The sequence below is a fragment of the Schistocerca nitens genome, chromosome 2 (assembly GCF_023898315.1).
Source record: "Schistocerca nitens isolate TAMUIC-IGC-003100 chromosome 2, iqSchNite1.1, whole genome shotgun sequence".
NCBI lineage: Eukaryota > Metazoa > Arthropoda > Insecta > Orthoptera > Acrididae > Schistocerca > Schistocerca nitens.
The window spans coordinates 190,087,211-190,159,299 of NC_064615.1; the positions used below are offsets into that span (position 1 = coordinate 190,087,211).

At 43.0% G+C, this 72,089-nt stretch overlaps 1 non-coding gene across 1 annotated transcript; it reads right to left on the bottom strand.

Moving 5' to 3' along the window:
• Window positions 1-25,123: 25,123 nt before the first annotated feature.
• On the bottom strand, window positions 25,124-25,196 carry Trnat-ugu (transfer RNA threonine (anticodon UGU)). Its single transcript has one exon. It is a non-coding gene; the product is annotated as a tRNA-Thr (tRNA).
• Window positions 25,197-72,089: the final 46,893 nt, after the last annotated feature.

Consider the following 72,089-nt stretch of genomic DNA (forward strand, 5'->3'; position numbering starts at 1 on the left):
AAAAAGGCGTACGACTCTATCGACCGGAAAACTCTCTTCAAAATTCTAGCAGAATACAAAGTAGACAACAAAACACGGGCTATCATAGAGCAAACTTTAACCAACACGACCTCCAAAGTAAAGTTCTGTGGGGAACTATCAGAGCCCTTTGAAATTCGCACAGGTGTCCGACAAGGCGATGGCCTCTCACCTCTCCTTTTCAATCTGGTGTTAGATAAGGTCATAAAAGAATGGGAAACATCACAACAGGGGATAACCTTAGGAAACCTACAGATTAAATGCCTGGCTTTTGCAGACGATTTGGCGATTGTCACGAAAGGTATAAAGGAAACAAAAGACGCTATTGAAAAACTGCACGAAATCGCTGCCAAAACTGGACTACAGATCTCTTACGAAAAGACACAGTTTATGAGCACAAAGAAACTCTCATCTCTGAACACAAAGTATGGCACGATTTACAAAACGGCAAACTTCAAATACCTCGGTGAAACACTACAAATGAGTGGACATAACAGAGACTCAAACGAAGAAAGAAAGACTAAACTGGACAAGGCATACAAAGTAGTGTGGAATCATTACAACAAGAAGTCTATCTCACAAAAAGCCAAATTACGCCATTACGACACGGTGGTGCTCCCCGAGGCACTATATGCAGCAGAGACCACACTAATCCTAGGGCATACACGTATCAGACAATTAGAAAAAGTAGAACGGAAAATACTTAGGAAAATATTTGGCGCAACTAACAACAATGGAACATGGATCAAGAAACCTACAAAGGAACTGTACAAACATACGGAAACAATCACAGAAAAGATTAGAAAACGCAGACTACAATTCTATGGACACCTATACAGAATGCCATCACACAGGCTGACCAAACAGATCTTTGACTGGGTAACCACTAGAAACAACAAATGGGTGGCAGAGGTAGAAAACGACCTGAACCAGCTCAACATAACAGCAGACACAATAAACGACAGAATAAAGTTCAGAAACATCATTAAGAAAAGTAAACTACATGAGATACAATGCGACAAACGAACAGGCATAAAATGGACCGAAGAACGCAAGCAAGATCACAGCCAGAAGATGAAAGAAATATGGGCAACCAAAAAGGCAATCAAGATGAAGCCGAAGACACAAAGCCGACAAGAAGCATGGACAGAGGACCGGAAACAGAAACACAGCGAGCGAATGAGGGAAGTTTGGGCAGCAAGGAAGGCAGCAAAAGGAACTGGCCATGTAGTTTAGTCCAAATGCGCTCTTTAAGGGCAAAACACCAATAATATATATATATATATATATATATATATATATATATATATATATATATATATATATATATAATCACCGGTTGTCGTATGACTATTAAAAGATTATAATTAATGTTAGTCTGGTTGGGAATTCGGTAAGCTAGACTGGATGCCTGGTGAAACAGTTGCTCAGTAATGCAAGGTTAACTTCCCCAGACAGCTCACAGCTTTTAACCCGCTTTTATTGTCTATCAGCACCGATTTCATAGCAAATTAAAGTAACAACTTTACAACCTGTGCCCTTTTCCAATCCTTTGGAACGCTACGCTCTTCTAGAGACCTACGGTACACCGCTGCAAGAAGGAGGGGGCAAGTTCCTTCGTGTACTCTGTGTAAAATCGAACTGGTATCCCATCAGGTCCAGCGGCCTTTCCTCTTTTGAGCGATTTTAATTGTTTCTGTATCCCTCTGTAATCTATTTCGATATCTACCATTTTGTCATCTGTACGACAATCTAGAAAAGGAACTACAGTGCAGTCTTCCTCTGTGAAACAGCTTTGGAAAAAGACATTTAGTATTTCGACCTTTAGTCTGTCTTCCTCTGTTTCAGTACTATTTTGGTCACAGAGTGTCTGGACATTTTGTTTTGATCCACCTACCGCTTTGACATAAGACCAAAATTTCTTAGGATTTTCTGCCAAGTCAGCAGTACATAGACATTACTTTCGAATTCATTGAACACCTCTCGCATAGCCCTCCTCACACTACATTTCGCTTCGCGAAATGTTTGTTTGTCTGCAAGGCTTTGGCTATGTTTATGTTTGCTGTGAAGTTCCCTTTGCTTCCGCAGCAGTTTTCTAAATGGTTCAAATGGCTCTGAGCACCATGGGACTTAACTTCTCAGGTCATCAGTCCGCTAGAACTTTGAAATAATTAAACCTAACTAACCTAAGGACATCACACACATCCATGCCCGAGGCAGGATTCGAACCTGCGACCGTAGCGGTCGCGCGGTTCCAGACTGTAGCGCCTAGAACCGCTCGGCCACTCCGGCCGGCAGCAGTTTTCTAACTCGGTTGTTGTACCACGGTGGCTCTTTTCCATCTCTTACGATCTTGCTTGGCACATACTCATCTAACGCATGTTGTACGATGGTTCTGAACTTTGTCCACTGATCCTCAACACTATCTGTACTTGAGACAAAACTTTTGTGTTGAGCCGTCAGGTACTCTGAAATCTGCTTTTTGTCACTTTTGCTAAACAGAAATATCTTCCTAGCTTTTTTAATATTTCTATTTACGGCTGAAATCATCGATGCAGTAACCGCTTTATGATCGCTGATTCCCTGTTCTGCGTTAACTGTTTCAAATAGTTCGGGTCTGTTTGTCACCAGAAGGTCTAATATGTTATCGCCACGAGTCGGTTCTCTGTTTAACTGCTCAAGGTAGTTTTCAGATAAAGAACTTTAAAAAATTTCACTGGATTCTTTGTCCCTGCCACCCGTTATGAACGTTTGAGTCTCCCAGTCTATATCTGGCAAATTAAAATCTCCTCGCAGAACTATAACATGGTGGGGAAATCTACTCGAAATATTTTCCAAATTATCCTTCAGGGACTCAGCTACAACAGTTGCTGAGCCAGGGGGCCTATAGAGACATCCAATTACCATGTCTGAGCCTGCTTTAACCGCGATCTTCTCCCAAATTATTTCACATTTCGGATCTCATTACTTTGTTCACACACCTCGTAGACCCCTAGGCTAGTCGACGATATACAGCAGACATAGTCACAAGAAATCGGAAGACAGTGGAGGAGACATTCGTCGCCTTTGAACAGGCCAGCATGAACACGGATCTGAATATTGACCAACAGAATCACATTGAAATATTGTGGGGAAGGCTAACCAAATACTGAGTTTTATTGTCAGAACACTTAAAACATGCGACAGAAAGATACTGTCTGCACTACGCTTGTCCGTTCTCAGCTACTGTATTGCTGTGCTGTATGGGATCCTTACCAGATAGGATTGACGGACGACGTCGAAAAAATCCAAAAAGGGCAGCTCGTTTTGTATTATCGCGAAACAGGTTATCATTCAAATGAGCAAAAAATTGGCAAAGTTTAGAGGTTTTTTTTTCAATGAAAAGACATACAAAGGTTCAGTTTGGGGATTATGACTGATCATACTTTGGTCTTTATTTTAGATTTACAGTACAAAAAGGCTTGATCAAGGGCCTGGGAGTTTGAAGTACGCACAGTGCGTGCAGTGTAGCTTCTCAGGAGTTACCTGAAATCAAAAATGGATAACGTCAATCGATACTACATTAAATTTATAGGAGCTTATACCTAACCACAATGAAATAATCTTAAATTTAACGATATGGTGGTAACTCCACCTTCAATGTTTGGGGATTTTTTTCTCTCTTTGTGGCTTTACAAAAAAGAGTTAATATTAACAAATTTCATGTATTATATGTACAATATGTAATTTCAGGTATTATATGTAAATCTAATATAATTGCCCAAAAATGCAATAAAAATCGAATTTTCGACCATTTTGAATGAGAACCTGGCGCCGCGATCTTTCACGAAATTTCAATCTCCACCTAACTCCTCTGAATGCGAATATACTCTGTTGACTCTAATTTACGTAGGGAGAAACTCCAGTGGAAGACTCTGCAGGAGAGACGCTCAGTAGCTCGGTACGGGCTTTTGTTAAAGTTTCGAGAACATACCTTCACCGAAGAGTCAAGCAGTATATTGCTCCCTCCTACGTATATCTCGCGAAGAGACCAGGAGGATAAAATCAGAGAGATTAGAGCCCACACAGAAGCATACCGACAATCCTTCTTTTCACGAACAATACGAGACTGGAATAGAAGGGAGAACCGATAAAGGTACTCAAGGTACCCTCCGCCACACAGTGTCAGGTGGCTTGCGGAGTATGGATGTAGATGTAAATGTAGATGAGAAACGATCATCCTAATAAAATAAGAACAATCAGAGCTCGTAAGGGAAAGATTTAAGTGTTTATTTTTCGCATGTGCTGTTAGAGAGTGGAACGGCAGAGAATAATCTGAAGATGGTGCGATAAACCTCTGATAGGCACTTAAGTGTGAACTGTACAGTAGTCATGCAGATATAATGTACTCGTACTAGTAGACGTACAAAACAAAATGTATGGCTGATGGGAAGGTTCGCAACGAGAACATGCACGGTTATAGTTTTGAGAGAATTAATCTGTTTAAATACCTCGGATCAACAGACACCCAATCAAATGACATCCCTCGTGTAATTAAACACGTGTTAGCAGCAGTCAACAGAGCCTATTTTACATACAAAAAACGATTTTCCTTAAGCGTATTAACTCTTTCGCCACTTTAACTATTTATAAAATATTTGTAATGTAAGCTCCCCACTATGTGTTTCTGAATGAAACTTAGTCCAAAATTACCTCCCACTCTACAAAAGGGGACGTATTTTGAAAACTACGTACTCAAAAAAATGGCTCTGAGCGCTATGGGACTCAACTTCTGAGGTCATTAGTCCCCTAGAACTTAGAACTAGTTAAACCTAACTAACCTAAGGACATCACACACATCCATGCCCGAGGCAGGATTGGAACCTGCGACCGTAGCGGTCTCGCGGTTCTAGACTGCAGCGCCTAGAACCGCACGGCCACTTCGGCCGGCTACGTACTCACAAACTGTTATCCAACTTAGACTCGTATGCTAACCTTTGACTAAACAGAACCTAATTTGAATTGAGCAGTAACTCGACTGAATATAACTTTTTATAAAATGCACTTTAACCATCAGCTGTTTTTGCCCCATTGGTATCTACTGGTTTCGACTATTAATCGTCAGGCAGGATGCAGGTTACAACAGATTAGTTAAAAGCATCCCATATTCCTTTGAAGCTGAACAAATCGAAATTATCCAGTAAAACTGAACACACATCTGACATAATTTGTCTTTGCAGAACTTCATTAATATCCGAAACCGGTAGACGACCAATGGGACAAATAAGCAGCTGATAGTTGAAATGCATTTTAAAAAATGCTTTACGGCTGTTCAACCTCAACTGAAGTAAAGCAATTATTTGGCACTAATCAAAATTTCCACTTACCTCGCATCTTGATAACATTGTTGCAGATTTCTCGAAAACAAAATCGCAAACAGCAAGCAGGCAACGGCTACGCTAGATTTCTGTTTTTTTAATAAAATTTCCAAACAATATTCAAACAGTTGCAAACCTTACGGTGCAATTTGGTAATGCGTAATGATAAAGCTTCTTGAAGTAGTGGGATGAGGAGTTTAACTAATCCTGAGTAATTGTATTCCAAGACAACAATTTTAGAATGAAGTATGTATTCAAAAAGACTGAGTAGAATAGCACTTGATGTGACACATAACATTGGTCTGAACAATACTATGCTTAAAACAATGAACAACGATTTGAAAAGGGTAGAATTTTATCAGAGAATTCTTATACAAACCAAACAGCTTAATCAGTTGATATGTTAATGCATGACTCAGGGAAACGAGGCCGTCTATCTCTCAGCTCTGAGCAAGTAAACAAAATTAATTAGCTGACAATAATCGTTCCGACAAGTTAGTTGCGCAGTGCTGAAGTTTTACCTCAAACTTCCTCTCTTCAAAAAAAAATTATTCAAAATTTATATTCTTTTCGCCTTTCAATGTATACATCATATTCGTCCTCGCTGTCCTTTAGAATAAATCTTTCTTCATCTAACAGATACAATCACAAGTTAACACAATACGTCCATCAACTGCCACACTTAAACTAAGAATGCGCAGACGCAATGACAATGCCACAAGACCAAAGATTGCTTAACCTTAATATAACTTACTCTCTCTCTCTCTCTCTCTCTCTCTCTCTCTCTCTCTCTCTCCCTGACGTGCACATCGATAACTTGCCAAAATCAAATGACATACCCACCTTGCAGCTTGACCAGTGCTTACATGTACTTCAGAAACTTTGTCATTAACACAAAGGAGCCTTTGGGAGGTAGGTACTTCAAAGTATCGTTAGCCCAACCACTGAAAGCAGTAGGTATAATCATGGGTTGTATACTACGTATACAATGAGGTGACGTAAGTCATGGGATGCCTCCTAATATCGTGTCCGATCTCCTTTTGCACAACGTACTGCAGCCAACTCGACATGGCATGCACCCAACAAGTCGTTTAGAAGCCCCCTGACGAAATATAGCGCCGTAATGCCTCTATAGCCGTTCGTAATTGCGAAAGTCTTGCAGGTACACCATTTTGTATACTGGCTTACTCGATTATGACCCATAAATGTTCGATGGGATTCATGTCGGGCGATCTGGGTTGTCAGATCATTCGCTCGAGCTTTCGAGAACGTTAATCACACCAATCGCAAACAACTGTGGCCCAGTGACACGTCACGTTATATTGTCATCCATAAAAATTCCTTCGTTGTTTGGGAACATGAAGTCCATGAATGGCTGCAAATGGTCTCCATGCAGCCGGACACAATCATTTCCAGTTGTAAGCTTTCACTGGATAATTTTTTTTACAAGAGGAAACTAAATATATTGATTTTCAAATACCTTCTCCTCATGTAAAGCGTATATTAGGTATAGTATTGAATTGCTAACCCACCAGGTTAACTGAGAGCGCTAATGCGCTGCTTCCTGGACCCGGGTAGGCGTGCCGGTCCCAGATCGAATCCGCCCGAGGATTAACGACGAGGGCCGGTGTGCCGGCCAGCCTGGATGTGGTTTTTAAGTGGTTCTCCACATCCCACTAGGTGGATACCGGGCTGGTCCCCACGTCCCGCCTCAGCTACACGACTCGCAGACATCTGAAAACGTTCGCATTATTTCATGGCATCCACTAGACGCAGACAGCAAGGGTACACTCATTCTGTCCCGGTGTGTACGGGGTGGCGACAGGAAGACCTTCCGGCCACCCTCTGACACTAATAGCGCCAGATCCATAGTAACTAGGCCAACCCCGTGTTGAAGTGGGACAAACGCCCAAAGGAAATAATGATGATGATGAGTATTCAATTGCTAAGCAAAACTGACTGTTCGTTGGCCCAGTGTGAAAAGTGTCGCAAATTAAAACTTTAAATTAAATGCAAAATCTGAAATAAAGAAAATGAATCTAATTAAATGCCAAAGGAAATTGTGTGCTCAATGAAAGCTATATAAGCAAAACTCAGTACCGAAGCACATTATGAGCGTTGCGTGATACGAAGTGCCATGTTTGACTTGGAATATCCACAAAAGTAAATTACTGCTCTAATTGTAAGAAAATAACTCTTTGAAATTACAAACACTGCTCAATGAAAATTAATGCTCTAGATGTCAAGACACCTGACGATCCTGACTACACACTATTTGCTCAAGAAATCTGCGCTGAAATAAAAGTGACTTTCCTCTTGTTAAGCATGCTGTTTTGTGCGTGATGTACTGACGTCCTCGAAAGCAAATAGAAATCATCAAACGCAGCAGCTAAAGCTAAATAGTCTACTCAATTTTTTTTCCTTGCCAGAAACAATCTGTTGTTGCGTGTGACGAAAGGTGCAATGCACAAACGACAGAATCTTCCCAACTTTACTATGAATGACGGCGATGTGTTTTACTCTAAAGAAAATCGTTCTTGAAAAATCTAACTCTGATTACTGACAAATAACTGCATTGCATAAGAAGTCTCTAATAATTACAAGATTTTCTCATTACAAAGAAACTACAAACATACCTTTAAAATCCATCACAATCTTCTCCATCAGTATAAAGAACAAGAAAGTATTAACAATGAGTTTTCATCTCCGTAATAATGTATTCCAGATAGTTTCTCCCAGATTCACAAATAATCTCTTTCTCTGGAAAAGCCGGCCGCGGTGGTCTCGCGGTTCTAGGCGTGCAGTCCGGAACCGTGCGACTGCTACGGTCGCAGGTTCGAATCCTGCCTCGGGCATGGATGTGTGTGATGTCCTTAGGTTAGTTAGGTTTAAGTAGTTCTAAGTTCTAGGGGACTGATGACCACAGCTCTTAAGTCCCATAGTGCTCAGAGCCATTTGAACCATTTTTTTTTTCTCTGGAAAAAAAAACAAATAACAAAACCTCAGCCGGCCGCAGTGGACGAGCGGTTCTAGGCGCCTCGGGCATGGATGTGTGTGATGTCCTTAGGTTAGTTAGGTTTAAGTAGTTCTAAGTTCTAGGGGACTGATGACCTCAGCTGTTAAGTCCCATACGGCTCAGGGCCATTTGAACCATCTTTGAGCCACTTGAAAAAACTCAACTGCTCACTACTGCTACAACAATGCCCCAGCGCCGCACAAGTGACTGACTAGCAAATTAGCCACTCGTAAAACTAAATACAGAGTCAAGGATCTTATTCACTACTCACGTAGTGGGCTCATTCATCTTTCTCCCAGCACAGAAAAGGTGAAATATTTACGACAGCAGAAAACATAAGAGAACCTTACACAGTCACTGCTCGGTTCGGCTGGACCAGAGGATAGTCCACACCATTGTAGAGTCACTAGCTTGCACAGTGCCTTGTTGACCCACAACTGTCTGCGCCTCACTCGAACCTTACATCAACTCTTACCAACTGAAAGTGGGACTCATCTGACCAGGACACGGTTTCCCAGTCGTCTAGGGTCCAACCGATGTGGTAACGAGCACAGGAGAGGGACTGCAGGCGATGTAGTATCATTAGCAAAGGCATCGTCTGCTGTCATAGTCCATTAACTAAAAATTTCACGGCCCTGTCCTAACGGATACGTTCGTTGTACGCTTCACATTTATTTCTGTGGCTATTTCACACAGCTTTGCTTGTCTATTAGCACTGACAAATGTACGCAAACGCCGCTGCTCTCGGTCGTTAAGTGAAAGCCGTCGGCCACAGCGCTGTCCGTGGTGACACGTAATGCCTGAAATTCGGTATTCACGGTACACTCATGACTCTGAGGATCTCGAAATATTGAATTCCCTACCGTTTTCCGAAAAGGAAAGTCCCATGCCTTAAGTTCCAACTACCATTCCGTTTTCCAGAAATGGAATGTCTCATGCGTTTAGCTCCAACTACCATTCCGTGTTCAAAATCTGTTAATTCCCATCATGCGGCAATAATCACTGCTGAGACCTTTTCACATGAATCATCTGAGTACATATGACAGCTCCGCCAATGCACCGATCCACACGATACTGCCGTCGCCTGTGTATGTGCATATCGATAGCCCATATTTGTCACCTCAGTGTAAAGATCCATCAATTAGAAGAATAGTGGAATCAGCCAGATTGAGGTGAGCGGGACACGTAGCACAGACGAGCGATACGGAAGCAACGATATTGGATGGAAATCCGAGGTATCAAAGAAGGTGGGGTCGACGGACAACCAGGTGGGTAGATGGAGTCATGGAGGACCTGCAGAGAATGGGCTGTAGGCGATGGAATGCTCGAGCACTGTATAATGAAAAATGGCCTAGAACCGGTGAACAGGCCAAGGTTTACAAAGAATTGTACAGCCATCGAATAAGAAGATCAAATTGTTCAAATAGCTCTGAGCACTATGGGACTTAACATCTATGGTCATCAGTCCCCTAGTACTTAGAACTACTTAAACCTGACTAACCTAAGGACAGCACACAACACCCAGTCATCACGAGGCAGAGAAGAATTAGAAAAGGAAGACCCTGGGCTGTACCTGTGGTGCCAGATTTAACAAGGATAAATTTAGTGATAACTAGCATAAATAGCGTTTAGAACAATTTTAGAACTAAAAGTCTGTAGTGCATATTAACTGTATAAAATTTTATTGTGTGAATTAAGATTTAATCAACTGATGAGATTAAAAACGAAAATTTTCGTTTGGCTTATTAGCTTTTAAACTTCCCTTGCTTATTCTGACGATTACTTTGACTTTATGGCGGTCCGTCTTATAAATTATATAGAGGAATACAAAAATGTCTCATTGCAGTGGTATCTCCATTTTTCTGTTACATAGATCTCATTCGCCTACAACGGTGGGAAGCGTTCCCAAGGCAGTTCTGTGTCATCTACATCTACATCTGCGTGATTACTCTGCTATTCACAATAAAGTGCCTGGCAGAGGGTTCAGTGAACCACCTTCAAGCTGTCTCTCTACCGTTCCACTCTCGAACGGCACGCGGGAAAAACGAGCACTTAAATTTTTCTGTGCGAGCCCTGATTTCACTTAGTTTATCATGATGATCATTTCTCCCTATGTAGGTTGGTGCCAACAGAATGGTTTCGCAATCGGAGGAGAAAACTGGTGACTGAGATTTTACGAGAAGATCCCGTCGCAGCGAGAAACGCCTTTGTTCTAATGATTGCCACTCCAATTCACGTATCATGTCCGTGACACTATCTCCCCTATTTCGCGATAATACAAAACGAGCTGCTCTTCTTTGTACTTTCTTGACATCATCCGTCAGTGCCACCTGATGCGGATCCCACACCGCACAGCAATACTCCAGAATAGGGCGGACAAGCGTGGTATAATCAGTCTCTTTAGTAGACCTGTTGCACCTTCTAAGTGTTCTGCCAATGAACCGCAGTCTTTCGTTTGCTCTACCCACAATATTATCTATATGATCGTTACAATTTAGTTTATTTGTAATTGTAATCCCTAAATATTTAGCTGAATTTACAGTCTTCAGATTTGTGTGACTTATCACGTAATCGAAATTTAGCTGATTTCTTTTAGTACTCATGCGAATAACTTCACACTTTTCTTTATTCAGGGTCAATTGCCACTTTTCACACCATACAGATATCTTATCTAAATCATTTTGCAAATCGTTTTGATCGTCTGATGACTTTACAAGATGGTAAACGACAGCAACAATCAAAGATGGCTACTCAGATCGTCTCCTATGTCGTTAATACAGATCAGGAACAGTAGAGGGCCTATAACACTTCCTTGGGGAACGCCGGATATTACTTCTGTTTTACTCGATGACTTTCCGTCTATTACTACGAACTTTGACCTTTCTGACAGGAAATCACGAATGCAGTCACACAACTGAGGCGATATTCCACAGGCACGAAGTTTGAAGACGCTTATGAGGAACGGTGTTGATAGCCTTCTGGAAATCTAGAAATGTTGTTGTGGTCTTCAGTCCTGAGACTGGTTTGATGCAGCTCTCCGTCCTACTCTATCCTGTGCAAGCTTCTTCATCTCCCAGTACCTACTGCAACCTGCATCCTTCTGAATCTGCTTGGTGTATTCATCTCTTGGTCTCCCTCTACGATTTTTACCCTCCACGCTGCCCTCCAATACTAAATTGGTGATCACTTGATGCCTCAGAACATGTCCTACCAACCAATCCCTTCTTCTAGTCAAGTTGTGCCACAAACTCCTCTTTTCCCCAATTGTATTCAATACCTCCTCATTAGTTATGTGATCTACCCATCTAATCTTCAGCATTCTTCTGTAGCACCACATTTCCAAAGCTTCTATTCTCTTCTTCTCCGAACTATTTATCGTCCATGTTTCACTTCCATACATGGCTTTACTCCATACAAATACTTTCAGAAACGACTTCCTGACACTTAAATCTATACTCGATGTTAACAAATTTCTCTTCTTCAGAAACGCTTTCCTTGCCATTGCCAGTCTACATTTTATATCCTCTCTACTTCGACCATCATCAGTTATTTTGCTCCCCAAATAGCAAAACTCCTTTACTACTTTAAGTGTCTCATTTCCTAATCTAATTCCCTCAGCATCACCCGACTTAATTCGGCTACATTCTATTATCCTCGTTTTGCTTTTGTTGATGTTCATCTTACATCCTCCTTTCAAGACACAATCTAGAAATATGGAATAAATTTGACATCCCTTGTCGATAGCACTTATTACAAAGAGCTAGTTGTGTTTCACAAGAACGACATTTTCTGAATCCGTGCTATGTGTCAATAAATCGTTTTCTTCGAGGTACTTCATAATGTTCTAATGCAGTATATGTTCCAAAACCCTACTGCAAAACGACGTTAGTGATATAGGCCTGCAATTCAGCGGATTACTCCTACTTTGCTGCATTGACATGTAAAGCCGTCGTAATGCCCTAGTAGCCATGTTGGCCAATTTTTAGAATTGTTTCCAATGGGTATTGTGTAACTATTAGGACAAAACTATTTCCGTTAAAATACATTTGCATTTTAAACGCATTTCTTTTTCTGGCTTGAGTTTCTTGCTACACGCTCACGGTGACCGCGTGACCCTGCTATTTGTCAATGTCGATCTATCTTGAGACTTCTTTTACGTTTCCCGCATAATCTATGTAGCAAACAAAGTTAACTGAAAATGGTTTTCCCCAGCTTCAAGTGCTCAAGAATCCGTGTGCGGTGACAGGAACTAAAACATTTTATATGTCCTGGTTTGCATGAAATGAGATGCAAAAAAGATCGCCTTTCCAAGACATCGAATCCACTTCAAAATGCCGAAAATTTCGTGAATCGTTCTTTTAACAGTTGTGGGGTTTTGTCAGCAGGAGCTCCACGCGTATGACCGAGCTGCATCGTGAATTTGACGTCTGCAGCGTGGCGTTTAATATGTAAAAGTGTGTCCAAAAGTCAATAATTTTTTTAGAAAATCGCGAATGCTGACTTAATTATGTCAACTGTCTACTGAAACAGCTGAAAAAGTCCATTCACTGTGAAAGGGTCCTGTAGCCACCTTTCATTGCCAACTCTCGTAGTGGTCAAGTCGGCAAAGAGGTTTCCGCTACCTGTAAGAAATCCACCTGCGTTAGGTTGGTGGCGGAAATGGCATCCTGGGGTTTTCCGGTCCACGCGGAGCGTGGAAGAGGCTGGAGAAGCTGGAGGCAGTCTGCCGCCGGTACGGGAAGCGTACACAGCTGTGCTCCAGTAGAAGAAGGGTGAGTTGGACTGACCGCGTGGCGCGTTGTCACATAGAGAGGGGAGCTTTTAGCTTTTGGTCTCGAATTTCGTCTTATAAAGATTTACTTGCTGGGTTGCAGCAGGGAATGCAAGGCTTTTGTAGAATTTCAGTTTGATTCCCAATGCAGTCTTGACTTTGATCCGTGAGAGGAACGCAGCACAAAGGAGTTGCATATGTTGAAGTGCCCTCGGTTCAGTGTGAATGTTTATGTGCCTACAATTGTGTGTGTATGCTTCTAATCTTTTCCGGATCTTGGTAATTTTTGTGTATTTGTGAATTTTCTTTGTCTCATGTGATTAAAATTTGGCCACGGTCCATAGAAATTGTCTCCGCGGACCGAGTGGACACGCGAGTCTGTTATGAAACGTGTCGTATTTCACAAGCAATTGTATATAGTTAGCATGCAACAGCAGGCTATAGATGCACTACATCAATGTTTTAAGGAATAAATAATTTTGCCTTCAACCTTATCTTGTGTACCGATGTTACGTCGCCGTTACCTTCGCCATTTACCTTGTAGTTTTCCTTGTTGGCCCACCTATAGCGTTTCCATGTGCACAGGTGTAGTGATTAGTGTCATTTTTTTTATCTGAAAGAAGTGCTCTGGAATAGATCGTGTTTTCACGAATCTTGCTGCCGGCTGCACTTACGCATGGTGTTCACGACCTATTTACTTTACTCAATATTTGATTCACGGGAAGAATGCCTGGATCATATTAATAACTACATCCCATTCTTTATCAATGACGTTACAATGAATGTTCTTTTGTGAGTTTCTCTTATTAATAAATTAAGTTATTTTCCGACTCAGTGCTACTTCTTCTTTGTCGTGTGGCTAGAGTTGGTGGCGACCCTATCTTTTATATTGATTTCAGTGTCAAGTAGCATTTTCTCATTCAAAGTGCGCGTGGCTCTTTTAGCTATCAGGATACATTCAAAGGGCGCTTCATGCTTCTTGCACATAGCGTCCTTTTATTCACGCTACTTACACATGGCTTACCCTGCTCACGGATTTCGGTAAACCAGAGATCTTCTGATGCGCAGTGAGGATTAGTTATTTTCGGTTGGATGTGCTAATTGGTATATTGTCTTTCTGTGATACTGAATTTACGTGAATTTATGATAGAGGTGTGCATTTTCTTACATTTTTTATCTTGTATATGTATTACTGTATAAATATTGTGATTTAGTATTCAATTGTGTTACAAGTTTGGGTTGATTCTTGTCCTGTGGCGTGTACCAGTGTCATATAGTAAATCTTGGGTGTTTTTTGGGGACTGTGAGTCCATTAGGAGACTTTGGCATTATTCTTGTTGTATTTTGGAGCACGGAGTAACTATCCTTATGATGGAGACGCGTAGCTGTTCAGGGAGCTGCGATCGGAAAAACCTGCCAGAAAATAACCCTGAACAAGGACGAGGTCAAAACGTCGAGTCCGACCAGGAACGAAACGCGGAAAACGCAAGTACAAGTGTTGTCCATCCTGATCCCGCTGTAGTGATTTCGAATCATTCGATAGATGCAAATTCATTACAGGCTATGCTACGACAATTACTAGACAGTAATAGGAGACATATCGAGGAAGTGAATAAAATACAAGCAGAAGAAAATAGGAGACATATCGAGGAAGTGAATAAAAAACAAGCAGAAGAAAATAGGAGACATAGCGAGGAAGTGAATAAAAAACAAGCAGAAGAAAATAGGAGGCATATCGAGGAAGCAAATAAAAGATTGACTAGTGAAATAGTACAGGGTGTTGGGGAGAAACTGGCGATCATTGACCAACGCATCTCCGCCTTAGAAGAGGGGCAGCAAGTCATTAGCAAGCAGGTGATGGAGCAAGAAGAAAGGTTCGCTGGGAATATACGTATACTAGCAGAACAATGCCAGAGTGAACGAGCGGCTCTTGAGTCCCGAGTAGGACAAAATTCCGCCAGGGATCTCCGCGCGTTAGCAGAACAATGCCAGAGTGACCACGCGGCTCTTGTGTCCCGAATAGAGGACACTGCGGCTAAGTGCCCGGTCCACCTTAGTGCGCAGGTAGAAACCCTCAGCCAGGCGATAATAGCTCTCGAGCGAGAGCAAGGGCTTACGCAAACAAAACAAGACACGGCCCACCGAGGGATGCGAGAAGAAATAGCCAGGATCTCAGACGCAGTGGCGCGTAAGTCTGACAATAATAGGGAAACGATTACCTCATCATCAGCGGATGCCGACGAAATACGGTCGATAACGAAATTTCCGCGTGGACAGTGTGAAATAAAAATACAACAAAGAGGGGTTACCGAGGGAATATGTGAGCGCATGGCCCGTTTAGAACTTCATCTAAAAGGGTTAAAGGCCCATGAAGTTGAAAGAAATGAACGAAAGGGCCATTATTCCGACGATGATTCCGGGAACGATGGCGAATTTGATCATCGTTATGATCGCGGATCTCGTGCCAGGTGGGAACGGCGCGGATCCCCTCAGGAACGTTCGCCAAGGGAAACTCACGAATTTGACTTTAAACATTTTCTGTCCGTGAGGAAGTTTGAAGTCTTCTGTAACTCGGCTACGGGGATTCACCCGCGGGCCTGGTTACAGCAGTTCGAGTTCTCCCTCCCTCCTACGTGGCCCAGTGCGCACAAAATAGAGTATATGTGCGGCTACCTCGAAGGTGAGCCAGCGGCGCGGATGAGGTCAATTGCACGCAATTGCTACACTGTTGGGGAGTTTCGTCAACACTTCCTGTCGATATATTGGTCAGTGGCAGCGCAAAGTCGTGTAAAACACGGACTCATTATGCTATCAGAGTTAAACAGGTCAAAGTTCTCCAGCCCTGTGCAGATGTTCGAGCACATGCTGCAGGCGAATGAACATCTTGACGATCCTTATGGACCTGCAGAAATTATTCGTATTTGCCTGGGAAAGTTTCCAATGGAGTTGCGGCACGTTATCCTTGCAGGACGATGTAAGGATGACGTAGAGGGGTTTCGCAATTTCCTTTTAGAGCTTGAGTGCGATGCGAATGGCACCACGCAGAATTACGGTCAGAGCGCCTACGAGCAGCGGCCGCGCGAGCGAAGCCGCAGCCGTAGAGACAGATGGCACTCCAGACGTAACGGGTCGCTTCAGAGTTACAGGGCGCGCGAGCGTTGGCAGCGTCGCGATTCCTCACGGAACGCGGGCAGAACGAACGATGCCAATCGTCATCATTCGCCGAGAGTAAATCAAAGACACCCCCGGGAGTTTAGAAGATATGGTAATGAGCAGAGATACTGGAGTAATTATAGCGGAACTAGGAACGGTAGTCGTGACCGACCACAGAATAATTATCGAACAAGCAACAACAGGGGTGCTGTAAACAGTACGGGTGGTCCGCCATTGGGTGTTGAAATTCGTCCCGCAAACCCGCGTCACAATCCGCCACATGACCCTAATCAAAGGGATCAATGACTAGCGGCTGACTCGGTTGGCGACAACTTAATGAGGACCAGTGATATTGATGTGCATTTGATAGAGGAAGACGATATTAGGGAAGATTTGTTGAGGGAGGACCACAGTATTGGTGTGCCCGCGGTAAACCCAGTCGTGTCTGTTTACATTCGGGGGGTCAGTCTTAGATGTGTACTCGACACAGGCAGCCCCTTTTCGCTGATTAGTGAGGCGGCGTTTCGGAAGTCTGAGGAAACGGGGAGTTGGCCAACTTTCCAGGTGAGAGGAACTACAGTCAGGGGCGCGATATATGGAAAAAGTGTTAAAATTAAAGTTCAGACTCGAGTAAACTTCGTCTGTCAAGGACATGAGTTTGAATTCAATTTTTTTGTGATGCCGCTGATGAGCGTGGCGATGATATTGGGGACTGACTTCATGAATGCCCACCGCGCCGTAATCGACGTGGCTGGCGGTGTTATGACTATCGTTGCCGGGAGCAACCCTGTCAGTCTAATTTTCGAGGAATGTGTTTTGCGCAAGGAGTCTGAGGTGAGCTGTCTGAAATTTCACGTTAGGACTGAGTCGCGACCTGGGCAGGAGGTTTTGGTCAATCTGATTAGTGACGTAGATTCACAACCTAATGAGTATGGTAGGAACGATGTTTTCACGAGCGCAGTGAAAAGGTGTATTGCTGGTGCGGGAGCCTCGGAAGCGAATCGTATGGAACTGTGTCGCGTTCTGAGAAGCCATTCCCGAGTATTTTCGGATTCACCGGGGGCAATTGATGGATTTCTGTACCGCTTTACGGTGCGCGAGCATCTTCCTTTCTTTGTTAAGCCCTACCCCATCCCACTGGTGCACAAGAGCAGTGTGGAAGCCGAAATAAGTAGGATGCTGGAGCAGGGTATAATAGAGCGAGCTAGGAGTTCATACAACTCGCCATTACTCGTTGTGCCAAAGCGGGACAAGTCCGTGCGTTTGGTGTTGGACTCGCGGCAAATAAATACGGTAATCATGTCTGAGACAGATAGGCCAGAAGGATTGGAGGAACTGCTGCAAAGGTTTCATGGCGTGAAAGTTTTGTCATCCGTTGACCTCCGAAACAGCTATTGGCAAATTATGCTCGATTCGTCTTGCAGGCAATACACTGCCTTCCTCTGCTATGGGAGCTGCTACCAGTTTAAACGTCTCCCTTTCGGGTTGAATGTTTCTTCAGCCGCCTTCATAAGAGGCCTGAATAGCATACTACCTGACGACCTAAGAGCGCGCGTAACTGTGTATGTGGACGACATTCTAATTGCAGAGAAGTCATGGGAGGAACACAACCGGGTTCTAAATCGATTGCTCGAAGTATTCGAGAAAGCGGGGGTGACCGTGAATCTGGACAAATCCCAGTTCGGGCGTGAAAGCATAAAGTTTCTGGGTCATATTGTGTCGGCGGATGGAATTCATCCGGATCCCGAAAAAATTTCAGCAATTGCGGAGTGCGCAACGCCCACGTCAAAGCGTCAGCTCAGGGGTTATTTGGGGCTTTGCAATTTCTACAAGAGATTTATAAATCTCAATGTTTTGTCCACCCCTCGTTTATGTGCACTGACGGGTAAGAACACCGTTTGGATGTGGGACGAACAAGCACAGAGCGAATTTGACGAATTAAAGAATGCACTCGTTAACGCTCCATTGCTCGCCCATCCGGATTTGAATCAGGAGTTTTGCCTGATGACAGATAGTTCACTGACGGGGCTGGGAGCGGTGTTGTTCCAGACGGATGGTGGAAAGGACCCGTCCACCTGGAAAACTATCTCGTTCGCCAGCCGTGTGCTCTCGCGGAGTGAACGGAACTACTCTGTCACGGAGCTTGAAGCCCTGGCGATTGTCTGGGCATTCAAGAAATTCCGTTACTATTTGTTCGGGCGCACGACCAGGGTGTACAGTGACCACCGAGCACTACAATTCCTAATGAGCGCCAAAATCAATCACGGTAGACTCGGACGGTGGACGGTGTTCCTCCAGGAATACCACTTCACGATAGAGTACATTCCGGGGCACAAGAACATCATTGCTGATGCTCTATCTCGGATGCCTATCGGGCTCACCCATGCTGAGGATAACGCTATTGATGAAAACAATTTCAGTGTGTTATACCTTCAAAATGTGGCATTCGAGAATTATGTCACTACGTCACTAGGCAATATCGGGGCGGAACAAGACAAGGACGAAGTCTTGCGTGACATCAAAGAGAAATGGCATGATAAATCCCACGCGGCCATCAGGCAGTATTATATTATCCGGAATGGCATCCTATTTAAGAGGCGAGCGCTGGATGACTCCAGGTGGCTGTTAGCGATTCCGGAGGAACTGGTGAACAAGCTCGTGTGGTACGTGCATTTGAGCTACGGTCACTTTGGTGCGAGGAAATGCTTGGAGAAGCTGCGGGAAACCTGTTACTTTAATAATATGCTTCGGCGTATACGTAAAGTAATTAGGGTATGCAAGCCCTGTCAGCAAGCCAAGCCGCCCACTGTGTCGTTTGCCGCACCAATACACCCGATCGTTCCCAATAAACTCAGGGATCTCGCAGCAGTAGATCTATTCGGTCCGCTAGTGCGTTCTAGGAACGGATTTGCGTACATTTTTGTGGCAGTAGAGCTGACGTCAAAATTCGTCTGCCTCACCCCGCTGCGTAGGGCCACCGGGAAGGCAGTAGCTGCCGCGTTCGCAAATCACTTCTTACGGGAGGTTGGCACTGTGAAGCGTGTGATTTCGGACAACGGGCCACAATTCAGGTCACGTCACTGGGAGCATATGCTTCGGAGAAAGCGAGTGAAACCGATCTTTATCTCCCTTTTCTGCCCTTCAGCAAATCCTTGTGAAAGGTGGATGAAGGAGATTGGAAAATTGTGTAGGTTATACTGCCACCGTGACCACCGGACGTGGGACACGAAACTAGCCGGTTTCCAGAACATACTAAATGAGTTGCCAAATTCCTCGACGACGTTGCCACCGATTCTGGTCCTGAAAAACAAGGAGCCTCCGAGTAAAATAAAAGAGGTGGTTCCCTGGCCAGTAGAACCCAGGTTACGAAGATCTGCAATTGTGGAGCTTGCCCTGAAAAATATAAAGAGTGCCGCCGAGGCTCGGATAAGAACCTACAAAAAGAAGGTGCGGAATATAACTTTTCACGTGGGCCAGAAAGTACTTGTACGCTCGCACAAGCTCTCTAATAAACGGGCTGGGTTGTCAAAGAAGTTCTTCTTCTTATTCAACGGGCCGTACAGAATCAAGCAGATTCCACATCCGAATGCGCTTGAAGTAGAAACACTCCGCTCTCGAAAGTCGAAGGGCCTGCACCACATCTCCAACGTAAAACCTTACATTGAATAAGAAGCAGAAGATCTTGCCCCTCGGAGGTCGGAATGACGTATTGCCCATATGCTTTTTCGCACTCATTCTTTTGTGAGTAAAATTACAGTGCATATTTTCCAATGTTTTGATTCACACTGGTGTGATTAAAATTAAAGTGTATATTTTCTATGAATTGTAAAGGGTCCCCCAATATATGTGTAGTTATTTCTTCTTCTGAGCAGAAAAGAGTAGTGTTGTGCAGTTTCAAAACATCTGAATGTGAATGATTATGAGGCTCATATGAAGCGTTTCCTATTACAGTAAGATGGCTTTCGTTCTTTGATGACTAAAAAGGTATCGGGTGTGTTGGCGTGGCGAGTCAATGGTCGTAAGGTAATTCTTGATGATAAATTACAGTTTTAGTGTTCTTATTCCCCTTAGGTGAGCATGATTCAGTGAGATTTTTCAAATGTACTGCGATGTTAATGAAGCAACTTGGTGACTTGTAGGTGAAGGACTTGTGTATGAAGGGAGATTAATAGTGTTTGATTTTCAGAGTTGCCATCTTATAAGATATTTGGAAAGTGTAACTTGCCGTCACATACTACTAGGTACGGTTGAGGACACCAGAATGTGAAACCCCAGAAGATGTATATGGAAACAGCTTATAAACTCAAGCAGCTTGATATTTAATAGAGAATCAATGCGACTACCTCCAAGCTAAAATAACATGACGGTAGGTGAGGACCCCTGGGGACATGTGGTGAGTAAGTGTGTAATCATTATGAGTATCTTATGATAGCAGTAAGTTGGGTACTCATGGCCCTGGACAATGGATTTCTTTTGACAGTATTTTTTATGTACTTATAGGACGAAGTGTTTATGTGTTTGCTAATAGGATAGGATGATTTTTATTTCCATTTTTATGCCCACTGACCTTTTGCATTAGTCTGATGAATAGATGTTGAAACATTTACCATTCCAGATGTGACTTGAATGAACCTTCTGTGTCTCATTAATCATGTGTCTCATGTCCATAGAAAAGTCTCGGAAATTTTTCACAGATCAGCAAACATGTTCTGCAAACCTTGTAGGAGCAGTCAATGAACAACGATATGGGTATTGGTGTTGAAAGGAATATTTTGTTTATATGAGGGAATTGTAGTCGGGCTATATGGTGATGGTGACTAGTACGAGCTGTGTAGATTGTGCGTGAGAGCGTAGTTAGGAGTAGGTAGAGTTTTGTGTCTGTAGCTAGCAGCGGCGCCAAATCCTATCCAAATCCTGACCAAACCTTGTACAAGATCTACCCTGAATGATTGACAGCAGATGTAATGCTGGAACTATATTTTATAAAAAGGATTTTTTGTTTGTTTGAATATTGGTTATTTAATTTTCTTCGTTGTTCTTCTTATTAGTAATGTTAAGAAGGCCCTTTTTGTCAAGTTAATTTTGGGCACTATTCCATGTATTGATCAGGAGTGATAAACTCCGAAGATTTTGTGGTAATCTGTACACATGATATTTTGTAACGATCCCCGTGAGCGCAGTTCTTAAGTGGGTGCAAGGCCGCCTAGGGAGCCTCCGCCTCAGAAAGCACAGGGCTTGGTCCACCGGCAGGCGTTGCCGAACCCTGGTATCAACGGCGAAGCAGTGATGCGGCGAGCGGTCACAGCTGTTTCCCCGTCAGAGGGGAGGGGATGCTGGTCTTCCCCCAGGCGCAGGCTCACACCGGAGCCCGCAGGCGTGTCACCACGGCAGCGCCAGCTGATGGCCGGCGTTCCACCCCATGCGCTAGTCATCTGACAAGCGAAAGGGAAAGTATGACGCACACCAGGCGAGGCCGCCGATCCCTGAGCGCCGCTAATCCAGACGGCTGCTGCGGTGAGGTAACGCCCACTGCCCGGAGGGACACGGGTCCCACCACTGACGCATCAGCTGAGACGGTGCAAAGAGGTGATAAGCGGGTCTCAAGCCCGACACCCGCACGAGTTTACGTCGACCTCGATGCGACGCAGAAGAGCGCGTGTCTCCCCATTGACACGACAGGAGACGGGGGCGTGTGTCGGTAAAACACATTCCTCCACAACACACGGACGACAACCGCCAAGCCGCCTTCTCGATGATGAGGCAGGGCCCACAAGTGGCGATGTCCTGCAAATCTGCAACGCCGAACCATCCCACAGTATGGACGCAGAGGGTGGAAACGGGCACGAGGCAACGTCGCGGGGTGCTGTCTAGGATGATCAACCTGGGTTACAACGGATGTTACAATCAACGCCGCTGCGAACTCCCCAGTTCAGTGTTGTGGTCCCCTAGTAGCTTATCCTCCAAGTCGCCTTTAGAAGAGACGCCCACCCCAGCACCTAAAGAGAATACCCAGTGAAACAACCATGTGACGAAAATGAAAAATGACAGCGTGTCAACGAGTTGATTTCTGGATGTGTTTTTGTACTCATGTCTTATTTTCCATAGGTGATTATTTACCAGCTGTCATACCATTGGGTTCATTAATGATTTTGTATCACTGTATTTGTTGTGAATATTGTATTTTGCACTTTCACTTGCATGTTTTTATATATGTCAGCACCAGATGATACTGCTTTGGTTCGTGATAATGATTTTGCATCATTGTATTTGTTTATATATTTATATATATTATGTACCTGTTCACCTATGTCTCTATGTTAACTTTTGATAGTTGGTTAAGGCAATTTTAAAATAATATCTCATGGTTGTGGTCGTAGTAGGTCAGATGACATGATGTTAGCGTAGGATATCACGCTTAATTTAATTTGTTCTGTTTGCTTTGCGGACCGCATGAGGTCACAATTATTGACTAAGGTCAGATAAAGCTCACTTGGATATAAGAGATTAATCAACTCTTTTGTGCTGCTGTTTACTGTTGCAATGGTTACTCGTTAGGGTATGTTTGTTTCGAAGACTGTTGGCGAATCTCCTAGCATGGCGAGAAAATTCGCGGCACAGTCTTCTCCGGGACGTTTGGGGTGATGAAAGGGTCCTGTAGCCACCTTTCATTGCCAACTCTCGTAGTGGTCAAGTCGGCAAAGAGGTTTCCGCTACCTGTAAGAAATCCACCTGCGTTAGGTTGGTGGCGGAAATGGCATCCTGGGGTTTTCCGGTCCACGCGGAGCGTGGAAGAGGCTGGAGAAGCGGGAGGCAGTCTGCCGCCGGTACGGGAAGCGTACACAGCTGTGCTCCAGTAGAAGAAGGGTGAGTTGGACTGACCGCGTGGCGCGTTGTCACATAGAGAGGGGAGCTTGTAGCTTTTGGTCTCGAATTTCGTCTTATAAAGATTTACTTGCTGGGTTGCAGCAGGGAATGCAAGGCTTTTGTAGAATTTCAGTTTGATTCCCAATGCAGTCTTGACTTTGATCCGTGAGAGGAACGCAGCACAAAGGAGTTGCATATGTTGAAGTGCCCTCGGTTCAGTGTGAATGTTTATGTGCCTACAATTGTGTGTGTATGCTTCTAATCTTTTCCGGATCTTGGTAATTTTTGTGTATTTGTGAATTTTCTTTGTCTCATGTGATTAAAATTTGGCCACGGTCCATAGAAATTGTCTCCGCGGACCGAGTGGACACGCGAGTCTGTTATGAAACGTGTCGTATTTCACAAGCAATTGTATATAGTTAGCATGCAACAGCAGGCTATAGATGCACTACATCAATGTTTTAAGGAATAAATAATTTTGCCTTCAATCTTATCTTGTGTACCGATGTTACGTCGCCGTTACCTTCGCCATTTACCTTGTAGTTTTCCTTGTTGGCCCACCTATAGCGTTTCCATGTGCACAGGTGTAGTGATTAGTGTCATTTTTTTTATCTGAAAGAAGTGCTCTGGAATAGATCGTGTTTTCACGAATCTTGCTGCCGGCTGCACTTACGCATGGTGTTCACGACCTATTTACTTTACTCAATATTTGATTCACGGGAAGAATGCCTGGATCATATTAATAACTACATCCCATTCTTTATCAATGACGTTACAATGAATGTTCTTTTGTGAGTTTCTCTTATTAATAAATTAAGTTATTTTCCGACTCAGTGCTACTTCTTCTTTGTCGTGTGGCTAGAGTTGGTGGCGACCCTATCTTTTATATTGATTTCAGTGTCAAGTAGCATTTTCTCATTCAAAGTGCGCGTGGCTCTTTTAGCTATCAGGATACATTCAAAGGGCGCTTCATGCTTCTTGCACATAGCGTCCTTTTATTCACGCTACTTACAACTGTAATTAGCCTTTCGTCATTTACGATCATGATAGGGGCCACATCGCAACACTGAAACACAGACTATTTTAAAACTCGAAGTTTTTGTGGTGTAGTTTCGATAGCACGCGCCAAAGTTTCGCCCTTGTTTTATGCGTTTCTGCTTAGGTCATTCTGAATGGGTAGCACCCAGCTCGAATGCGTCCTATAATTATTGTTCCGTGGAATAACCATTTAGTTACGAGCATTGTCCAGATTCGGCGACGTATTAAACAGAGTACACAAAACACAAAGTTTACTGCTCATTGAAACTACATCGTTTGACACTGCGCAGTAAGTGTAACTTTTTCCTTTATTTTCTCAAATTTCATACTTCTATCAGTTTCTTTTTTCTTTTTTTCCCGATAGAGAGTGATGTCTGTGGTAGTGCACAAAGTGGACAGATATCTGAAATCTTGGAAAATCACCGACAAATGTGTACAGACTGTGTCGTAGAGGCGAGTGAAGTACTGACAGTGGACACTAAACTGTGGTTTATGTAATTTGAAGTCACCGTAACTAAATGGTTACTCCAGGGAAAAATTATAGGATGTACAGTTGGTATGTACTAGTTAAGATGACTGTTGGCTACTGGATGTTGTCCATTCACAATGAGAGATACTGATGGATGGCGTTTCGCCTCCAGATGCATGGTTGGAGAACAAATAAAAAGCGATCGAGACCGAAAATTAAATTAACTAGTAATAATGATTGCTGACATATACAATAATGCGATTGCATTTACCATATCTTCATCGACCATTACTAAGTTCCGAGCACACGTTGCTTCCGTCTCATCACACACAGTCCATTCTTAAGTGAGTGCACAAACAAATTTTTGCACGGAATCTTTGTTCACATGCAGCGCACCAGCTGTGCGAATTCCATGTCCTCATTCCAATTAAAATGTTTGCCCCCTGTGAGAATCGAACTCACGACCGCTGGTTTACAAGACCAGTGCTCTAGCCCCTGAGCTAAGGAGGCAGACGTTACATCTTACCGCGCCAAAATGTCTAAGCTTCGACCGCTAGTGGGATGACTCAACACATTGCCTGGTCTGTTCTTATCTTGTTAGTATCCGGCGCGACCGACTTCCCTGACAACGGTACATATTCCTTCGCTTAACACACATCATCGAAAAAATGTTCAAATGTGTGTGAAGTCTTATGGGACTTAACCGCTAAGGTCATCAGTCCCTAAGCTTACACATTACTTAACCTAAATTATCCTAAGGACAAACACATACACCCATGCCCGAGGGAGGACTCGAACCTCCGCCGGGACCAGCCGCACACGTCATCGTCTCATCGGCATAACAACGGTGGAACTAGTCTCCCGTACACAGTGCCCAAATGTTTACGTACAGGGTGATTCACAATTCATGTTACACACTTCTAGATGTTGTAAGGGGACTTAGCAGGTCAAGTTTTACAGAGGAACCCATGTTACACGCTTCTAGATATTGTAAGGGGACTTAGTAGCTCAAGTTTTACGTAGGAACCGATGTTCGGAAACGTCATCCGACGACGCTTCAGAGCGATATAGGCGCCTGTAAATGTAATTCCGTGAAGATTCATAGAGAAGGATAAATGTATCAGTCTGGGCTAAGATTCCTGCACGTATACGAACAAGTCGATTGTTATAAGAGGAAACCGTTCTAATACCTCTGACGGTGGAATACATGTACCGGTACTGTTGTTGGTAAAATTGTGGGGTATGCACTTTCGCAGGTAGTAGTATGGATTGTTCAGAAGAGGAGATGTATTTCACAGTAGCGAAGATGGACAAGTGCTCATAGCTGTTATGGTATGCATTTTAGAGCTCATGTTTACTGGACATTTTTTCTTGTTTTCGTGCTTACTACCACCTGTGAAAAATTGCCTACAGTACAATCTTAGCAACAACAATACTAGGACATTTATTCCACTGTCAGAAGTATCAGAGCGGTTTCCTCTTATAACTTTCGATTCGTTCTTTTCCGGTACAGGAATCCTTACCTGAAATTGGTACATTTATCCTTCATCATCCAAGAACGTTTGTAACATCATCACGGAACAATGCTGTATGCATAAGTAAATACGTTTAGAGGCGTCGGCACTTACAACTTTGACGCGTCGTTGGATGACGTTCCCGTACATGGGGTCCTATGTAAAACTTGATCTTTTAAGTCCCCTCTGCTACCCCCAGAAGTGTGTAACATGAATTGTGAAATACCCTGTATATTCTCCGCAAACCCACTCCTCAGGAAACTGGGGTAAATTGCTGTCTGTCTAGACGTTCTACACTACTGGCCATTAAAATTGCTACACCACGAAGATTTGCTACACACGCGAAATTTAACCGACAGGAAGAACATGCTGTGATATGCAAATGATTAGCTTTCCAGAGCATTCACACAAAGTTGGCGCCGGTGGCGACACCTACAACGTGCTGACATGAGGAAAGTTTCAAACCGATTTATCATACACAAACAGCAGTTGACCGGCGTTGCCTGGTGACACGTTGTTGTGATGCCTCGTGTAAGGAGGAGAAATGCGTTAACATCACGTTTCCGCCTTTGATAAAGGTCGGACTCTAGCCTATCGCGATTGCGGTTTATCGTATCGCGACACTGCTGCTCGCGTTGGTCGAGATCCAAGGACTGTTAACAGAATATGGAATCGGTGGGTTCAGGAGGGTAATACGGAACGCCGTGCTAGATCCCAACGGCCTCGTATCACAAGCAGTCGAGATGACAGGCATCTTATCCGCATGGCTGTAACGGATCGTGCAGCCACGTCTCGATCCCTGAGTCAACAGATGGGGACGTTTGCAAGACAACAACCATATGCACGAACAGTTGGACGACGTTTGCAGCAGCATGGACTATCAGCTCGGAGACCATGGCTGCGGTTACCCTTGACGCTGCATCACAGACAGGAGTGCCTGCGATGGTGTACTCAGCGAAGAACCTGGGTTCATGAATGACAAAATGTTATTTTTTCGGATGAATCCAGGTTCTGTTTACATGATGGTCGCATCCGTGTTTGGCGACATCGCGGTGAACGCACATTGGAAGCATGTATTCCTCATCGCCAGGCGTGATAGTATGGGGTACCTTTTGTGCTGAGCCCAACCAATCAACATGACCTTTCTTCTGAAGCTTCTCATTTTACTCCACAGAGCTTTTAAAGCGGGGGTGCTCACCCCTTCGAGCTTGATTGACCGGTCGATCGCCATGGCTTTATGAGTCGGTCTTTCAAAAAACCTTTGCCCAAAATTCGTTTAAATGGGCTGTTTCTGTAAAATACCAGATTGTTGATAATAAGTGTTTCGCACGGTATTTGTAGGCAGTAAGTCTCACAACACTGTCTCCGCCTCTTTTGTCTGCATCTGCTTTTCACCCTCTTTAACAATCGCTGCAACAAGTCTTTCCTCATGCAAGGTGGAGTTACTGCCTGCGAACTGCATCCTGGCACATTGTTAACGGGGGTTGCGGTGTGCCGACAGTGTGTTCGCGGTTTGCTGCGGAACTTGACCTTTGGATTGCACGGTTACAGAAATTATATCCGAAACACTTTCCTCAAATGTAGCCAGAGCTGTGAGAGCAACGAACATCATTTGAATGAAAAGCTGCAAAGAAGTATACGGCCAACATGATAGCATTGACGACAGAGTTTGAAAACCGATTATCAGATTTCAGGGTAGTGGAACGTGTTCTATTTTCCATAGCTCAGCTTTTCCGGAAACTGGATATGAAAAATGCTTGAAGTAAAATGAATGCTCTTATCTCTTGTAGTGAAACTGAGCTTGAAAAGAAAATAATTCGATCTCAAAATGACGTTTCTTTCAAGTCAGAATACAATAAAGATAACTTTCGGAAATTAGTGAATATAAACACCTACCCTAACATTGTAAAAGTAGTAACGTACGTTTCGTCGCTTTTTCGATCAACTTATCTATGTGATGCTGCTTTTTCACCAATGAACATTACGTAATTTAAGTGCAGAAATAAACTGATCATCATCTTTCATACTGTGTAAGCTTGGCTGTGAGAAATTATTCGCCAGATTATAATAAGCTTGACAATGATGTACAAAGCCAAGTATCTCACTAAACTTTTTCAGCATCTATGATGCTGTATATTTTAATTTTTTTCACATGTATATCTTGAAAACTGAGTAGGAGGCTTACAACTTTCGATTGAGAGAAAATAACGTTTCATGAATTTTGTATAATTGAAATGGTTAATTTAGGCTACGGTGTTGTTTTATGCTTAAACCTCTCCGAATTTTTAAGTCAGTAGATCTCTAAATAGACTTGGTTGCATGTAGTAGATCTCGAGCCTAGAAAGGTTGAGCGCCACAGTTTGAAAGTATACCGACCTATTACCATTGCAACGCGTCTCTGAATTTCTTCGATGTCGACTGTCATTCTACTTGAAAATGACTTCAAACGTTGAAACATTACTCTAGAACTGGTCGCACTATCGTCCTATATGTGGTTTCCTTCACAGATGCACCGCACTTTTCCAGAATCCATTCGCTCTGTTCATCACATACCTAATGTGTTTGTCCCATTTCATGAGCGCTTCTTACTGTTATTCCGAAACATTTAAACGACGGTACACGCTCCCGTGTCCACCATTAGCCTTGTAGTCCTATACTATCGGATTCTTTCTTTTTTACTATCATTATCTTGTATACAACACATTTATGGAAATACTGATGACTCCAAGCTGATACTTGTATAAGTCTTTCAGCGTTTCCTTAAGGCCAGGTTCTCATTCACAGGAGCAAAAAACAGGGAAAGTTTTGATTTTTTTGAGACAATGAAAACACATACAAAGGATCTGTTTGTGGATTAATGCTTTGAACTCCATTTTAGATTTTAAATGCAAAAAAAAAAAGAAAATGGCGCTCGTAAGTATGATTTGACCAGGAGCCTGCGACTTTGAAGTACACAGACTTCGTGCAGTGTACCCCTGCAGAGTTACATGAAATCAAAAATGGATAACATCAGTCAATATCACATTATATTTATGGGAGCTTATACGTAACCACAATGAAATAACCTTAAATTTAAAGATATCCTGCTAACTCGAACTTTGAGTTCAACTTTTGGTTTTTTCACTCTTTACGGTTTTACAAAGAATAGTTAAAATTAATAAATTTCATATATTATAGGTATAAGCTCCCAAGAAAAGTGTTTACTTTTCGGGGGTCCAATGCAGAGTTAATAGGGTGAAAGGTTGAAATGTTTTTATTTTACACTGCACGCAGTTCTGAAAAATCGTTTCTCGAGAAACACCTGTTTGAAGCTTAGGGAAACTTTTATTTGTATTATTATCCAAATTGGCATAAAAACTACATGTTGTTTCTGGCGTTAGGAACTTGCTTATACTGTATAAGAAATAGTAGTAAATACTAATAGCGATGCTGTAACTGTTGGTTGGTAATACACTCCTGGAAATTGAAATAAGAACACCGTGAATTCATTGTCCCAGGAAGGGGAAACTTTATTGACACATTCCTGGGGTCAGATACATCACATGATCACACTGACAGAACCACAGGCACATAGACACAGGCAACAGAGCATGCACAATGTCGGCACTAGTACAGTGTATATCCACCTTTCGCAGCAATGCAGGCTGCTATTCTCCCATGGAGACGATCGTAGAGATGCTGGATGTAGTCCTGTGGAACGGCTTGCCATGCCATTTCCACCTGGCGCCTCAGTTGGACCAGCGTTCGTGCTGGACGTGCAGACCGCGTGAGACGACGCTTCATCCAGTCCCAAACATGCTCAATGGGGGACAGATCCGGAGATCTTGCTGGCCAGGGTAGTTGACTTACACCTTCTAGAGCACGTTGGGTGGCACGGGATACATGCGGACGTGCATTGTCCTGTTGGAACAGCACGTTCCCTTGCCGGTCTAGGAATGGTAGAACGATGGGTTCGATGACAGTTTGGATGTACCGTGCACTATTCAGTGTCCCCTCGACGATCACCAGTGGTGTACGGCCAGTGTAGGAGATCGCTCCCCACACCATGATGCCGGGTGTTGGCCCTGTGTGCCTCTGTCGTATGCAGTCCTGATTGTGGCGCTCACCTGCACGGCGCCAAACACGCATACGACCATCATTGGCACCAAGGCAGAAGCGACTCTCATCGCTGAAGACGACACGTCTCCATTCGTCCCTCCATTCACGCCTGTCGCGACACCACTGGAGGCGGGCTGCACGATGTTGGGGCGTGAGCGGAAGACGGCCTAACGGTGTGCGGGACCGTAGCCCAGCTTCATGGAGACGGTTGCGAATGGTCCTCGCCGATACCCCAGGAGCAACAGTGTCCCTAATTTGCTGGGAAGTGGCGGTGCGGTCCCCTACGGCACTGCGTAGGATCCTACGGTCTTGGCGTGCATCCGTGCGTCGCTGCGGTCCGGTCCCAGGTCGACGGGCACGTGCACCTTCCGCCGACCACTGGCGACAACATCGATGTACTGTGGAGACCTCACGCCCCACGTGTTGAGCAATTCGGCGGTACGTCCACCCGGCCTCCCGCATGCCCACTATACGCCCTCGCTCAAAGTCCGTCAACTGCACATACGGTTCACGTCCACGCTGTCGCGGCATGCTACCAGTGTTAAAGACTGCGATGGAGCTCCGTATGCCACGGCAAACTGGCTGACACTGACGGCGGCGGTGCACAAATGCTGCGCAGCTAGCGCCATTCGACGGCCAACACCGCGGTTCCTGGTGTGTCCGCTGTGCCGTGCGTGTGATCATTGCTTGTACAGCCCTCTCGCAGTGTCCGAAGCAAGTATGGTGGGTCTGACATACCGGTGTCAATGTGTTCTTTTTTCCATTTCCAGGAGTGTATTTACTGACAAAATGCAACCTAACGCTAGGTTGCGTATTTACGGCTATCCTGTGTGGCCGATCTTTAGTACGACTTAAAAAGAGAGAAAGATTATTAATTGATCACCGATGCGTCGGTTCTCGATTGTGTTCGGTTCTCGATTGTGTTCAGGAGGCGTACGGATTGATTACGCGAAGGGGTTTTCTTAATTGACTTTTTGACCCGGATTGCCTTCACGCAATCAGAATCTTCGATGAAAATACCTAAGGGACCTATTTGAATATAAAAATGGAAATGAAAGCAAATTAGTGGAATTTCGTAAGAGAAAGATTCACAGATTGGAAGTTGAACACATTAGTGGTCTCCTAAATACAATCGAGACACCGCGATAAAGAGGGAACCTCTAGCAAAGCTCATATACAATTTGAACATCATTTTTGGTTAGTGAAAGAAAAGAATAACAATAAAATTACTGCATCGTAAAATATTAATATATTTTGAACAAATTAGCTTTAAACTTCTAGACATTGACAAATACACAACAAATGCATGACTTACATCTGATATTTCTTTCGTAAATGGCGCAGTCCAATAATCGCTGCTTTGTCAGTCCGTTCGTTCTTAAAAATTAAATGTCCTTGCATGTGCGTAAGTACATTGTATCCTCACCCCAGTTACCGAAATGTGTGTTCGCCGTTTCACACAGTTTTTACACAAAATAAAAACACAACTTGTAGCAATGCTAAGTAGTACGTCTTAACATGTCGGCGACCAAAAGTACAAGGGATAATGAAGTCTCTAGAATATTTCTTAACAAAGATAGATTGTTCTTTCTTCTGTTTCGCAGCTTCTTGCTATCAAGCGTCACGGCAATGATTTTAAATATCTGCGCCCAGCGGTACATAGTGTTTATTTAGAGTATTTAAACGCTGCCGGCCGAAGTGGCCGTGCGGTTAAAGGCGCTGCAGTCTGGAACCGCAAGACCGCTACGGTCGCAGGTTCGAATCCTGCCTCGGGCATGGATGTTTGTGATGTCCTTAGGTTAGTTAGGTTTAACTAGTTCTAAGTTCTAGGGGACTAATGACCTCAGCAGTTGAGTCCCATAGTGCTCAGAGCCATTTGAACCATTTAAACGCTGGACGCGCGTCTTGGTATAGGCGCACATTAAAAAAAAATATTTCGTCTCTTTACTCTCGCGCTGTGGTGCTTAGCATCTTTATGAACTACAGCTCGCTGGCTGTTCTTTTCTTTTATGACAAATATCTCATATGCAAAGTATCTGAAATCCAATAATATTACATGTTATATATTTTTGATGTTGCTGAACACAAATCTGAAGTTAGATTTTCAAAATTCAAAATGGCTAATCCCATATGGCAGACCAAAAATTATATTTTGACAAATTTTGAGCAAAATTTCACCAAAAAGTGTGTTTTCGTTACTTACGTTCAGCAAGGACAGTATATCAACCCTTCCTCTAACTCGAGTTGTTTCTGGGGAGCAATTCCCTCGTTCTTCTCGGCGTGGAAAGCCGACCTCGCTGAGCTGGATATGCTGCGTTCGGCAGCCTGCACACGTTGTTCGTCAGCTTTTTCGGCGGATATGTTTGCATCCATACTGCAATACAAATCATTTTGTGAACGTGCGCCACGACACGACAAGTTTTCTACCGAAGCCGGGCGACTGAGGCTGAGAGCGTCCCACGGCGGTCAGAAAAATGGTACCAAATCCTCCCAAGCCAGCAAGGGTCTGAAAAACGATGGGACCGAATCCTCCCGTTTAAAGCAGGTAGCAGTTATAAACGTTCTGAATACTGCAAGCAGGCAAAGGAAAACATATGAAGTTACAGTAGAAGATGTAAAATTTTTTTGCTTGTATTGTATGTATAAAAGTTTTATCTTTTATCTTATTTAGATATTTATAGCCTTGATTTCTTCATAATTAATTTATTAAAATAGCAAATCATGATTTCGAAACACATATTCTATCTCAGTGTTCATGTTATGAATTACGGTTACATTTTTAAAAAAATGGCTCTAAGCACTATAGGACTTAACATCTCAGGTCATCAGTCCCCTAGACTTAGAACTACTTAAACCTAACTAACCTAAGGACATCACACACATCCATGCCCGAGGTAGGATTCGAACCTGCGACCGTAGCAGCAGCGCGGTTCCCGACTGAAGCGCCTAGAACCGCTCGGCCACAATGGCCGGCGTTTACTTTTCCAGCAAATCTGTACATACAACAAATTGATAAGTGTCCGATGTCTGAATATAGGAGATGGTTAAGAAAACTTAATTTGAATGGTCTATAGTAGCGCAACGGACGGCAAAAAATATTTTTATAATTTCTTCTGCTGTTCCATAAATTTCAAGTGCGGGCAATTTCTTTCCTTTTTCTTCGTTTTCGACGAATTTATTGCAATTTTAGAATCGAGCTGAATTTGTTTCAGCACTTCCAAAAATCGGTAAATGTCAGGACTGGAGGAGTAGAACTGACTATTATATTTGGTATGGAAACTTTCGCAAGCATTAGTTGTTCGCTGTCTGTTACAACTTAGTTCTGCCCACATGGATGGATGAAAGAGTGCATTCTCTTCTATGTAAGTTTCTACTAAATAGTCACAAAAGGCTAGCAATTTTTCCGATGCAGGTATCTCTGCCATGAAATCGTCAACAAAGTAGTCGCCAACCGTATCAGGAGCCAGCATGGGCAAACCAAATATGTACGACAGAAACCTTCCAATTTCATTTTTTGCGTAGTAGTCATATGCAAGCCCCAATGTTTGTATTTTTCACCACCAGCTCTGTGTTAAATGAAATTTGCATCCTCGAATGCGAATATAGTCGCCGCGAACTGGGACGTGGTCGCAGGCAGCTGTGGCCATTAGCGCACACAATACTCTGCGGCATTGCGTCAGTTTGGGAGGATTCGGTCCTGTTACCTGCCTACCTACCTGGTTTCGGGAAGATTCGGGTCTGCGTCCGGCGGCCGTGACACTGCATTGAACAATGAGCTGTAGAAACTTTTGTAGCGCACGGATTAACAAACCTTTTCGTCCTAACATTCTAGACACACTTACCTTCCAAAAATGCAATAAAAATCAAATTCGCGATCATTTTGGGTGGGGCTCTGGCCTTAAGGTTGACCAACGTTTACACTGTCCGTTGCCAGCAGCTGCGAACGGTGTCGTGGGGTTTCCTACCGTGGGGTTTCCTACCGTGTGGTTTCCTACGAGCAGTGGCACACTAAACCTGTCAGAGGCCCGGCCCGGCAAAACAAATCGAGGCTCCCCTTGCTCCCCCTCCCACCCTCCTCACCACACTGGATTTCTCCGAGAGTTTCAAACGCATTGCTTATCGCTTCATTTTGTGTCGCGGTAATTTACAAGGTATAACGTCATTTTACGTAACACTGAAGGTGACTGCTCTCGTAAACTCGTTTCTATTATTTGATAGCTATGTTGCCCCTTATACTACAGAAATCATTACATGATTTATGTTGTTCGAATCTATGGCTCTGAGCACTATGGGACTTAACATCTGTGGTCATCAGTCCCCTAGAACTTAGAACTACTTAAACCTAACTAACCTAAGGACATCACACACATCCATGCCCGAGGCAGGATTCGAGCCTGCGACCGTAGCAGTCGCGCGGTTCCGGACTGAGCGCCTAGAACCGCTAGACCACCGCGGCCGGCTCGAATCTATTATTAATGTTTCGCAACTAAATCGGCATAGAGCGAGCGGGTTGTATAAAAATGAATTTCTATTTCCCAAACCAAGTGGAAGGTCACTGTCTACATAAAACTTCGTTCAGTGCATGGTGGAGGGTACTTTACTTACGGATTTCAACAAAAGCCACTGTGTTATTCCGATCTTGATAAAATTTTGTACATTTGATCTTCAAAACAAGGGGAACCTCACCGTCTACGTGAAATTTCATACGGTGTATGGCGGAGGGTGACTTACAACAGAATTACATACCATTTGACTGATCAGCTTCGGAGTTGGCTCATGTATGTGTGTTTTCGTGGTGAAGGCATTTACAAAAACCAACGTATGCTGGATGGCAGATGGTTGGCCTACCTTTAAATAAATTCAACATCGTCTCGTCAATCAGCATGAAAGTTGGCAGATACACGTATTTTTTTCATAGACGGGGCGGCATGACGGAGGCGGAAGAGGAGATATACGGAGAGAGGAGAACGTGATGATGCCGGCCGGAGTGGCCTTGCGGTTCTAGGCGCTTCAGTCTGGAACCGCGTGACCGCTACCGTCGCAGGTTCGAATCCTGCCTCGGGCATGGATGTGTGTGATGTCCTTAGGTTAGTTAGCTTTAAGTAGTTTTAAGTTCTAGGGGACTGATGACCACAGAAGTTAAGTCCCATAGTGCTCAGAGCCATTTGAACCATTTTTGAGAACGTGATGGGGGCAGGGAGGGGGGGAGGAGGTGTATCCAGAGAAGTGAGGGAAGCAGATTAAAAGAGAGAGGGAGCAACAGGTAAACAGAGAACGGGGGAAGGTGATGAATGACTAATGGAACACTGTAATAAATACATAAATTACGGGTGTTATTGTGAATTTGATGTACTATTAGAAAAAGCAGAGAAGGCGGTGGGCAGAGATGGGAAGATGGATGGAGAAAGAGAGGAGGATGGAGAGGAGGAGGAAGTGTTGTGAGACAGGGAGGCAGATGGAGGAGATGAAAGAGAGGCGGATGGGCGGAAATGGTGGATAGAGAGAGGTGGATAGAGAGAGGTGGATAGAGAGACGAGATAGGACTAAATGGACAAGAGAGATGAGGGAAGAGGGGATGAACTGATATAAAACTGGGATGAATAAATATCCGCGCAAAACCGGGTTTACAGTTAGTAATTAGATAAAGATTTACGCGACAATGGGCGTGTTCATCTGAAAGAAATTACAGAATATTTCCCTATGGTTAGATGCGGCACATAAAGTCTCGATAACTACAGTGTTGTTCTTGATGTCTACAGATGATAAAATTCGTTGCTTAATATAGATGACTCCACCAAAGTTCATCTAGTTGGAATTTCATCTTTATAAAATTAACTACATAATAATCAGCTGAAAAATGCTCCTGTTGCAGCACAATAAAGGCAAATATGATCGTGTTTAAAAGTCTGTGACAGAAAAGTGTGCAACCAGCTGCCTGAGTCCTCATTCTGCCTTCCTCACCAAAAATTCTGGAAGCTTCACAGGGCCAGTGACCATGTTATGTAAGAAATTTACCAAGTAAAATTTCAATTATGTTGAGATAAAAATTCAATAAATAGCAGATTTTGTATCAGAACTTTAGAAATATCGTTAAAAGCGTTCTTTTGTGAATGAGATCCGCCAACTACAAATAATTAGTTTCGCATGACATATATGACGAAAATCCATAATCGGCAAGTTAACTTTGCGAAATTATTGATGCTGATCGACGACGACACTGTCTGAGAAACGGTGACAACACCTGGTCTGAGGGTGAGCGACTGGTGTAGACAAGCAGTGGGGGAGGCTCAGTTCACAAACACATCGTTAGGGAAGCGGTTGCTCTGGACAGCTTCGCTACCTGCTGCACCCTTGTAGGAAACCTCACGATAGGAAACCCCACGTAGCCGCTGCGAACAACGTTATAATGGTGCTGATATGATAAATGGTTTATGTGTATCAAGGACTTATCTAGATTACAAAAATGTGTTTCTAAGGAACTATGCTGGATACAGAAATGCAGTTTGCTGCAAATGTAGTTTAGCTCATGAAGTTTTTTATGCTTCCACACATCGTTCTGATCCTCTGATGGCTTTACTAGACGACAAATGACAGCATCATCTGCCAACAATCGGAGGGGGCTGCTCAGATTGTCTCCAAAACATTAATATAGATCAAGAAAAGCAGATGGCATGTAACATTTCCCTGGCGAACGCCAGCTATCACTTCTGGTTTAGTCGATGGCTTTCCGTCAATTAATGGGAACTGTAACCTTTCAAACAGGTAATCACGAATCCAGTCGTACAATTGAATGATATTCCATAGGCAAGCAATGTGTTTAGAAGCCGCTTGTGAGGTACAGTGACAAAAGCCTTTACTTTAATCCTCCCTTGGACTAGTTACCAAGTCAAGAGAGACGTACCGTCGAATGATATTTTACACGAGCCTTTTTCGGAGATTGTCACTAGGTCACACCGTAGATGCAATTATTTAAATTTTTCGTGTTCACTTTGCGTAGACTTCGTTCAAGCAACAACGTTAAAGACTATAAGCGAAAAAATGTTCAGCGAATGACAGAATTCAACGGTGAGCCTGCATAGACTTGAACACAAACAATGAATAAATTGAAATTTCAAAAAATCTAATTAAGAGTGATTTCTTTTCTTGCACGAATCATTGTGTAGGAGATTGAAAGTAGGTACATTACTTGATGGTATATATTTATTTACAGAAACTAGTGGGTGTATTCAAGAATTTCTTCCTTTTATTATTTTAGTGTACATTAATTAGTGACATGTTACATATATCATTTGAGCGACTTTTTTCGATTTGATGTGGAATGAGTCGGTTTACAGGATTTTACAGGATATGTATACAAGATTAGTTTCAGTGTCTGGCTACGTGCAAGCCATTTACAAGTTCCTAAATGGCACGCTGGCCTAAAGTTAGCTAAAGGAATATACTTTTTTTCAAATACATTAAATGCATTCGGAATTGCGAATATGGACAACTATCAGCTGTTGAACGGAATGACGACAACGAAACTTTCTACCATTTGGCTACCTGTGCACGACTCACGGCCAGCCACGACTTCCATATGTCGTAAACCGTGCGTGCACAAACTGTACTCGTGCATCCATTTTGTACATTCCCGTTCAGGTGAGACAGTTCAATTGAGAGTCGCTTGCTCGGTGCGGGCGGATAAATACGATATTGCAGTGCCTGTGTTATTCTGAATTACCATGCAAAGTCCCGTTTTACACGCGTGCATATAAAAAGGAACAAGCACTGAGGCGATTACAGCCGTTATGAAATACATGAAAGGTATTCGCAGTTGCGAATGTGGACAACCATCAGGTGCGGAATGAAATAATGACGATGAAAATTTGTGCCAGACCGGGAGTCGAAGGCGGACTTCTCGCTTACCGCGAGCTGTTGCTTTACTATTAGACTATTCGTGCACAAATCACCGCCAGACCCAAACTTCCATGTGTCATCGACCATGCCTCTACAGCCTGCACTCGTACATCCATTAGGTATATTCCCGACCACCGGGCGAGCAACTTTCAAGTAAAATGTCTCACTTTGTACGGGAACATATATATATATATATATTTATATTGTGAAGGTGCTGTTAAAATTCCTAACACCTTGAAGGGATACCGAGATACCGACAAGAAGATGCCTGAGGGTGAACCCCATACTACCCTTGAAGCTCGCTTTTGTGCAGTCAGTACAGGGTTATTACAAATGATTGAAGCGATTTCACAGCTCTATAATAACTTTATTATTTGAGATATTTTCACAATGCTTTGCACACACATACAAAAACTCAAAAAGTTTTTTTAGGCATTCACAAATGTTCGATATGTGCCCCTTTAGTGATTCGGCAGACATCAAGCCGATAATCAAGTTCCTCCCACACTCGGCGCAGCATGTCCCCATCAATGAGTTCGAAAGCATCGTTGATGCGAGATCGCAGTTCTGACACGTTTCTTGGTAGAGGAGGTTTAAACACTGAATCTTTCACATAACCACACAGAAATTATCGCATGGGGTTAAGTCGGGAGAGCGTGGAGGCCATGACATGAATTGCTGATCATGATCTCCACCACGACCGATCCATCAGTTTTCCAATCTCCTGTTTAAGAAATGCCGAACATCATGATGGAAGTGCGGTGGAGCACCATCCTGTTGAAAGATGAAGCCGGCGCTGTCGGTCTCCAGTTATGGCATGAGCCAATTTTCCAGCATGTCCAGATACACGTGTCCTGTAACGTTTTTTTCGCAGAAGAAAAAGGGGCCGTAAACTTTAAACCGTGAGATTACACAAAACACGTAAACTTTTGGTGCATTGCGAATTTGCTGCACGAATGCGCGAGGATTCTCTACCGCCCAGATTCGCACATTGTGTCTGTTCACTTCACCATTAAGAAAAAATGTCGCTTCATCACTGAAAACAAGTTTCGCACTGAACGCATCCTCTTCCATGAGCTGTTGCAACCGCACCGAAAATTCAAAGCGTTTGACTTTGTCATCGGGTGTCAGGGCTTGTAGCAATTGTAAACGGTAAGGCTTCTGCTTTAGTCTTTTCCGTAAGATTTTCCAAACCGTTGGCTGTGGTACGTTTAGCTCCCTGCTTGTTTTATTCGTCGACTTCCGCGGGCTACGCGTGAAACTTGCCCGCACGCGTTCAACCGTTTCTTCGCTCACTGCAGGCCGACCCGTTGATTTCCCCTTACAGAGGCATCCAGAAGCTTTAAACTGCGCATACCATCGCCGAATGGAGTTAGCAGTTGGTGGATCTTTGTTGAACTTCGTCCTGAAGAGTCGTTGCACTGTTATGACTGACTGATGTGAGTGCATTTCAAGCACGACATGCGCTTTCTCGGCTCCTGTCGCCATTTTGTCTCACTGCGCTCTCGAGCGCTCTGGCGGCAGAAACCTGAAGTGCGGCTTCAGCCGAGCAAAACTTTATGAGTTTTTCTACGTATCTGTAGTGTGTCGTGACCATATGTCAATGAATGGAGCTACAGTGAATTTATGAAATCGCTTCAATCGTTTGTAATAGCCCTGTACTTTCTTCCTGATTGATGGGTTGGCCCAGGAAATTCCATAAGACATAACAATGCGGCAATACGCAGAGTATGTTAGGAAGATAACTCGTTTGTTTGCAAGACTGGCGCTTATACGAAGAGAAAAATTAGCTTAACTTAATTGTCTGAGCAGCACAGCAACATGATTATTCCATTTCAAGTTTTCATTAGTATGTACACCTAAAATATGGAACTTTCTACCCTGTTTACTGGCTCACGTTCATGAGTTATATCAGTTCTTCGTAACACTATTTGTTGTATAGACCCGAGTATAAGGTGTTATCACAAAATTAAGAGACGGTCCATTTTCAGAGAACTGTTTAATAATTTTTTAAAAAAAATATAACACTAGCATCATAACATCTATAACTTACGTATTTAACGACCAAATTCTAAACACGTAAAAATTTCACGCAAATTACGTGAAAGTCATGTGTCCCCATAATCAAGCGATACACCCACAGAATCTTGTTCACGAAAGCATTTAGAAGTTCTGGACTGAGCGCAGGGGAACGATGGGGGGAGACCCGCACCGCCGTACTAGGCAAGGTCCTGATGGAAAGTTCTGCTCATCAAATTCATGTTAACTTGTCACATATGTAGTAAACCCCAGCGAATTTACTTTATGCAGTGTGACGGAGAACCGAGTTGGAGCAGGACGGGCAGAATTTATCATCCAAAGTGGTAATGTGTGACTAATAGGCAGACTAATGTCTGTGAAAAAAGTTACTTCAGTTAGTATGTGCGTCTAATATCAACTTAATACCACAAATTCGTGGACGACTACCACAGATTTCAGAGTAGATGTGTTTCCATCTTTTTACAAAATGGTTCAAACGGCTCTAAGCACTATGGAACTTAACAGCTGAGGTCATCAGTCCCCTTGACTTAGAACTACCTAAACCTAACTAACCTAAGGACATCACACACATCCATGCCCGAGGCAGGATTCGGATGTGTGACCGTAGTAGCCGTGTGGTTCCGGATTGAAGCGCCTAGAACCGTTCGGTCATAAAAGCCGGCCATCTTATTACACTCAGTTCAATTCGTGTGTAAGTCCCAAGTGACTGCACTGATAGTGAAATTTAGATGCGCATTCGATGGTTAGTGGTGGCGTGGCCGAATTTGGCTAAGTTGTAGTATTTATCGCTTGATGTCTTCTTGTCTGCAACGTTCCTTTTTATTCCAAAACGTTATATATACCAAGTTTTGTCTCCTGTTATAATGTACACAGTTTTTTTTTTTCATTTCCAGCATTTCCTACCCTCAGTTGACAAGGATGCACCTGCCCCACCTTATGTCAAGTGCTCTTCAATCATGTTGTACACAGCATCCATGCTGTTTGGAACATCTGACTTCAATGTTCACGAAGTTTATTGCTGACGGAAGCTCGTCCACGACGAAATTAGTTAGTTGTCTATTCATCCATAGGTAGTTTACGAAATGACACGAGACATTCATCTTAATTGTCAATGAAATATTAACTAATTCATGCACGAGCTAATATTATCTATTCCAAGTGAACATTAACATTCTATGTTGTTGAGTTTGATCCTTGTGTGCAGTGTTTTTTCACACGTATTTGCAAAATTATCACTGGTCACTGCCCACACTACACAGGCACGAACACAGACACGTATACACACACACACTTTCGACTGCCATCAGGACCCTGGCAGCCCCCGCCAGGGTGGTGGCCCAGAGGGCCACGGCCCACGCCCCGCTCTGACTGAGAGCCGTCGCCGTCGCCGCCGCCGCCGCCGCCCCCGTCGCCGTCGCCCAGCATCCACGCCGGGACCTGCCAGCTCCCGCCATCTCCCAGTTGCTCCTGTCCCACACGCCTCTTCTCACCCTTCAGTCGCTGTTAAGCGCCCCAGCGGCACCCCTGCCTCCTTCGCTCCCAAAAAGTCCCAACACCGTCCTCCTCCCCCCCCTCCAGGATGCCAGGATGCCACCTCCACTTCCCCCTCCTCCTCCCCCTACAAATACCTCCTGTCCCGTCCTGATCCCTCACTCTTCGAGTCCCGGAACCGCACGCTGCTCCTCCGCCCGGAGCTCCCATCTCCCTGCTCACTCCCTGTCGGGACTCCGTTCTCATCACCTCCCCTAGCCCCACCCTTCACTCCGACATCCTCTTCCGAATCCCCATCACCCGCTTTGGCCCCAACGCCTCCCTCTCCTCTGCTCCTTCCCCTTCCCCCTCCCACCAACCCCAAGCCCAGCGTCGCCCTCCTACCCTCACCGCCATGATCACTCGGCTTAGTCCAACGATCACGGAGGAGGAGGTGCTGGAAGAGCTTAAGGTGCATCCCTACGTAAACGTCCGTGCGGTGTGCCGTATTTTCAATCCTGCCGGCCCCACCCGCCTGATGCGGGTGTTTCTGAGCATACCCCTTCTCCTGAAGGGGGGTGCACATCTGTCCCACCACCAGTGGTACAAGGTCGACCCCTCCCATTCCCCTCCTCAATCCATCCGCTGCCAGAGGTGCCTGCGTTACAACGCACACACGATATCAGAGTGACGCGAGGCCCCCGTCTGCCCACACTGCAAACAGTCGCACTTCCTCAGGCAGTGTCCCAACCTCCAGTCCCCTCTCTCCTGCAATACCTGCAGCCTCCCGCATCCCACCTACTCCCAGAAATGCAAGGCTCGACGCCCCTCCCCGCAACTCCTGAACTCGCCGTCCCCGTCCCCGTCCGCCCTCTGGACGCCCTGACCCCTCCTGGCGACTCCCCCCCCCACCTCCCCCACTGCCGAGGACAACATCAGGTTTGTCACCATCGTCCTCCAGAACGTCCACCCATTCCAGCGCCCCCACACCCTCCAACAGGTATCCCTCGCCGCCCAATCCATCTTCCACCTTAACACTTATGCCACCTATTCCCACAACCAAGCCCACTTCACCTTCTCCCCTCTTGACACCCTTGTCTAAATTCCTGTCATGGCATGACAGCACCGTATCTTGTTTAACAACATCCGCTCCCTACCCACCAACAAGAACCTCCTCATGCACACCCTCACGACCCACACTGTGGATGCCTTCCTCTTAAACGAAACCTTTCTGCAGCCCCAGCATACCATACACACATCACCCTACCTCCTCCACCACTCCGATAATCCTCTCCCGATAGTGCATGACGGAGTAGCCATTGGCTCCAACCCCTCCTTCTCGACCCCACAGAACACCTGATCCTTAGTCTCTTCTTCCCCGGCCTTACCATTACTTGCGCCACCATCTATGTCCGCCCCACAGCACCTATTCCTTTTGACTTCATTTCCCACATCGACCGTACCTTCTCCTTCTACGTGATTGCCACTGACCTCAACATCCATAGTCGTTCTGCCGCCCAGTTATGGCGGTGGCATCGGTTCCTCTCCACCCTCTAAAGTGACCTCATTCCCATTCCCCACCACACCCGCCTTGAATCCAATACCACTCCCGATGTCGTCCTCTCCTCCCCTAACCTCCTTGATCCTTGATCCTATTGGAAGTGACCATCTCCCTGTCCTCCTCACCGTTTCAGACGGCCGACGCCCCCATCCCGATCCCCGGATCGACCCTCTCCCGAAGTATGTCCATGATTATTCCCATGTTGACTAGACTGTCTACTGGGATACCCTCTCTACCGAGGTCAATAGCCACCCCCTCGCCTACCACCACCCTGACGATGTTACCCATGCTGCCTCCTTTCTCCAGCAGACCTTGTCTAAGGCCATGGAGGCCCACGTCCCCACCATCGCCATCCACCCTCACCGTCCCACTCTACCCCCACAGGCCGTCCTCCTCCTCTGTGAATCCCGCCGTCTGTACCGTGCCTTCCTTCACACGCGCGACGGGACACACTACGACGCCACCGGCAACTACAACGACACGTCAGAAACTTGCTCACAGCTAAGAAACGCCGGCACTGGCGACAGACATGCACCCGTCTTAATGCTACCCTACCTATCAACTCGTCCAAGTACTGGTCAGCCTTCGCCGCCTTACCGGTTTAAACCTCCCTACAGTAGGCTAAAGAAACGTTTAACAAACAGCAGACACACTCACACCCACACACAAAAGAGAACCGGCAAAGATAGAATGAAAACCATTCCTATGAAATTTAACGGCAAAATGTCCCTGCAAATAGAAAAATGTTTTAAAAAGTCTGATGTCAGATGTGGCTTTCAGGTTAATAACACCCTAAAACTACGAATAAAGCATAAACTGAAGGAGTATACAGGACTGAGTGCAGTAACTGTGACAAATATTATATCAAACAGGCCGCTCTTTTAAATTAAGGTTTAAAGAACACTCACAGCCACGAAACAAAACGGCTTTGGGACAGCATTTATCTGATACTGGTCATTCCAAATGGAGCATTGAGAGTTGTATGCGTATTCTTCATAGAGTGGAAAAAGGATGTGCTCTTAATTTGTTAGAGGCGCTTGAAATTTATAAAGCAAAAAATAGAGAACCAACTAAACTGCTTAACTGACAGAAGGACTTTATACCCAATGTCCACTTTGCTTTATACGACAATGTTTTAATCTAATCACTGCACGCCTCTGTTATATACAGTGTGTTGATAAGTTCACCTAGTATTGAGTGCATCACATATTTACTTCGTTTTCATACGTTTTACGCAAGACTCTAGTATGTTCTTGTTCCTTCTCTATTCATTTCATAGACTGCATTAGTCAGATAATGTGGATGATCCACTGTTACGGAATTTTATCATTCTTTTCTTGCAACGGAGTACCGCAGGGTACGAGGGGTCTTCTGGCGGTAACGGTCCTCCAATTACTTCCCGCCTGTGCGGAATTCTAGAGTTAGCGCTAACAGAGGGCGCTGATTATGTACAGCACTATGTTTTCTTTCATTTGTGGCTCCTTTAGCTATTTGTTTTATGGTTGTTTAATATTACCCTGTGCACTATCAACGGTGTTTGATATTTATGTCATCATCTAGCATATTGGCACCAGAGCACATGTCAACCCCTGTTTTTTAACTCTTTCTCTTTTTAACAATATTACTTTTGTCGTGTTCTTCTTTTTATTGCTCTTTATTACTGTAATGCCTTTTATACGTTATAAGCATATTACAGACTTCAACTATTGTATCCCTCTTTATTTTCGCTGTTTCAATTAATTATTGAAAACTAGTGTATGCCGACATCAGCGATATCTGGTGAACTTACAATACAAACACCTTGTGGCTACTGTACGGCAGCTTGTTTTAAACAGTAGTACTACTGACAACATGACTCGTGCATGTGATGTTATTTATATGTATTTGACGATGCTGGTGCTGATTCCGCATTTAACATTTGACGATGCCACTATGGCTGCAGTACATTAGGACTTTGTTTTTATGAAACAGGTATGCCACTTCATATTTAAAGCGCACAAATGTAAATTTTGTCAGTACTGCTTTTCATTATGGTCTATGTATTGTTCTTACGCTGTATACAGTTTGCGAGTGTATTTATGTTTTGCCCATTTTTGCTGCAGATCTGATTATGGTCATTAAAGACCGAAACCGGTAATCTCTTAACAAAAAGTTTGTGACCATGGACGTAAATTAAAGGAAACTTATTACTTAGTGAACAATCGGCTCCGTGCAGGCACACGTGAAATCAATATGTTAATTGAAAAGGTATTCGCTGAGTCGTACGAACAAGACACAACCAGGGCAAAAGCTCCACAGGCGCAAAGGTGCGAGCTGGTGCCAGTGCCTTAGAGACTCGCCACTTGTGCAAGTGCCAACAGCGCCACGGCCGGCGCTGAGGATGAAGATATCGACTTCGCCTCGTTCAATTGCCAGCCGAGTACAACCCGCCAATGAATGGACGATAACGCACAGAAGCATACTCGGGAGACAGAAGAGCAGCTCTCACCCACTTGGTTATAGATCATTACCAGCCTGACTTAACAGGGAACGTCGTTTAGTGAAGTCTTAGAAGTGAACAGACAGTTGTTTTAAATTGCATTTGCTATGTACTGTGAAGTTTACCTACGATTATTTACACTTAGCCATTGAGGGCATTTTTTGGGTTATATTACAAGCAGTGTTGCAGACTTCAATATTCGGCAGGTCACAAAGGTAAGTAAATCTTTTGAACTCATTTGTGTGACTTTGTTACTAATTTGTTGGAAGTGTTGTATAACCTTGAAACACGTATGTTGTGTGGCGGCGATGGCGAGGCATTGCAGAGTCTCTGACCAGAGAGCTGTTTGTCGTTCCTAGTCTGCGCATGACCGCGCGAGAGATCAGTTGCGAGTTGTAGTCGGTTGCAGTTGCATGTAGGGAGTCGGTAGTAGCAGTTGCATGTAGGCAGTTCGAGAGTAGTAGCGCATACGAGATGACATAGTCTGTGCTAGTAGCGCGCGAGAGACAGTCGGAGTTGTGTGAGGAGTCGGCAGGCGTCGACATGGCCCTCTGGTCAAGATTCAGGACGAGGTATATTTTTAAAATAAGGTAATGAAGCAGCATTGCGCACATCTGATAATGTAATGTAAATTAACTGTAACTAATTTGTTCAAGAATCGCCCCAATAATAATTTTGTTTTCAAACCAAGCATTTTAACAAAACAAACATTTTATTGAAAGAAAGTTTCCCATGCATTTCCTTAAAGAAAAGTTTCACTTAAATCCAAAGAATATTTGCGATGCATTTCCTCCAAGCTATGGCGAAAAATAAGAGCAGATGCAGTTTTACTGAGGTAAGAATTTGAGTTTAATTAATGAACAGGGCCTAAGATCGACATTTCGGTCTATTTGCGTTTACATTGTCACTGAGATCTCATTATCATTGAATTGTCTTTCATTTTTTGTGGCCAGCTTACATTTGGCTCAGATTGCTATTTCTCATTTAATTGTCATTGTCAATAAATTATTTTATTTGCTGGGAGGTTACACTAGGTTCTATTCCCATTAACATTTAAATATTGTCTTTTTCGAAATTTTGTGGGGAGGTTACACTTGGCGACATCCAGTCCAGGATCGTATTTCGTTGAGAATCTTCTGAAACGTAGCCAGATATCTGCTCTTATTTGCTTAAATATAATTAGCATTTGGCGCAACGCTTTTATTAATTTTGTGACTTCCTTTCCTCAGATCATCGGCAATTCGTTGCTCTGTTGTATTTGTGTTTGTTGCTTTTTGCATTGTGCTTATTTCATGTGTGAATAATTGTGATTACTGTAAAAATGCCGCGAAAGACTGTGAATAGTGTATCGCGAGGTATAATGAATGAAATTACCGACTTAAACAACGTGACCGATAGTAATTGTGACACGCAGTGTAATGATGACAATCCTGCGTTCACCAACAATCAGTGTGTTCCAACCTCTAATGATGATTATTATCTTACTGATGAACAAACGAACTCAATTGTCTCCTCTGTTAATTTGACGACAATTGATGACGCGGGGCGTTCTGTTGGAATGAGCGCTGCCCAGCTTAATACACCCGGTTTGGAAAATTCAAATAATGTACAGACAAATTTTTCTAATGAAAATTGACAATGTACTGAAAGTACGACAGATCCATTTAATTCCGAAATAGTGACCGACAGTGTACATTCGACTGGCAAACCTTTTTGTAAACTTCAGAATAACCAAATGGTTACAGAAAGCGAAACAATTCCACATCCACCATTAAACAGCACAGAGAATAGAAATGCTGACTTTGGGTCGAATCCAATTATGGCATTGTTGCTACAAATGACTAAACAGTTTAATGAAAAATTAGACAATAATAATGAAAAACAAGACAAACTTAGTGAACAGGTCAGACAACAGAATGAAAAACAAGACAGTCTTAAAGAAGATCTCAAACAACTTAGTGAACAGGTCAAACAACAGAATGAAAAATTAGACAACAATGATGAAAATTTCAAACAACTTAGTGAACAGGTCAGACAACAGAGTGAAGATAACAAACAAGATAACGAAAAACTCAAACAATACTTTAATGAAAAATTAGACAGCAATTCCAGACAGCTTAGTGAACAAATTAGAGCCGTTGCCGAGCAGTGCCATGACACTAAGGAACAGTTACGCAAGGAAATTGAGGCTTGTTCAAAGAAAATTAGCGAAGAAATTAGATCTGTTGCTCAAGAATTAAGGGATATGCAAACAGTTACAACAGAAACACTTAGAGAAGAAATTAGCGCAGTCGGTAAACAATGCTCTGAAAAGGCTACACAATTACGCGACGAGTTTAAAGCAATGACAGCAGAACTTTCGCGCACAATGGATGAAAAGATTGACGCGAAATTCGACCAACAGAACACTCAAATTGACGAACGTTTTAATCTTCACATACAAAACAGTGATACGCGTTTCCGCAAATTTATTCAGGATCAAAATAAAGTAAAACGTCAAGTCATGGAAACAATCACTGCACAGAGACAAGAAGACAAACGTAAAATGTTTGCGAAAGCAAAAACATACGTAGACAACAATATTGCTACAGTGTCCGACAAAATTAATACCATCGAACAGTTGAACGCGGAATTACGTGATGAAATTTCTGATCTTAAATTAAAAACAGATACACACACAGTAGATATTCAAACAGTGACAGACAGATTCGAACAATTAGAACTAACACAGGATTCCGATGTCGTTAGAGCTGACGTTACAAAATTGAACGAAACCACACGTAAATTACAAAAGCAGATTCATACTTCTGACACTAAGACCGATGATCAGGTAAAAATACTGACTGAAAAATGTGATGAATTGGCCAGTCGTATTGACGTTATTGAAAGTAATAATGACAGCAAATCAGACGATACTTCACCGGTTTCATTTAATCAAACACCTGAATTTCAAAATCTACAACAGACAATTAATGAGATCGATTCATCTAATAACACATTATGCAGAAAATTGTCAAGTTTACAGCAAGAGGTAACAGAGATGAAAAACATTTCAGTTAATAACTCATCACAGCAGACGCCACTTTTCGAACATTTGTCAGACTCACACAGTGCGTATAATTTAGGTAATCAACAGAGAGTACGGGACTTAGATTCAGAACAGACACAGACTAATAGATTCTCTTACAATCATGAACCTGTTCCGTCATACAGAGACGATAATTTCGATTACAAACATTTTCTGTCAGTGAGAAAATTTAAAGTGTTTAAAAATGACAGAACACAGATTCATCCGCTAGATTGGATACAACAATTTAGCTTTGCTTTTCCACCGACTTGGCCCGTTACGCATAAACTTGAATTTATATGCAGTTTTTTGGAAGGCGAGCCGGCAACTCGTATGAGACCGATCGCGAGACAATGTTACTCGGTAGAGGAATTTCAGAATGCTTTTCTGTCAGCGTACTGGTCGAAGACGACACAGCGCGTAATTAAAGATCAGTTAATTAGTTTACCGAATTATGAGAACACAAATTTTCCCAGTGTCACGCAATTTTTTGAGCACATGGTCCAACAAAACCAATACCTAAGTGAGCCATATAGTGAATCTGCACTCATACAATTATGCATTTCTAAATTACCACGGTCATTAAGAGTGTCACTTCTAACGGGTCAGCAAAAAGAAAATATTTCGGCATTCAGGGATCTGCTGCAGCATTTAGAAGTGCAGCAATCAGATTATTCTTTTGTAAACAAAAACTTTTCATATAATAACCAAAGTCAACAAACATACAGCAATTATGATCAGGCACGTAATTTCAATAGTAAAAATAATAGACGCTTTAGGAATGACAACCAACAGAACTTTAATAACAGGCTAAATTCTAATTATCTATATCGTCAAAATTTTCAGCAACAGGAATCACATTTTAGTAACAATAGACGTTTTCCACCGCAACAGCATGAAAGTCATCCGGTTAGCATACCTAACCAACAATGGAATGTACAAGGTCAACCAGGCTTTAATGTTTCGCCGCATGCACGTATAGTCCTTGATACAACAAATAGTAACGCACGGCAGCAAAGAAACAACTACGTACAGGAAACACACTATTTCAATTCCTATCGCAATGCACCGTATAGGAATGACTATTACGACAGACGTAAAAATAATGAGGACAATTTTCAGCGTACATCTAACAACAGTCGGTCATACCAACAGCAAAATCATCCACAAGAACATATTCTCATGAATGAACCCGACAGTAGGTATCATCCAGAGCGTAACACGTCTAGAAGAAGTAATAGAACAGTTCAAATAGTCGAAATGCCACAGAATCGTGCTGACAATAATAATACGTCAGATAGGATTTGACTAGATACAGTACAGGTCGCGGGTCAACAGAAAGGTCCGATCTTACTCGTCGGCTTTGACCCGTGACGTAAGCGTGTTGTGGTGTGTGACGTCATTACGGCGCGGAAAACCTAATACATGGTTTGATGTAGTCTTGTTTAAAGAACATGTATACGTAATATGAAGCAATTTGATGAACATATTGATCTGTAGCGTAGCCCACTTGAGGTTAGGTTGGGAGTTTTTTTTTTTGGAATGCGGCCGCGGCAGCGGCCGCCTATGATTCGAAAATATTGATTTGACACTAATGAAGCCTGTGGGGGGATGGGGGGGCACTGCAGACTCCCCCCACCGCATAACGACGTATTTAGTTTCTCCCCACCCAAAAACCCCCAATTTCCCACGCTTGTCCCGTTACAGTCATTAGGCTTTTTGTGAAACTTGTGTATTTCAGTGTTTACAATACGTATTCGATGTTTTTATATCCGCCATATTGGAATTGTTGTTTATGGTCGTTTCCGCGGTATTTGTGACGTCATGGGTCAAAGCCGACGGGTAAGATCGGACGCTTCTGTATTTCCCAGGTCGCATCTTCCAGTAACACAAGCACTACTTTAGACACACAGAATATTGTTCATGAAAATGTAATTACTTTTGACGATATCAGAGACACTCTCTTGCAGGAAAGACCAGTTGGTCAGAAAACTATTTCACACCCTGTCATCGAAATTAAAATAGGTTCATCGAAATTTTCAGCAGTAATCGATTCTGGATCACCTATGTCAGTAATAAATGAAGAAACTTTTAACGAGTGTAACAAAGAGAATGAATATCCTACATTACCTTTAGGCAAAACGAAAGTAAAAGGAGCAGTATCGAGTAAAGGAGTAGACGTTAAATTACAGACGCATTTATCATTTTGTATTGCAGGTCACACATTTCACTCAAATTTTTGGATTGTTCCTTTATTGACAACAGACGTTATTTTAGGTACGAATTTTCTCGTACAACACGACGCAGTGGTTGATTTTCAGAATTCCTATTTAATGTTGAAGGATGAAAATGTGCAATTGGCTTTAGAATTTCAGCACTCATTATCGGCAGAAGAGGAAACAATTAATTGTACACAGGTCATTTTCGTGTTACGTAACATAGACTGTAATTCCACATTGTTCACTGATACGTACGTACACAATTATAATACTCCAGACGAAGCCGACTATGACGTTATACAGATGATTTCTGATAAAGTTAAACAGAGCAGTGCAAATACAGACGACGAACGCACGCAACTACGCAAAATTCTTTTACAGCAAGCTCCAGTTTCTGACAAAATTCCTGGTACTATGTCCGGATTTATGTATGAATTTCAAGTCAAACAGCACGATACATTTAAAGCTAAACATTATCCCATTCCATATATCCACAGAGAACAAGTTAAAAAAGAATTGCAAGATATGCTCGACCAAGGAATTATTGAACCAGCAGTTAGTCCGTACATAAACCCGCTACATATTGTTAAGAAAAAAGATGGCTCGCTTCGCCTCGTACTTGATTCACGTCACATTAATGACATTATTATTAATGAAACAGATTGACCACAAACACTAGAGGAACTTTTACAAAAATTTCATGGTACTGCTATTTATTCTACATTAGATTTAAAATCGGGATTTTGGCAAATTCAACTCCATCCGAATTGCAGAAAGTATACAGCTTTTGTCTGTTTTGGTGACTGTTATCAATTTTGTAAATTACCGTTCGGCTTAACTATTTCCTCTGAAGCTTTTATTCGCGGTTTGAACACAATACTTCCGACAGAACTTAAAGACAGAATTACGACGTACGTAGATGACATTCTTATTGCAGAAGCTAACTGGTCTGAACACAATATGATTCTTGAACGACTGTTACAAACTTTTCATGCACAAGGACTTACAGTTAATCTTAGTAAATCACACTTTGGCAAAACTTCTATAAAATTTCTTGGACACGTAATTTCAGCAGAAGGCATTGCGCCTGATCCGGAAAAACTTCAAGCTCTACGTGACATTACTGTTCCTACGACGAAGAATCAACTACGCAGTTTTTTGGGCTTAATTAACTTTTTTCGTAAATTTATTCATCACTCTGCTTTAGACACACCCAGATTATGTCAATTGACAGGTAAAAACACTATTTGGTCATGGGATAAGCAAGCACATTCTGAATTCGTGAACCTGAAACATGCTTTGTTGAATGCTCCACTTTTATCGCACCCAGATCTTACCAGAAATTTTTCCATTGCGACCGACAGTTCTAACACCGCTTTAGGCGTACATATTTTTCAGGAAATTGAAGAAGATGGCTCTACAGTAATTAAAAACATCGCATTTTCAAGCCGCATTTTGTCACCTGCTGAACGAAATTATTCTGTTACAGAACTGGAAACGTTATGTGTTGTTTGGGCTTTTACGAGATTTAGGCATTTTCTTTATGGAAGACACACAACCGTTTACACAGACCATAGAGCTATACAATTTTTACTTTCGGCTAAATTCACTCACGACAGATTAAGCAGATGGAAACTTTATTTACAGGAATTTAATTTTACGATTGTTCACATTCCCGGCACACAAAATGTTATAGCAGACGCACTATCTCGTTCTCTCAGCAACAATCAGCAAGACGTAGCAACCAACTTCTGCAAAGCAAATTTCAGTGTCATGTACATTCAGCAAGTTGCATTTGAAAATTTTATTTCGTCGTCATTACAGGACATAGCAAAAGAGCAAAGTAAAGACAATGTGTGGAAAGAAATTAAACACCTTTGGCAAGATAAGAATAATGTTACGATTAGGAACCACTACACTGTACGCAATGACATTCTGTTTCGCCGCTCTCATCCTGACAGCAACAATTGGTTATTATGCATTCCTGACGAACTGGTTAACAAATTAATATGGTATACTCACTTAAGTTATGCACATTACGGAGCCAGAAAATGTTTTCTTATACTGAGACAGAACTGTTATTTTGCCAACATGGAGAAACGTATTCGACGAGTTTTAGCGTCATGTAAAATCTGCCAGAAAGCTAAGTCAGACACCACTTCACATATTCCTCCATTATATCCCATTATACCTGTTAAATTAAGACATATGGCAGCAGTAGACATTTTTGGTCCAATTCCGAGAACTAACAGAGGGTTTTGCTACATCTTTGTCGCTGTTGAACTCACTTCAAAATTTGTTACTTTCACTCCGTTACGTAAAGCTACTGCTAAAACTGTTTCGAAAGCATTTGTAAAACATTTTCTATTTCATGTAGGGCATGTATTGAAAGTAATTTCTGACAATGGATCACAATTTCGTTCTGCTACATGGACACGTATGTTACGAGCTAGAAACATTTCTCCGATTTATGTATTCAAGTACCATGCTTCTCCGAACCCCTGTGAACGATTAATGAAAGAAATTGGTAAACTGTGTAGAATATACTGCCACAAAAGACATATTAATTGGGATACACACATACTCTCATTCCAGGATGTAATTAATTCCATTCCAAATGAAGCCACTATGCTATCTCAGTCTGTTATACTGAAAAACGTTGAACCACCTAACAAAATTAAAGAATTAGTAACATTTCCTACATCTCGTCGATTACGACACCACGAAATAATTGACAATGCGCTGAACAACATCAAACGTGCCGCAGAGCGCCGAAGAAGACAGCAAAAACAGGTTTGTACACGCCGTGACTTTCACATTGGACAGAAGATACTAGTACGTACACACTATTTATCTAATAAAGTAAAAGGTAGGTGCAGTAAATTTGAACTTCTATACGCAGGTCCATATCGGATTCGCAGCATTCCTCACCCCAATGTTGTACACGTCGAAACTCTGAGAACCAGAAAATCGAAAGGAAACCACCACTTATCCAACATAAAACCCTTTATTGAGTGAACATACTTTATGATTTATCACACTGTAATGCTATTTACTAATTTTTATGACCATTTATGCAATTTATGTGACTAATTATTGATGACTATCGTATTTCTTCTTGGTAAGTGCCCGGCAAGGTAAGGTTAGCAGGTTGCTCTTCTTGTCGTTACACATTAGACCGTGCATATTTTTGCAGATAAACTTACGTATTTTATGAATAATTATGCAACTCTATGTAGTGACGTATTAATTTTATCAAATTCTCTCTCCATTAAAGTCTTTAATTCTCGCCTCTATTAACTACACTACATACAAGCTGAACACGACGATCGTCACATCTTGTCTTTCTTATGTATGTACGATTGTTTTCATGTTTTGTTTGTATGCACTGTGAAATAGTTAAGGTATAACACACCAGTTGACTTTGAAATTTTTTTTTTGCCCTATGATATCTTAACATCGTGACTGTTTTACATTTTTTTTGCTGCTGCATTGTGATATTCTCTGTACATTTTTGCCTTTGAACACTGTCTATGTTTTTGACATATTACGTTTTCTGTCACGTTATGCTGTATGCTTAATTATCAGTCATTATTTAGTGGGTATAGGATTTAAATGCAAGACATTAATCTTTGTTCATCATTTTCAGAAAGAAATAATGCGTAAAGGAAATAAATTAAACAGAAATGGAAATTTCAACTACGGAATAGACGAAAGAAGATACAAAAACCTTATGAGGAAGAGTAAATGGATCAGAATTAACAAGCATTAACAAGAATATAATATACACATCGTAGAATAGCAGTCTTAACTAATTTTTTCTTTCAGAATACGAAGCGATTGATGCAGGCTGTCAGACAGAACTACACATCTCAGTTTTAGTGATGAAATATGCTAGAGATAAGGAATAGTTGTGTAATGAGTAATGAAGTGATATTTTGCAGATGATAATAAATGCTGATGAAGAGTAATGATGAAGAATATGCTACTATGAATAATGAAGTTTTTCTTTGCAGGCGATGATAATAATGAAGTTATGATAATATGGATAATGAAGTTTTTCTTTACAGATGAGGATGATGTTGAAGTTTATGTATTTATGCTATGTAGTTATTTAAGTATTTGTTGCAGTTTGTTTTGACAGTATGTTTTATATCGTATGGTATGATGACTGAAGGTTTTGGAAAGGACAGCTATGGAACACATTTTTTATACACATTTCACTACCTGTTAATTCGAAGTTCACTACTTTTCAGCATAGTCTGCGTTTCTTCTTTCAGCTCAATAATCCATTTTGTATTTTTTCCAGGAGAAGCTTTTCATGATACTTACTAAACCTGTTACTTATTAAACCTGTACTAGTACTTGCATTCTTTTTTTTACCCATTTGTGTCACAACCTTGCTACAGCTGACTCATGACGAATGACGTTACACATTTTTCATTTACAGGAACAACCCAGAAGCAAATTTTTTGTTTTTTTCTTTTTCTCTTCTTGCTTTCCCTTATAATTACCCAAAGCAATGCATTGCTAACCAAAAAAAAAAAAAAAAAAAAATGTGTCACCAGTTCCAAATAATGCTACGCATTTAAGAGAGTTCTGAATAATACTGAATGATGAACAATGTTTTGTACTATTCAATAATTGCTAGCCACTGAGTGCCAATAATTAATGTAACTAAATGAATTATGTTAATACTATACCATTCATTAGCTCCTATTTTCAATGATGACTTTTGATGTTTTGGTAACTGGCCAATGAGTGCCAATAATTAGTATAACTCAATGAATTATGTTAATGCTATGCCAATAATTGACTCTCCTTTTCAATGATGACTTCTGATGAACATTACTCTGTCATACTAAATATGATTTGTAACTGGCCAAGGACTGCCACTGTTTATTGTAATACGATTACCCATGATGCCAATAATCAGTTAATTTTATGAACATTATTCTGTAATACTAAATACATGGTACAGAAATGTTCAATAACTGGGCTATGAATGCCGCAAACTACTAATGTAATTCTCAATGACTATGTGACTTAATGTCCTTCACCTTCTGATCTCACTACCCTGAATTACTGCAATATCCATTTGTCCTGTCCATCCTCATGATCATGGAGCACTATATTTGGTTTTTGCACTAATTCTACGTTGGTGTGCCTTGTAAGAGCGTGGTGTTGACACGACATGCTGTCCACCACCGTGAGCGATGGAGACGTTATTATGGTCCCACTGTTTGGTGCACCTGATGTACTGCCAAAATGATAACATGGAATATTACTACGACATTTCAGTGTCTTGGATACGCTGATAAATACTTCTGGGAAAAGAACTGCAAATTGTCTCACTTGGTGTTGTATTTCTGTGGAAAGATATGGACTTTCAGTGCAGCTGCGTGCAACCTAAGTGCTACAACCATGACGCAATCCTTCCTATTCCTTCCCTAATTCTTGTAAAATGAAAAAGTCATATACAGTGCGTGTGCACTTCCTTTCTTTTGTTAATGAGATCAGTTATCCTGAAATTACTAAAGACTTGTATAGTGCATGTGCACTTTTTTACACTCCTTGATTGTTTGTTTGTTGTAGATAAATACTAGAGAGTTTTACAGTGCGTGTGCACTTTATGCCATTTGTACTCATTACGTATACATTTTGTGACTGATATGTTCAATACTTCAGTGCGTATGCACTTATGTCATTTGTTACTCATTGTATATACATTTCGTCATTTGCTGATATGTTCTGAACTGCAGTGCATGTGCACTCATGTCACTTGTCAACATGATTTTTTTGCCATTATGTTTATTTGTTATGAAAATGCTAAAGAGTTTTTCAGTGCGTGTGCACTTTTGTCATTTTTGTAACATGATTTCTACCCATTCTAAGTACAATTCTTTTGATTTGTTTTGAAGTACAGTATATGTGCACTCTTGTCATTTATATTGTATATACATTTTGTGATTTGATGATTTTTTTGCTATTACATTTATTTGTTGTGAAAACGTTGAAGAATTCTTCAGTGCTTGTACACTTATGTCATGTGTTATTATGTTTTGTGCTGAACGTCAGTAACTGTGCACTTATGTCATATGTTCTGTACTCATTGTCATTGTCTGAAATGTTTTGTACTCGGTGCATGTACACCACATTTAATTCATGTACTTCATCTGAATATTCTGTAAATTGTAAAAGTTAATTAATTAAAAAAAAATTGTCGCGCTTGGCAAGTCCAAATGACTCACCATCGCTGCCAAATTTTTGCCCCCCCCCCCCCAGTGGAGGGTTATGAAACACGTATGTTGTGTGGCGGCGATGGCGAGGCATTGCAGAGTCTCTGACCAGAGAGCTGTTTGTCGTTCCTAGTCTGCGCATGACCGCGCGAGAGATCAGTTGCGAGTTGTAGTCGGTTGCAGTTGCATGTAGGGAGTCGGTAGTAGCAGTTGCATGTAGGCAGTTCGAGAGTAGTAGCGCATACGAGATGACATAGTCTGTGCTAGTAGCGCGCGAGAGACAGTCGGAGTTGTGTGAGGAGTCGGCAGGCGTCGACATGGCCCTCTGGTCAAGATTCAGGACGAGGTATATTTTTAAAATAAGGTAATGAAGCAGCATTGCGCACATCTGATAATGTAATGTAAATTAACTGTAACTAATTTGTTCAAGAATCGCCCCAATAATAATTTTGTTTTCAAACCAAGCATTTTAACAAAACAAACATTTTATTGAAAGAAAGTTTCCCATGCATTTCCTTAAAGAAAAGTTTCACTTAAATCCAAAGAATATTTGCGATGCATTTCCTCCAAGCTATGGCGAAAAATAAGAGCAGATGCAGTTTTACTGAGGTAAGAATTTGAGTTTAATTAATGAACAGGGCCTAAGATCGACATTTCGGTCTATTTGCGTTTACATTGTCACTGAGATCTCATTATCATTGAATTGTCTTTCATTTTTTGTGGCCAGCTTACATTTGGCTCAGATTGCTATTTCTCATTTAATTGTCATTGTCAATAAATTATTTTATTTGCTGGGAGGTTACACTAGGTTCTATTCCCATTAACATTTAAATATTGTCTTTTTCGAAATTTTGTGGGGAGGTTACAACCTTCGTTCTCCTATCCTGTTACCTGACCCAGGGTCCGCCCCCTGTAGCTGAATGGTAGCCGGCACGGCAGCTCAGCGTGTCGGTCAGAGGGTTAGCTTCCCTCTGTAATAAAAAAACTGAGTTAATGAATCAACGACGAACTGAAACGGGTGTCTTGCGACGTACGCCCCGAACAGATAGAACGAACGAAAACGAACAAAATGAGATAAAAAAAGTGGTCAGCGCAACAGACTGTCAATCCTAAGGGCCCGGGTTCGATTCCCGGCTGGGTCGATGATTTTCTCTGCTCAGGGACTGGGTGTTGTGTTGTCCTAAGCATCATCATTTCATCCCCATCGACGCGCAAGTCGCCGAAGTGGCGTCAAATCGAAAGGCTTGCACCAGGCGAGCGGTCTACCCGACGGGAGGCCCTCGTCACACGCCATTAATTAAACCTGACCCAGGGGCATATCTGTGTAATTTTTGCAAGGAGAAATCGTCTTAGCGGTGTACTGCACCAGAAGCCGTTTCACGAACTCACAAACTCGGCCTACCGTAACAACAGACGCAACTCGGCCTCCACAGAAGTAGCGACGAGGCCTTTACAACATTGGCGACGAAGGTTTACAAAAGCACCCATCAAAGGTCTTAACTTAGACGTGTGCTCCCGCGAGCTTGCATGCATTTAAACGCGCGGTTAAGAATTACTAATCTTGTCTGAAATAGTTACTCGCTCCCCACCGGAGACGGCTGCTGGCACTCGTCAGATCTCAAATGCCAGGTGCCGTGACATACTCAGCACGCCTGGACCTCGTCTTCCTGACTATGACCTCGTGGTTTCAAATGCTGCCAGCCGCAACGTTCAAACAGCTGCATTGCAGCTGGTCGATGTACGTGTGTCCAGTATTAATAAATAAAGCATTTAGCGATGAATTACGATGAATATAATCCTGGTCCGTCGGGGTCACCTACGATTCCGACTTCCCGAAAAGTTAGGCAAAACAAAACACCATGTGACATGAGACACAGGATTAAATGTTTAGTAAAGGATTAGTCACAGTATTATAGTGCCAAGAATGTAACTCAGTATATCTTGGGATGACAGGTAGGAACTTCAAAACTAGATATAAAGAACATATAAGAAGTTGGAAACACACACATCGACAAATGTTTTACATCACCCCGGTTCCGAGAACTCCTCAAGATAGACGTTCACTGTGTATCTTGTATCACACAGTCCCTTTGAATGTTCAGAGATGTCACTAAACCCGCCCAGAGATGTAAACAACCATGCATGAGATGCGCCTATTAGACGGAGGGGTACCGACAGCCGATCAGTTCCAGTCATTCCACTGGGAAGGAGGTACTCGGCTCGTGTTGTCTGTAGTTCAACCACGCCTAGACGGTCAATACCGCGGTTCGATCACGTCCACTTTGTTACTTTGTGCCAGGAAGGGCTCTCAACAAGGGAAGTCTCCAGGCGTCTCAGAGTGAACCAAAGCGATGTTGTTCGGACATGGAGGACATACAGAGAGAGAGGAACTGTCGATAACATGCCTCGCTAAGGCCGCCCAAGGGCTACTATTGCAGTAGATGACCGCTATCTACGGATTATGGCTCGGAGCAACGCTAACAACAACGTCACCGTGTTGAATAATGCTTTTCGTGCAGCCGCACGACGTCGTGTTTCGACTAAAAATGTGCGCAATACGCTCTATGAGAGGCAACTTCAATCCCGAAGTCCATGGCGATGTCCATCTTTGTAACCACGATACCATACAGCACAGTACAGATAGGCCAAACACCATGCCGAATGGACCGCTCAGGATTGGCATCAAATTCTCTTTCACCGATGAGTGTCACGTATGACTTGAGCCAGACAATCGTCGGAGACGTGTTTGGAAGCAACCTGGTCAGGCCGAACGCCTTAGACCAGGGCTTCACAACATACGTGCTCGCAGAGCAAGCTGTGAGCAGCAAGGCGCGAGCACGGAGCAGCGCGAGCACGCTACCCCCACTACCGGACCAGAGCGGAGAGTGGGGAGAGTCACGTGGGGTACACAACAGCTGCCGCCAGTCGATGTAAATCCGCGGCCACCTGCAGGGATATCACTCACGAATTATTACTGCGACAAATGAAACAAATTAAATGAGAATGTACACGTGCCACATAATTTTATTAGCTTAGTGTATGCCTCTCCCATCTGTGGACGCTGAAACTAAAGAATTCCACGACAATCCTATATTTTCAACACTTTCTTCAACACTACTTAAAATATCACCTCCGGTTGTAGTGTTCTTCATGGCTACTACATCGAGGAGCTCCTCCCTCACCTGAAGATTTCTGTTAACACCTCTAATAAATATGGCAAGCTGCGCTGTTCCAGTAATATCAACACTTTCGTCCAGAGCTGGAGAATACGCCATAAAATCTTAACAGATATTTGCAAGCTGGCTCTGGACGTCGTCTGCCATGTCCTGTATGCGACGCATAATGGTCATGTTAGATAATGGCACAATGCGAAACTGTTCAACTTGAGATGGACACAAATGTTCCGCTGCAACTACCAAACATTCTTTTATTAAATCGCCATCAGTTAAGGGGCGCAGGGATTTTACTAAAAGCAAAGCAATTTTGTAACCCACTCTGAGAGCTGCCTCAGTTGATTTTTCTTCGTCGTCCAGATCTTCTTAGGATAGCTTCCTTTTATGTTTAATAACTTCCTGTGCACGATCTGGTCAATCACATTTTCCACGTCCGTAATCTTTCGCGTGGTACGACATATAATGTCGCTGCAAATTAAATTTCGTAAAAGAATTCAGCGTTTTGTGACATACTAAACATTTTGCAACACCATCTTTTTCAGTAAACAGATACAATTCCTCCCAATGGGGGTTGAACTGCGAAAGCATGGTTGGGGTTACACAACGGCGACTTCACATGATTCTTAACCAGCGAAGTGACTGTTACGAGCTGATCGTAGTACTTTAAACGTTACACAGTCGGCGCGAATTCAATAGGCACGCTGCGACCCTATTCAAACGTGCGCGCGCATTTCCCCTCCCTCCCCTCCCACCGTACTCCGCGACCTTGCATCTGCTCGCGAGCACGTGCCTGAGCAGACGCGAGTACTCGCGCTCAAAACTGGCCATTTGTTAAGCCCTGCCTTAGACACACTGTCCAGCGATTGCAGCAAGGTGGAGGTCCCCTGCTGTTTTGCGGAGGCATTATGTGGGGCCGGCGTATGCCGCTGGTGGTCATGGGAGCGCCGTAACGGCTGTATGATGCATGCATGCCATCCTGCGACCGATAGTGCAATCATATCGGCAGCATATTGGCGAGGCATTCGTCTTCATGGACGGCAATTCGCGCCGCCATCGTGCAAATCTTGTGGTTAAAATGGCTCTGAGCACCATGGGACTTAATTTCTGAGGTCATCAGTCCCCTAGAACTTAGAACTATTTAAAACTAATTAACCTAAGGACATCACATACATCCATACCCGAGGCATAATTCGAACCTGCGACCGTAGCGGTCGTGCGGTTCCAGACTGAGGCGCCTAGAACTGCACGGCCACACCGGCCGGCCATGTTCTCCAGACATGAACCGTATCGAACATGTCTGGAACAGATTGAAAAGGGCTGTTAATGGACGACGTGACCCACAAACCACTCTGAGGGATCTACGCCAAATCGCCGTTGAGGGGTGGGACAATCTGGACCAACAGTGCCTTGATGAACTTGTGTATAGTATGCCACGACGAATACAGGCATGCATCACTGCAAGAGGATGTGCTACTGGGTATTAGAGGTACCGGTGTGTACAGTAATCTGGACCACCACCTCTGAATCTGAAGGTCTCGCTGTATGGTGGTGCAACATGCAATATGTGGTTTTCATGAGCAATGAAAACGGTGGAAATGATATTTGTGTTGATCTCTATTCCAATTTTCTGTACAGGTTCCGGAACTCTCGGAACCAAGGTGATGCAAAACTTTTTTTGACGTGTGTACGTTAATGCTATTCTGCCTTCGCCGAACACCTGATAAAAGACTAACACGAACCATCCAATGTGGAACATGACAGACAGTTATTAGTACAAAAATCTCCTGACATTGCAAGAAAACTGTCGCATATAAAGAGCCATTGCAATGAAAATGAAGGTATTCAATGACCAAATCCTTTCAAGCAATAACTCTCTGGTCATCTTAGCCACAAATACAATAACAGAGGTCCGGGACATAACCAAAATAAATAATTAATGAATCTTCCTCTTCCTCACTTCTCTCTCTGCTCTTTCGATCCCAAACACACAAACACACACACACATACACACACAAAACAAATGAAAATATCAAACCACACACATAACACAAACCAGAGAAGATAGATAAACACACAGCGTCAGTGGGCAACACGACACACATCTTGAACACAAAAGTTAAGTGCAAATGATGTATGCAATATATTGAACCAAATGTGGGTGAGAGAACTCCGGAAATGGGCCAACTGGAGCATGGAGGCTAATGAACACATCTCCAGGACCACACACATGGGCTAACATCGCTGGAAATCGTAACACCGAACTATAATTTCACATCACGAAATGTGTGCTACAAAAGTTGATTCTAACCCAAAAAAAAACAAGAAAAAACATGAGAATATGTAAAAAATGGCTGTGAGCACTATGGGACTCAACTGCTGAGGTCATTAGTCCCCTAGAACTTAGAACTAGTTAAACCTAACTAACCTAAGGACATCACAAACATCCATGCCCGAGGCAGGATTCGAACCTGCGACCGTAGCGGCCTTGCGGTTCCAGACTGCAGCGCCTTTAACCGCACGGCCACTTCGGCCGGCTTGAGAATATGTAACATTGTAATATATTGTAAGTACTACATAATACACTTATCGTACCTGTACGTATAAAAAGAAATATGTATTACGAGCAACTGAAGTAGCATCACAAATAAAAGAAGCGAAACGCATATGGCAATAAACAAATATGCTTCAATTACACTGAAGCGCCAAAGAAACTGGTATAGGAACGCGTATTCAAACACAGAGATATGTAAAGTGGCAGAATACGGCGCTGCGGTCGGCAACGCCCGTATAATGGGAGGTTATCAAGATTTAAGTGAGTTTGAACATGGTGTTATAGTCGGCTCACGAGTGATGGGACACAGCATCTCCGAGGTAGCGATAAAGTGGGGATTTTCCCGCACGACCATTTCACGAGTGTACCGTGAATATCAGGAATCTGGCAAAACATCAAACCTCCGACATCGCTGCGGCTGGAAAAAGATCTTGCAACAACGGGAGCAACTACGACTGAAGAGAACCGTTCAATGTGACGGAAGTGTAACACTTCCGCAAATTGCTGCAGATTTCAATGCTGACCCGTCAATACGTGTCACCGTGTGAACCATTCAACGAAATATCATCGATACGGGCTTTCGGAGCCGAAGGCCCACTCGTGTACCGTTGATGACTGCACGAATGGTTCAAATGGCTCTGAGCCCTATGGGACTTAACATCTATGGTCATCAGTCCCCTAGAACTTAGAACTACTTAAACCTAACTAACCTAAGGACATCACACACATCCATGCCCGAGGCAGGATTCGAACCTGCGACCGTAGCAGTCACGCGGTTCCGGACTGATCGCCTAGAACCGCTAGACCACCGCGGCCGGCGATGACTGCACGACACAAAGTTTTACGCCCCGCCTGGGCCTGTCAACACCAACATTGGACTGTTGATGACTGGAAACATGTTGCCTCGTCGGACGAGTCTCGTTTCAAATTGTATCAAGCGGATGGACGTATAAGGATATGGAGAGAACCTCATGAATCCATGGACCCTGATGTCAGCAGGGGACTTTTCAAGCTCGTTGCGAGCTTTCAGAATAAGATGAGGTGGCCCTCAACTACGCACCCTCAGACTCAGAGTTGCGATATTCAAAGTTTTGGCTGGTTTCGTTGTCTAGGGGCTGGGATACGTAGTTGAGCATTACAAGTCAAATACTGCTGAGTCTACAGTATGCAATATGAATATACACATGAATCGAATGGTCGAAGGTTCCTATCATTCGGCAATTGCGAATTAACCTAGAAATTTATAAATGTAAGATTGCAATTAAATAAAATCTGCAGGTACTATCTTAACGACTTTAAATGATGAGTACGATAGTAGAAGTACTTTTGAGAGTGCGGTATATTTCTGCAAAACACTTATTGGTGTCGATGGTCCAGCAATTAAATAAAATATAAGTCGAATAACAGGGAAACAATAGATTCCTACTGCACATAATTACTTATGAACAACAACAAAAAAAATGGTTCAAATGGCTCTGAACACTATGGGACTTAACATCTCAGGTCATCAGTCCCCTAGAACTTAGAACTACTTAAACCTAACTAACCTAAGGACATCACACACATCCACGCCCGGTTCCAGACTGAAGCGCCTAAAACCTCTCGGCCACCAGAGGCCGGCGAACAAGAACATAGCTCGCGAGATATTCACTTCGAAACGCACTCCAGAAGCCACGGAAATCACACAACATCACAGGTCGGCACTCCGAAATATTTCTATCTCTCGTGATCACGTGCGAACTGCTCCACTCCCTAGTCTTTCCCACGACTCTGCGTCTTTCGCCGGTACCGTCCCGGCACCTCCCGTGCCCCGTGCCGTACCGTCCAGAACTGACCCGTGTCCCCTCCGGAAATGATGCTCCACCCCACTTCCATACAGTCTCTCCACGTGTCCTGTTTGCAACGATCGCTGTGATTGGCTAGAGCGCTCCCGCCTGTCTTCCAGCCAATACACAGCCACAAACCTAATGAAACATACACGAAGTATTGGATTTACATTTAAATAACTTGAAATTAAATAAGTATTCCTACGGCTGGACCATAAACACGCTGTAACACACATTATTAAATACATAAACAAATTAAATAAACATATATCAAAGGAGCAGCAACAACAGGTAGGCCAGTAGCCTAATGTCTCCGTGCTTTGTAAAACACAGTAAATACTTAACCAATTTCTTCATGAATAGTGTTGTGTTGTTGTTGTCTTCAGTTCTGAGACTGGTTTGATGCAGCTCTCCACGCTACTCTATCCTGTGCAAGCTTCTTCATCTCCCAGTACTTACTGCAACCTACATCCTTCTGAATCTGCTTAGTGTATTCATCTCTTGGTCTCCCTCTACGATTTTTACCCTCCACGCTGCTCTCCAATGCTAAATTTGTGATCCCTTGATGCATCAGAACATGTCCTACCAACCTGTCCCTTCTTCTTGTCAAGTTGTGCCACAAACTCCTCTCCTCCCCTATTCTATTCAATACCTCTTCATTAGTTATGTGATCTACCCACCTAATCTTCAGCATTCTTCTGTAGCACCACATTTCGAAAGCTTCTATTCTCTTCTTGTCCAAACTAGTTATCGTCCATGTTTCACTTCCATACATGGCTACACTCCATACAAATACTTTCAGAAACGACTTCCTGACACTTAAATCTATACTCAATGTTAACAAATTTCTCTTCTTCAGAAACGCTTTCCTTGCCATTGCCAGTCTACATTTTATATCCTCTCTACTTCGACCATCATCAGTTATTTTGCTCCCCAAATAGCAAAACTCCTTTACTACTTTAAGCGTCTCATTTCCTTATCTAATTTCCTCAGCATCACCCGACTTAATTCGGCTACATTCCATTATCCTCGTTTTGCTTTTGTTGATGTTCATCTTATATCCTCCTTTCAAGACACTGTCCATTCCGTTCAACTGCTCTTCCAAGTCTTTTGCTGTCTCTGACAGAATTACAATGTCATCGGCAAACCTCAAAGTTTTTACTTCTTCTCCATGAATTTTAATACCTACTCCGAATTTTTTTTGCTTCCTTTACTGCTTGCTCAATATACAGATTGAATAACATCGGGGAGAGGCTACAACCCTGTCTCACTCCTTTCCCAACCACTGCTTCCCATTCATGCCCCTCGACACTTATAACTGCCATCTGCTTTCTGTACAAATTGTAAATAGCTTTTCGCTCCCTGTATTTTACCCCTACCACCTTCAGAATTTGAAAGAGTATTCCAGTTAACGTTGTCAAAAGCTTTCTCTAAGTCTACAAATGCTAGAAACGTAGGTTTGCCTTTCCTTAACCTTTCTTCTAAGATAAGTCGTAAGGTTAGTATTGCCTCACGTGTTCCAACATTTCTACGGAATCCAAACTGATTTTCCCCGAGGTCCGCTTCTACCAGTTTTTCCATTCGTCTGTAAAGAATTCGTGTCAGTATTTTGCAGCTGTGGCTTATTAAACTGATAGTTCGGTAATTTTCACATCTGTCAACACCTGCTTTCTTTGGGATTGGAATTATTATATTCTTCTTGAAGTCTGAGGGTATTTCGCCTGTCTCATACATCTTGCTCGCCAGATGGTAGAGTTTTGTCAGGACTGGCTCTCCCAAGGCCGTCAGTAGTTCTAACGGAATGTTGTCTACTCCCGGGGCCTTGTTTCGACTCAGGTCTTTCAGTGCTCTGTCAAACTCTTCACGCAGTATCATATCTCCCATTTCATCTTCATCTACATCCTCTTCCATTTCCATAATATTGTCCTCAAGTACATCCCCCTTGTATAGACCCTCTATATGCTCCTTCCACCTTTCTGCCTTCCCTTCTTTGCTTAGAACTGGGTTTCCATCTGAGCTCTTGATATTCATACAAGTGTCTCGCTTTTCTCCAAAGATCTCTTTAATTTTCCTGTAGGCAGTATCTATCTTACCCCTAGTGACATAAGCCTCTACATCCTTACATTTGTCCTCTAGCCATCCCTGCTTAGCCATTTTGCACTTCCTGTCGATCTCATTTTTAAGACGTTTGTATTCCTTTTTGTCTGCTTCATTTACTGCGTTTTTATATTTTCTCCTTTCATCAATTAAATTCAATATTTCTTCTGTTACCCAAGGATTTCTACTAGCCCTCGTCTTTTTACCTACTTGATCTTCTGCTGCCTTCACTACTTCATCCCTCAGAGCTACCCAGACTATTAAATTTTCATCTCCCTTTACTACCTGAATAATTTCTTTTAACTCATCATACATTTCATGAATAGTATATATCGGATATAAACAAAGACATAGATGAATAAATATATTTATAAGCATGATGCTATCGTTTTTTCGAGTAACTGTGGAGTACTTATGGCCCGACGCGATCGATAGTAATCGGCCACTTTGACCTCCAATAACTCATGTACTATTCAAGTTACATGCCTGTAATTCATACCAATCTAGGTTTAAACTAATAGCTTTCTAAAGGCACGGCGATCGACAAAATCGGATGAAGCGTTTATATTTTGTAAATTCGTTGCTGGGTGTTACTTGTATAATTTACCGTCAGATACTAAACTTTAAACTAATAAAGATATTGAAAATTGATTACACCATCAGAATCGCCGTGAAAATAAGAGTAGTGTACATGTTTCTTTTTGAGGTATCATGATACCTCTGGCTATTATTAATTTCTTTATGAACTGCGAAATGTCTGCCATTATGGTTTCACGAAGTCTGCCATCTTTGACGCTGTCGGCACACAGCGTCGCCAAGGAATTTCCAGCCACGCGGCTGGACCGGCCGTTAGCGGCATCAGGCGGTTGCTAAGCTAACGTCCGGGACCACGTGGTCGCTGCCGAGCGGCCCGTGCGGCCACTGCTTCCTCAGAACTTGCAAGGCAACCTCCCCATCGCAACCCCCTCAGATTTAATTATAAGTTGGCACAGTGGATGTTGTTGTTGTTGTGGTCTTCAGTCCTGAGACTGGTTTGATGCAGCTCTCCATGCTAATCCACCCTGTGCAAGCTCCTTCATCTCCCAGTACCTACTGCAACCTACATCCTTCTGAATCTGCTTAGTGTATTTATCTCTTGGTCTCCCTCAACGATTTTTACCCTCCACGCTGCCCTCATATGCTAAATTTGTGATCCCTTGATGTCTCAGGACATTTCCTACCAACCGATCCCTTCTTCTAGTCAAGTTATGCCACAAACTTCTCTTCTCCCCAATCCTATTCAATACCTCCTCATTAGTTACGTGATCTACCCATCTAATCTTCAGCATTCTTCTGTAGCACCACATTTCGAAAGCTTCTATTCCCCTCTTGTCCAAACTATTTATCGTCCATGTTTCACTTCCATACATGGCTACACTCCATACAAATACTTTCAGAAACGACTTCCTGTCACTTAAATCTATATTCGATGTTAACAAATTTCTCTTCTTCAGAAACGCTTTCCTTGCCATTGCCAGTCTACATTTTATATCCTCTCTACTTCGACCATCATCAGTTATTTTGCTCCCCAAATAGCAAAACTCCTTTACTACTTTAAGTGTCTCATTTCCTAATCTAATTCCCTCAGCATCACCCGACTTAATTCGACTACATTCCATTATCCTCGTTTTGCTTTTGTTGATGTTCATCTTATATCCTCCTTTCAAGACACTGTCCATTCCATTCAACTGCTCTTCCAAGTCCTTTGCTGTCTGTGACAGAATTACAATGTCATCGGCGAACCTCAAAGTTTTTATTTCTTCTCCCTGGATTTTAATACCTACTCCGAATTTTTCTTTTGTTTCCTTTACTGCTTGCTCAATATACAGATTGAATAACATCGGGGAGAGGCTACAACCCTGTCTCACTCCCTTCCCAACCACTGCTTCCCTTTCATGCCCCTCGACTCTTATAACAGCCATCTGCTTTCTGTACAAATTGTAAATAGCCTTTCGCTCCCTGTATTTTACCCCTGCCACCTTTAGAATTTGAAAGAGAGTATTCCAGTCAACATTGTCAAAAGCTTTCTCTAAGTCTACAAATGCTAGAAACGTAGGTTTGCCTGTCCTTAATCTTTCTTCTAAGATAAGTCGTAAGGTCAGTACTGCCTCACGTGTTCCAACATTTCTACAGAATCCAAACTGATCTTCCCCGAGGTCGTCTTCTACCAGTTTTTCCATTCGTCTGTAAATAATTCGTGTCAGTATTTTGCAGCTGTGGCTTATTAAACTGATAGTTCGGTAATTTTCACATCTGTCAACACCTGCTTTCTTTGGGATTGGAATTATTATATTCTTCTTGAAGTCTGAGGGTATTTCGCCTGTCTCGTACATCTTGCTCACCAGATGGTAGAGTTTTGTCAGGACTGACTCTCCCAAGGCCGTCAGTAGTTCTAATGGAATGTTGTCTACTCCCGGGGCCTTGTTTCGACTCAGTGGATAGGCCTTGAAAAACTGAACACAGATCAATCGAGAAAACAGGAAGAAGTTGTTTGGAACTATGAAAAAAATAAGCAAAATATTCAAACAGAGCAGCCCATCCGTAAGATAGGCAACATCAAAGTTACTGGGAGCTCAGGATCGCCGTGGTCCCGTGGTTAGCGTGAGCAACTGCGGAATGGGAGGTCACCTTAACAAGACAGCTTTTACTCAAGACAAAGGCAGTATACAGTGTCCTCCGATTAGGTCGTCCACCTAACCCGATTGAACAAAAGTTCCCACAGGTTGACTGGCGTCATGTACGGCGCGCGGTGTACGCCTGTTACCTTGACACGAATGTTCAATCTGTCTGGTACCTAACTGTCAATGGTAAGCAAATCAACCAATTTCGCCTTCATCGTATCCACCTCGCCCAATCACCTCTATGTTCCACGTGTGGAGTGCCAGACAATGACGAACATCGGTTTGTTTGTGGACCGGCGGCGGAGGTTTGGCACTAGATTCGTCGTATTGTGGCTTTTCTAACGCGGGACATTCCGGATCGGATCACTCCCCTTTCATTATTATTTCCGAAACGTGACTATTTTCCTCGGACAAAGACCAATGCTGTGAATTGGATTCGCGGACATGCCATTCACTACCTATTTGGATAAACTGTAGACTCGGTACTCGGTTTTTGGACATACCTCAATGACCGTCATTATGTCGTTGTCCGTCACCCAAAATACAGACAATTTTTCTCTAACTTCCTTGGGAGTGCTTTCCGCGACTCGCCTCGCAGCTGGAATGTGTTCAGCCAAGAGAGAAAAAGCTTTCCTGTTTGAACCAATGAACATTTCTGAACAATTGAACGGAACACATCAATTTCGAGAAGACGTGACTCAACATATTACCAGCGGGGCGCAGAAGGCCTCTGATCAATTACACAACAAAACTAAACAAAAAAACAATAAAAATAAAGTTCAGAAAAATGAAGATTTTGTTTTGTTTGTAAGGATAGCCCTAACCTTGATTTCCAATATTTCCCCTGGTATATAGGCAGCTCTCTGGGGTAGGTTTAGTCAGGAGCCAACGCCTGAAGTGGATCAGATTTTTTTGTTATAGGATGAAAAGTGGCGGTGGCGCTTATTTTTTTTGTTCCATTTTCCTAAGGGGCTTTTTAAGGGGAAAAAATAAAAAAATAAAACAAAAACCCAAAAAATTAAAAAATTAAAAAAAAATTAAAAAAGAGATCTCTGGTTCAAGTCTTCCCTCGAGTGAGAAGTTTCATTTTTTTATTTTCAGACAATTATTATCTGTCCGTCCGCCCGTCCGATGCGAGGTAACTGCGCCGTAGTATGGGGACGCTACACCTAAACAAACATCGAAACACACGACGTCAGTCGACTACAGCGACAGAGCACAGGGAAAACTGTGCAACTGTCAAACTGTTGCATTCATTTGTTGCAGTTTATGTGACAAACTCTTATGTTTTCATCACTTTTTTGGGAATGATAATCACATCCACAAGAAAACCTAAATCGGGCAAGGTAGAAGAATCTTTGTACCCATTCGCCAAGTGTACACGTTAGGTGGGTCGACAACATATTCTTGTCATGTGACGCACATGCCCTCACCAGTATCGTATAGAATATATCAGACGTGTTTTCCTGTGGAGGAATCGGTTGACCCATGACCTTGCGATCAAATGTTTTCGGTTCCCATTGGACAGGCACGTCCTTTCGTCTACTAATCGCACGGTTTTGCGGTGCGGTCGCAAAACACAGACACTAAACTTATTACAGTGAACAGAGACGTCAATGAACGAACGGACAGATCATAACTTTGCGAAAATAAAAAAAAGTAAACTTTTCACTAGAGGGAAGACTTGAACCAGGGACCTGTCGTTCCGCAGCTGCTGACGCTAACCACGGGACCACAGCGCTCCTGAGCTCCCACTATCCTTGATGTTGCCTATCTTGAGCGTGGGCTACTCAGTTTGTATATTTTGCTTTTTTTTTTTTATAGTTCCACACAACTTCTTCCTGTATTCTCGATTGATCTGCGTTCAGTTTTTCAAGGCCTATCCACTGTGCCAACTTATAACTAAATCTGAGGGGGGTGCGATGGGGAGCTTCCCTTGTTAGAATATTTTCAGGGCGCCGCAACTCGCCCGTTACCTCATATGGTGGAGGCTCTATAATGATGTGGGGCGTGTGCAGTTGGAGTGATATGAGACCCCTGGTACATCTAGATACGACTCTGACAGGTGACACGTAGGTAAGCATGCTGTCTGATCACCTGCATCCATTCATGTCCATTGTGCATTCCGACGGACTTGGGCAACATCAGCAGGACAATGCGACACCCCACACGACCAGAATTGCTACAGAGTGGCTCCAGGAACACTCTTCCGAGTTTAAACACTTCCGCTGGCCACCAAATTCCCCATATATGAACATTATTGAGCACATCTGGTATTCCTTGCAACGTGCTGTTCAGAAGAGATCTCCACCCCCTCGTACTCTTACGGATTTATCGACAGCCCTGCAGGATTCATGGTGTCAGTTTCCTCCAGTACCACTTCAGTCGTTAGTAGAGTCCATGCCACGTACTGTTACGGCACTTCTGCGTGGTCTCGGGGGCCCTATATGATTCTAGGCTCTTCAGTGTAGTTGCATAGAAGGCATATACCTCCACATATTAACAGTCATTTG